General features: G+C 42.8%; 1 protein-coding gene across 11 annotated transcripts; it reads left to right on the plus strand.

The window, feature by feature from the left end:
- Positions 1-2552: 2552 nt before the first annotated feature.
- ANKRD50 (ankyrin repeat domain containing 50) lies at positions 2553-46620 on the plus strand. Of its 11 annotated transcripts, none has more exons than XM_083631582.1 (6): positions 2559-2817; positions 4660-5929; positions 7321-7431; positions 25081-25310; positions 39415-42965; positions 43708-46620. In XM_083631582.1, exons 2-5 carry the CDS (start codon positions 5451-5453, stop codon positions 42960-42962), a joined length of 4368 nt encoding a protein of 1455 aa, XP_083487708.1. In that variant the 5' UTR covers positions 2559-2817; positions 4660-5450; the 3' UTR covers positions 42963-42965; positions 43708-46620. The 11 variants fall into 11 exon arrangements, with proteins under 11 accessions (XP_083487714.1, XP_083487708.1, XP_083487709.1 ...); XM_083631585.1 differs by lacking the exon at positions 2559-2817 and adding an exon at positions 2852-2879; XM_083631587.1 differs by lacking the exon at positions 2559-2817 and adding an exon at positions 2909-3177.
- The last annotated feature ends 24722 nt before the right edge of the window (positions 46621-71342 follow it).

Genomic DNA, 71342 nt, shown 5'->3' on the forward strand with positions numbered 1-71342 from the left:
AAGGTGGTTTGATAGCATAGGCCACCAAGGGACCCACTTTTTCTCAAGGGGATTTGGCTGCGTGAAGCAAAAAGTCAAAATGATACAGGCCCAAAGCTCATAACTTACATTTAAACTTCACATGTGGTCAAAGAATGCTATGCAATCTGCAGCTCAAAGCACCTGCAAGACTAACACAGACAGCCACAGAACCTCCCCTCCTTCTTCCTGAGTGTAACTGATGCACCCAAAAGAGGTCAGGATGGCACCCTACATATTAACTCTATATCTAAAGTTTCATTGGCAGCATTAGCCAAAGCGTGGAGCTCAAACCACACAAGTTAATTCCCACACCGGTCCCAATCGTTTCAGTGGACACCACAGGTCTACTTTAGGCTGCACCAATGCTGATGGACATAAGTCCTGGGACAAGAGTAAGGAACCTAGGGGGGAAAGAGCTGGGGGAGAAATGGGAAGTGCTGCCTTGCCCAGCTCCTGCTTCAACTCCTGCCACTACCACTGCCATACCTGCTGCCGCTGCCTGCCACAACATGCCCCAGGCGTGCAGAATTGGGCCCAACACTGGCGTGGCCCTTTGCTCGTGCATGATGTCACACACCTGCCCCCCCCCATCCGGCCAGGCCTGCGGGAACACCCAGGCATCCCTTTGAAGATCACCAGAGTGCCTTCCTGGAAGGAGCTCCAATGATTACGGCAGGGAGTGTGGAGGGTGAAAATTGCACTCCACACCTCCTGCCTGGCAGGCCGGCGCTTGCTGGAGGCAGCAGGGGTGGCAGCCCCATCAATATTGGGGGAAGGGGCTCAGCTCCTTGCCTAGAAATATTGAGGGGGATGAAGCCCCTTCTGCCCCCTATAGCTGGCACCGCAGCATGCCCTGCCACACATCCACCACTGGTAGAGAAGTGGTGCCACCATCGGTGCTGATTTCAGGTGAGATGTCACCCCAAATGGATGCAATCTTGCCTTAAATTGGTGTTGATGCTTGCATTGCTTTGCCACTGGAAGAGATGACGGGGGGGGCATGGGAGTACTGCCTCTGGGGTTTTTGCCGTCTGAGGCAGCAGCCTGCCCTGTCACCTCCATCAGTGGTGAAGCAGTACCTCGCCTGAAGCACACCAGATCTCATCCAAATTTGGTGATGATGATGGCAGTGCTTCTCTGCCAGTGGCGGATGTGGCAGGGTGCAGGTGGCGGCAGCAGGAGCAGCAGCAGCAGGGGCTGGGCACTTCCTATTTTGCCTCAAAACAGGGCATGCTGCTCCTGCTCACACTGAGTGATTACTGTGCCATCCCTGTGCAATTCCACACCCACTTTCCTGGGAGTTAAGGGCCATGGATAACATGGAAAACATGAGGAAATGTGCAAAAGCCTTGCCCTTATTCATGCTAACAATCAGACCTCTATTCTCAGAGGAAAAGCTCTGCCCTGAGGATGCTGTTGTAGGGAGGGGGCAGAGCCATTACCATAAGGCAGCACACTGAGGTGACTGCCTCAGGTGGCGGGTTCCTGCAGGGATCCTGCAGGGATCCAGAGGCAACAGATCCCACTGCTGTGCCTGAGTGCTGTAGAGCCCACCCACTGCTGCCACTGCCATCGAAGAAGCAAGAAGAGGTGGTGGCAGCAGTTTCCCAGTTTTGGTTGATGAGGAGCATAGAAGCCAACTCCTTGGGAATAAAGGCTCTTTGCCCTCCCCCCATAAAATATTTTAGGGGGCCATCCCCCCCAAGTTGATGGACATTGCCATTCAAATAGTGTGTGTGTGTGTCCGTGTCTTGTGATCGATTATGCAGGGTGGGTCTTATTCCCCCTCCCTATTTTATTCCAAGTTGGCACCATTGGCCTCAGGAAGTGAAACTGGATGGGCTTCTCCGTGGGAAGTAGTATTATTTTGTTAGGGGTGTGTGTTTCTTTTAAAGCGTCTGGGTTGAGCTTGAGGTTCTAAATCGCTGCTGGTAGGTCATGAGACTTAATCCAGGGTCGTGGATTCAAGTCCTATGTTGGGCAAAAGATTCCTACATCTCAGCGGGTTGGACCCTCGTGATCCCTTCCAACCTTACAATTCTATTAAATATAGCAAGTGACCAGGGCTGAGATCCTATATCTTGCCTTATCCGAGGTGCCAATTTGAATAAAATATTGGGGAGTTGGGGGTTAAGCTACTGTAAAGGTAAAGGGACCCCTGACCATTAAGCTACTATACAGTATTTGAATGACAATGCCCATTAACTTTGGGATATTTATGAAGGGACCACGACAAAAAGGAGCTGGCTCTCCTATGAGCCTCATAGAAACCAGCACAGTAAACTACTCGAGAGGCAGGTGTAGGGCAAAGCCTGTTGCTCCTGAAAACAAAGGAGCGACTCAAGAGTCCCCGGCCAGCTGCGAGGATCGAGCTCAGGGTACCGAGCCTTCCCTCCGCTCCGGGGAATGCCGAGCGGCGTCTGGCCACGCCCCTTCCACGCCCACGGCCGAAGCACCAAACCAGCAGGCGGCGGCGGGCGGGGCCTAAGGAGGCGAGCGCCGAGGAGGAGCCGGAGCGAGGCCGCCCAATCAGGCCGGGGAGAGGGGGAAAGGGGCGGGGGCAGCTGTGGTGGTGGCGGCGGCCGCGCTTCGGCTGCGCCGGACAGGGAGAGCGAGGCCGGAAGGCCGGCCCTGCGGGGAGTGAAGAGGGACGAGGCGAAGGGAAGCTCCGCGGACACGCCTGTCTGGGCTTTCGGCCGCCTTGGGGAAAGCGGCTTCGGCGGCAGCGGCGGGAGGGGAACGAGCCAACCAGCAGCAGCTGCCGCCTCCTTGTCCACAGGAGAGGAAGCAGGGGAGGTAACTGAGCAGCAGCAGCAGCAGCCGGGGAAGGGAGGTTTTCTCTCTCGCCGAGTGAGAGGGTGGGTGGAGGGCTGGGGAAGGGGGTGCAGCCACTCACGCGTCCACCTCCCTCCCTTGGGGTGGTGTCAACCCCGGCGAAGAAGACGCTCTTTTCTGCCAGGGGCTAGGCAGTCTCCGCGGCCGGGCAGCTGTCTCAGCTTTGCTGGGGCTGCGCCCGGGTCTACACGACTCTCTTGCCCGGCGAATCGCCTCCTCGTCCCGTGTGGATGAGCGCCTGCCTTGTGCAAAAAGCTCCGTGTGCAGCGGGTGGGCTCGCGCGCGGGTCTGCTCTGCACGCTTGCCGCGCCCCGTGCAAAGGTCTTTGTTTTGTGTGTGTGTGTGAATGGGAGGGGGGTGTCCCCGTCTCAATCCGCCACAAATCCTTGCTTGCCTTCTTGCGATCGCGATCGCCAAGCGCCCCGAACTTGTGCGAGGCGCTGGTGCGGCTTTGGGAACGTGGGAGCGCTCTCTCTCTCTCGGGGTTTCTGTTTGTTTTGGTCGGGGCGCGCGCACGTCTGCCCGCCTGCCCCCTCCCCAACTTTCCCCTCCCGATTCGTGGAAGGCTGTATGAGTGGCAAAGGTGAAGAAGGGGCCAGCGCGCAGCGTCGTCGGAAACCCGGGCGGGGATTGCCCGAACTCTCTCTCTTTGGGTCTGCGAGTGTTTGAAATCTGAACCCCGCGAACGTGGGAGTGGGGGTGGGGAGGCGTGCGATCCGAGTTGGGAGCCTGACCGGCGGGCGGAGAGGAGCGAGGCCGCGGCGGGACGCCCTCCTCCCGGAGCATGCAACTCCCGTGCAGCGATGGAGGGTGGGGGCTGAAGCGATCGGAGTGGCGGGCGGGGATCTTTGTGCCGTGGGACGCTGCTGCGTGCGTGTCCCCTCCGTTGCGGTGGGGTGGGCGGAGGAGGGAGGGAGGGCGGGCGGGCGTGTGTCTCTCTGGAGCGGAGGATCTGGGAAGCGAGCAGGCGGGCCAAGCGCTCGCTGGCTCGAGTGAGTCCGCTTTTCCTTGTTTCCCATTCTTTCCCCCTAAGCTTAAAGACTTCAAGGCTCTGCAACCGGGGAGGCTTCCCTAGGAAAGGGATCCTTGCATCCTGCTGAATCTTCTCCTCTCTTTCGGCTATCGGCTGAAACGGGAAGCCCAGCCGTGCGGGACGCCCGGGGGGGGGGTCGGGGGAGAGACAAAGCCGAGGACAAATGCAACGAGCGCGTCGCTGGCTGCTGGATCCAACCGCGGGGAGCCGAGCCGATGACAGCGGCAGCACGCTGCCCAGCAACAATGCCGGGGGACTTTTGGGGTGGAGGGGGGCGGGGAGAGAGAGAGAGAAGACGGTAAGTGGAAACGTGGCTCCTGTCTTGCTCCTGATGCTCCAGAGCCCTGAACAAAGGCGGCTGTGAAAAAGCTGGAGGGCGGCAGGACCAGTAGGCATAATAGGAAGCAGGTACAAGGGAGGTTCAGATGACCAAGTTTTTTTTGGGGGGGGGGGAGAAGAAGATAGGAGAGTCCTTGGATGAATATCAGTTTTCAGAATGGGATAGGGGGCTCTTTTGTGGCTTCAAGGTCACATATCTTGCACGAAAAGGGCACAAATGTGAATCTAGGCAGTGCTAGTAGGGCTTTGTTGGGGTTTTTGTGCTCCTCCGATACTAAAAAAAGCAGGATGTAGTGTGTATAAAGTGAATTCTTTCTTAGGTTCTTTCTTATTTTTGTGCCCTAATAAGCCACTGGCTTCAGTTGATTTACTTAAGAGTGGAATACCCTGGTGCATGTCAGCTAACAAGTGTTTGTGGTCCTTAATTTCAGGTCTGGGGCAGAAATGGGAGTGTTTTGACATCTGCAGTTGAGACACCTGGAGTGTGAGAGTAGACCATGAGACTGCAAAGAAAGCACTTGCTGAATGTCTCCTTCTGCGCAAGAAGTTTGAGTGTTTCCATCTCACTGGAGACACGGTGCGTCATAATTTGAAGGGCTTCCTTGGACCACAGAAGCTTGCACAGACTCCAGTGAACCACTTCTCGCTATACAAGGCAGATCCATACATTTTCAGTAAACATTCACGGAACAGAAAAGAAGCCTTTTTTTTTACAAGAGTCACATCTTGATGTGGGCGGCGTTTTGAAGGGGGTTATAAAAGCCGCATATTTTGGGATGACTGGAAACCTAGAGAGGCACAGAGAACATGCAGGAACCGTGCGTGTTAGCAACTCAGCTTTTTTAGATGTATCATCTGTATTAGAGGGAAATGCAGCACTATAAGCTGCAGCTGTAGCCATGGCATTGCATGACCTTTTAAGCCATATGAGAAGTATTTCTGAGCCTTGGTATCAAACGTAGCTTTATTTCTAAATCGGATGATCGGCAATACACCATGTGCTAATCAGGAGAGCATTTGGATCGAAAGATGCCTCTTCGGCTTTGCAAAGATGCTGCTACTGACCATTATGTGAGGGGATGAAAGGTTCGCGGATTGCATTGCCCAGTGACCAAGCTCCATGCTGCGCATTTGTCGTCTTGGATTTAAGGACCTGCCTTGAGTGCAACTTTTAAAGATGTGCTGTCGTTTCTGACCTGTCCCAGAGAAGAAAGTCTGTAAAATGGCTCAGACCAGCTTGCTGCAGGGGAAACAGTTTTATTGTAGAGAGTGGGTTTTTCACAAGCTTCAGCACTGCCTGCAGGAAAAGACGAGCTGCAGCAACAGCACTGCCAACAAACCATCCGTTGTGCTGAACTCTGGGACTAATACTTGCGTCGTCCCTGGCAAGGGAGCTGCCTGGGGTGTGTTGCTGGTAGGAGGGCCGGGTAGTGGCAAAACAGCCCTCTGTACTGAATTACTGTGGCCCAGCTCACCTGCCAGTCTGCAAAGGGGTTTACATCACCAAGCCCTGGCTTTCCACTTCTGCAGGGCTCAGGACTCGGACACTCTCTGTGTGGGAGGCTTTATCAGAGGGTTAGTGGCCCAAATCTGTCGCAGTGGACTGATTCAGGGATTCGAGGACAAGCTGAGAGATCCTGCTGTTCAAAGTCTCTTGCAGCCTGGGGAGTGCGAGAGAAACCCAGCTGAAGCATTTAAAAGGTAAATCAAACAAAAAAACACCCACTCTGTATCTGCTTCCTTCATATCTCCTGATCAGATAAAAACACAGCCCGCCATAAAAACAGGTAAAACCTATCTCTCACATGGTATTGTCTCCCTGCATGAATTGTTCCAATGGCCCGTATGGAAAATACCCATTTATAGCAGATGCTGCCAGACAAGATACACTTGGAAACACATTCCAGGTTGGCATCTTCCAAAGATTGCATAGTAATTGGAAACAGAGGCTTTAGAAGGGGCAGGAGGAGGGGAATAAAGTGGAAGAGGTTTTTTTCTTTTTCATATAACAAAAAGGAAACTGATTCCATGGTTGTATTGACAAGAGGCCCTGATTTTAAAGACACAGGTTTTCTTGCTGGTGTTGTGAACTACTTCTGACTTGGAACTTTTGGGGAAGTCTAGAAACAAGCGTATCAAAAACAAAACAAAATGTGTGAGGCTGTGGTTATTGAGGGGTTTAATCAATTTAGTTTCATCTTGGTGATGCCATAAATTACTTCCAACTATAACTTGATGCCTCTGGAAAGATTAGGCTTTATGCAACATGGGAGATCCAATATTGGTCAGCATAAAAAAAGATTGAGCTCACTTTTTTTTTTTTTTTTGGTCCTTTACTGTGATACCTTCCAGGTCTTGTACCTGGGAAACAATAATTGAACTAGGATTTTGAAGGAGGTTGAAGAGCTGACATGAGAGTTTAACAAGGGTTTCATTTTCCCATGTGTGAAGCCTTACCTTGTGTCTAAAACCTGAAATCATTCCTTTGGGAATATAGGAACAGAGAAACCTGCAGGGGGAGAGAAGACACGAGAAGCAATGCCTTGGGAATGTGTGAAAAGAATAAATGCTGCTCATGAACTTGCCAAGCTCATCTAATTAGAGTTAATTTAGTATGCTGTCTGTTAAATAAGCAAGACTGACCTAATAGGGTTTTTTTTAGGGGTTAGTTTCTCAAGAGTATTTTATGAAAGCTGAAAGTTTCAATGGGTTTTTTTAAAAAAGTTCCAGCGGTTGTCCAGTTACACTTATTTCGTTAAACTGTTTCTGTGAAATAGGTGGCTGTGTAAATAACCACACAAAGAAATGCATTCTTGATTTGAGGCCCAGCACTCATAATTTCATAAAAGCTGTTTTAATAGTGGGTGAATGCAAGTCATTATTCACCAAGTGGCACCTTAGCATGGTATGTATCAAATGTCTAAAATGTCACTCTCATGAAAGAGAACTTTACTTTGCATCAACACCTGATCAGAAATCCAGGAAAAGTAGTATCCTCCTTACTGCAGGTCGTGTTACTGATGGTTGGTTTACAAAGGTGGTATAAGCCAATGGTCACAAACATGGTACTCTTCAGATGTTTTCTATTATAGCTGCCATCAGCTCCAGGCAGCATGGCCAGTGTTGAGAGATGATGGGAGATGTGGGCCAGCAGCATTGGAGAGCACCCTGTTGGCTGGTATTGCTGTCACTGAGTTATTGTGGTAAGAGGTTCCCTTCTGTGGCTTGTGGGTAATCATCTAACTCAGGGTGGTCCAACTTTTCATACCAACTGGGTCACTTTGGGCTACAATTCCCACCACTCCTGACTATTGGTCATGCTACCTGGAGTTGATGGGAGTTATCATCCAAAACATCTGTTTGGCAAAGGCTAGTATAAACAAATGTGGTAATTTTCCAGTGTTCATATGCTGCATTGGAAGTTACTAATGGTGTTAAAAGCCTGTTACCTTTGTCTGCATTTTCAGGCTTCTTGAGGGATCCTAATTTAGTGCTATTAGAAAAACCCCACTTCACTTGAATAGGAAAGGCCAAGGGGGATACTAGCATCCACTGTTAAAATGGAGGCAAAAGGGTATATTACCATAGTTAGTATTTTAAGACACTGATAGGAGGTAGTTCAGTAGACTGAGGGGGTGGAATATAAAGGTAAATCAAACTCTTCCCCCATCTCTCCCATTTTAGACTATTCTCAGTAATTGTTTATATTGGTTCTATGTCATATCCAGCCTCAACCTTACACTTAGAAATCTCTTATGTGGTTGATTCCAGTGGTTTCATGTGAGTTGTTCAGATTGGGCTATTAATGGTTTCCCACCTGTAATTATCCACCTGTAGTCTCCAGAAAACTGGTTCAGTTTTGGATGGGGTGAGGGGCAGTATCACTTTTGGGTGGAAACATCTGCCAAGTTGTTGGGAGCTGTACCACAGAAATAGAGAGAACCGCTGTGCAGAGTCGCCAGGGAGCAGCTGGCTCCAACTCTCCTGTTTACCTTCTTAGTCCTCCTCCTAGTTCCTCCTGTTCAAGTGCCTGCTATCTCGCATTCCTATGTCTAGAAGTATCTTCCACTCTTCATCTGCTAGGCATTTTCCGTCTGTAACCCTTTTCTGAACCATTGTAGAATCACATTACTGTTCTTCAACAGTTCTCTTGGAAAGTGACTTGCTACTTATGTTTATGCAGCACCTAGCACGCTGGTGCTAAATGAATGTCAAACAACAGCAGTACATTCTTCTGGTCTGTTGCTTTGGTTAAATTGAATTAGAAGTGGAACCTTGTCCATTCTGCAAAGGAATTATGCAAGTTTTCAACTCTGCTCTTTAATATTTGGATAAAACAACTGCAAGCCACGGTGGGATGAAAGTAGCAGTCATTGCAGCAGCTTAATAGCATTGGTAAGTAATGATGAGGAAGCGAATTTGAGAGCAACTATGCCTAATAAAACATGAGATGGAGGTTATCATTGTTTGAAACCCTGGAATTTCAAGGGCTACAGTCTCTCTAAAAGCTAAGAGAAGTATCTGTTGGCTGCAACTATTACTCAAGTATAAGTGCTATAACTGCATTTTTAAATACCTGTAAACAAAGCTGCAGCTTGAAGCTCTGTTGTTGGAATGCCTGTAAAAGTTCTTTCAGGGTGGCGGGGGTGCGGGAAGCACATACTAAAAATGAAGATTTGAATCTGGTTACATTGAAAACAGGAATAGTATGTGTTTTGCACAGACTTGTTAGAAACCTGAAACTTGTGTGCTTTAAAGTCTAAATATGAATAATGTCACAAACAGCATTTGTTAGGAGATCTCAAAGTATGGAAGTATATGAAGGAGGCAATGGATGTTTGCACCATAATGGGGACTGACTGTCAAATGTTTTACAATAGTTGACTTTGATAGCCCAACTCTCCGAGCTGGTTTTCAGCCATGTGGAAAGACAGGATTTACTGCAGCTTTCTTGATAAGAGACATAACTTTGGACTCGGCCCTTTTGAGAGAAAGTTCTAGGGATTTTGTTGTGGCTCTTAACAGTACTTGTGCATGACAGTGCTAATGTTTGTAAGCATCTCTTAATCATATGGAGAGACTTCATACCTGAATGTTTGGAGATCCTGTTTGATAGGTCTAATTCACCTAGCGTAAGACTTCCAACTGTTTTGTGTGTGGAGGACCACCACGTGATGTTCATGATTCAAAAGCAGGCCTTGTACTGTGGAGAATAAACTGTGTTTACATGAGTTCAGTGTCTTTTCTCACTTTTTTTAAAAAGATGATGGAAGTCATTGAAAGCCATTCTGCCTTTTGAGAAAATATTGTAGCCTCAACTCTTAACTTGTAGCTCTCTCTCTCTTTTTTTAAAAAAAGAAACTGCTATTAAACTAGGATGTAAAGAGGTTTCTTTTGAAATGGACACCAGTGTTAGGCCCACAGGCAGAATGAATAAGGCTACATGCAGATGCAGGATTGAGCCTGTGTATTGCTAATTGAAGTTATGTGACTCTGAAAGGATACACACTACTTTAAATACTGTATGTGCTTAGGACATTTGGAGAGACACTATGCATAATAATACTGTAACAGCTTAGATTATGAACCTGTTTAGGGCCAGCCGGAAAAGGTGGGTAGTTAAGTATCATGACTGTTGTAGAACAACTGAGATGCAATTTGCCTGGAAAAAAACAAACACTCTTGGAAGGAACCCGAAAGGCTTGTGCTGTCCTCGAGATGCATGTGCATTATAAATGAATTTACCCACAGCTGTGACAGGATGCTTCATCTCCACACCTAATACCTCCATAAATATACTTCTGAAATGTGTTTTGTGTTCTCAGTGGTCTTTAGCATATAGACAGCATATGCCAATTATATGATATGGGTCTTAAGGTGAGCAAATAGTCAAGGCTTTGCTTTTCTGGTCATCAGCCTGAAAAGCAATGAACCTGGGGACAAGAAGAGCACCTTTTGCCTCGACATTGCACACAAACAGCATCTTCTATCTCCTGTGCACATAAAGAATCAAAGTATTCTTATTTTATTTTTTCATTTTACCTTCAATATTTGTCTCAAGCTGCTGCTGGTGGTTGTGGGATTGGAAAATGAGTGTCCCAACTCCTGTTGTGGTACATTACTTTTTAGCAATTCACCTTTCCTGCAGATCTGTAGTCCAGATTGCAATATATATCCTGAGGATGGCAGTATGTATATTTTATGTATACCACATAGGTATTATTATTATTATTAGGTTTATAGATTTTTCTAAACAGTGCTGAAGAAACATGCTGATAGGGTAGATCTCCAGATTTGTACAGGTGAGCTAATCCACCTGCTGCATGCGAAGGAGGAAACACAAGCTCCCTTGGACAATCTTGACTCAAGAAAAACATTATTGTGTACCCCTGGACTCATGCCAAAGAAAAATGTGGCTTGGTGCATCTCTGTGCTCTGAAACACATCAAGCTTGGTGGCACAAGCCATAGAATTCTATAGCTCAAAGGTAGCAAATGTGGCTCTCGGCACATGTTTTGAACTACAATTCCCATAATCGATGTTTACTGGGGTTAAGGGGAGTTGGGAGCCCAGAAACATGGGGAGACCGAATCTCAGAATTCTGCCACATGTCTACAAGTTAGGCATCTGGCTGTAATTGTGCCTATGCGTTATAACTCTACAAATGTTATCATCAAAAGCCTTATATACGGATTCACCTTTGGTGTAAAGCAGGCAAATCCTTTGGTAATCATACTGCCTTTGTTCGTGGTACAAAAGAGAAATGTCTGTTACATTCTGCCTGAGGTATATGCAAGGAGAGAGGTAACAGAAAGGGGAGGAAATGCTGTCTGGAACTTCTTGTCTATTATCTGCTCCCTCTCCATCTGTAGCAGAGAAGGGAGCTACTTCTCTAGCAAAGGTATCTGATGAAAGTCCAGGCAAATAATTGCCTGTTTGCAGTGCACAGAGGTTTTATTTGCATGAAACATCTCATGTTGTCCTTTCCCAGTCTTTGTTTTGTGTGTTTCCCTTTGCCTCCCTTTCAAGCCTCTAAGCTTCAAAGGCCATGAAAATTAAATTTTAATAGACTTGAACACAGCTGCAAAAGTGCATCAGATTGTACCATCCCTAACAGCTGTTCATAGGAGTTTCCAGAAAATGCAAGCCTCTTCAAGCAGGTACACATCAGAGAAAATTAGGCATGCCATGCACCCTACTCCTATGCATGTTTCCTTGGGACCATTTTAGTGGTGGTTGCTCCCAAGATTGTAATTCAAGATGGTTGGAGCAAGAGTTTATAACTAGCAGTTTAGCCATAAGGTGAATCCTATTGATTGAATGGAACTTGCAAGTAAATGTTTTTTAGGATTGCAAACATACGTTCTTAAGGGCAATAAGAAGAGCCCACTGGTTCAGATCAAAGTACCATCTAGTGCAGCATCCTGTTCTCACAGTGGCCAACTAGATGCCCGTAGGAAACCTGCCAACAGGACCTGAGCACAAGAACATTCCTCTCCTCCCCAGTGGTTTCCAGCAACCGGTATTCAGCAACTTTACTGCCTCTGACTGTGGAAGCAAATCATAGTCATCATGGCTAGTATGATGTTGCAACAGAATCCATGATCTGGACCTTGCGCAGAACAGAAATGAATAAGCTCTCCACCACAAGAATGAATTTCAGAGCTCTACTGGAAGCATTCCTAAAATAGTTACAAACAAATGTTACAAGATACCATGTATCACGCTGCTCTTAAACAATCAAGGAATTTTGTCCCTTTTTCTTTTTAGTCCTTAATTTAGTCCAAGAACTTTATTCTCTGCTCCCAGAGAGAGATCCTAAGCAACTTGCTTTATTGCCCTCAGGTGTGCAGTACATATCTTCCATTTCTGTCCTGGTGTCTTCCTGTCTCTCACACCTTCCAACTTCTATCCTTATCATTTGTTGGTACTTAAGTCCTGCGATCCCCCTTTCTTTTCAAGAGCAGCTTGATGTGGAGTACAATAGGCTACTCTTGGACTAAGCCTTGAGATAAAAGACAACCTTGAAGCCAGCACAATATCTGTTGAAAAAAGGGGGTTAAATAGTTGAACTATATGCCTTATAGTATGGATTTAAATATTTATGGTAGAGAATTTTTGTGGCCATTGGTCTCTTTGGGCTTTATACAATTTGTGCATCACTGGAAAAACCTGGAGCTCCGCCTGCCTGTGTTATATTTGTAGGTGACCTGCTCAGGTATCAGACCAGCATTTGCTTGGTAGGAATAGAGTTGAATAGGAAACTTTTGATATGACCAAATTGATCAAAATACATCCGCACACTGTGGTCCAGATTAAAACATAAAAGTTGATTTGCCATAAGAGCAGGTGCTGTTAATGTCTTTAGAGTCCTCTATGTACCTGTGCGATTTTTTATTATCCCTTGACCTGGTGATCCCAATATATATGTTGCTGACAGTTTTTGATTGTCTTGTGATTTAAGCATTGCGGCCAAAGTTTTAGCTAAATGGTTATTGCAAAGCTTTTGCTTTGTGTAGGTGATGGAAGGGAGTGAGTGTTAGTTTGTTATAACTCTTAGTTCTAAGCTGCTTTGAAAAAGGTAAAAGACCCCTGATGGTTAAGTCCAGTTGCAGACGACACTGGGTGCTCATCTCGTTTTACTGGCCGAGGGAGCCGGCGTTTGTCCGCAGATAGCTTCCAGGTCATGTGGCCAGCATGACTAAGCCACTTCTGGCGAACAAGAGCAGTGCATGGAAACACCATTTGCCTTCCCGCTGGAGCAGTACCTATTTATCTGCTTGCACTTTGACGTGCTTTCGAACTGCTAGGTTGGCAGGAGCAGGGACTGAGCAATGGGAGCTCACCCCGTCATGGGGATTCGAACTGCTGACCTTCTGATCGGCAAGCCCTAGATGGCTAATTTCATGACTCACTTTACCAATGCTTATGTGACTCGTACCATTATGCTACCTGGTTGAGGGTGGGACTGCAGCTAAATCCCCTATGGCAGTGCTAATGTATCTCAAGTTTCTAGCAGGAAGAAGTATTATGATGATGATACACTGGAGCAAGTTTAAAGTGGTGTAGCGGCAGTAGCTATGATGATGGGGAAAGAAGAGAGAAACAATGGAGTTGTGGGCGCAGTGAGGAAGAATCAGAAGTGGCCAGCTCAGTCTAGATCCCCTTCTCCTTTGGCATAGTTGCACCTCTCCTCTCCATCATAACAGTGCTAAAGAATTTATCTGCGGTATGTAGTCCTAGAAGTCAGTGGTAACTAGGAATTTCTGTTCCAATCTGTCTCTGTCACAATCAGTGCTGTTTCCATTCTCCTGCAATTTGATTTCTGCCAACGACAAAGTTTCATTGTCTATTTTATGTATTTTTCAAATTTAAGACAATTAATGATGTGATTATTTCCACACTGCTCATTTCATTGCAACCTGCCGCACAATGGCCATCATAGATGACATCAGGTGTAGGGTGATCTCATGGGCCAAATTAGGATTCCTATTGGGTCTAGTTTGGTCTGGAGGTTCTCCAGTCTTGATAAAACAGGCTTGCAAGGATAACTGAGAAAATATACGTTGGCACTGAACACCTGAATGTGCTATAGAGGTGCTAAATATTAATGCTCTCTGTATATTATCTGGTTAGAGAGACCAGTATGACAGAAAGCAATATAACCTCGGAGAGAGGTTTACTGTCTTAATTGGAAATGTGTTGCAAATATATTGGCTCCAGAAAACACAAGTACCGCCAGACTGGTATATACCTGGACCATATAGAAAATCAGTGATGTGGGAAGCAGAAGGAAGCTTGTACTGACAAAGCAGGCCTTGTCTGTCACAAAGCACTTACTTGGCTTTCGCGAAGAATTCAAGTGTTCTTTTTTAAAAGATCAAGCATTGCAATGCTAATCTTGTAGTAGCTTGACATTCAGTCAGTGAATGACTTTGTGCTTTCAGGTATGGGCAGTTTATGGCATGGACAGTTTATGACAGTAACAGCTACTTAAGTTTCCATCCTGCTGTGTGTGTGTGTGTGTGTGTGTGTGTGAGAGAGAGAGAGAGAGAGAGAGAGAGAGAGAGAGAATTATAAGTGGGTACACACACAAGTATTTTGCCATAGTCCATTCCACAGCTAGGTGTGGTATGACAGGATTGGAGGTAGGACATTTTGAGAGGGTGGGAAAGAAGAAAATGTTATGCTTGCCTGCTGGCTAAATCATGTGGTAATAGTACTGAGGTTCCCCATGCAGCATTCCTGAGTGATACAGTGTTGGGCAGAGTAGTTTTATGTCTCTCTGCTGCTGCTGTATGGGAGAGTGCTGAGAGTGAATTCCCAATTTTTCTTCTGCTCCCCATTTGAGAATCTTTCCCCTAGAGTGTAAATTGTTCTATTGAACCAATGCATTTGGGTTGGAGAAAGTGCTTTCTCTTCTATCCTCGCCTTCTTATTAATCGCTCCCAAAGGACCATTTATGTTGCAAGGAGGGCACACCCATATTGGGATTGAACTTGAAGGATGGAGAAGAGTGGGTCAGCAAATAGGCTCCAGCCGGTGTGCAGGCCTCAGTCCTAATTCTCTCCCCTCCCATCAGGCCTCAGGTTGAAGGGAAGCGAGTGTCATCCCTTGGAACTAATGGTCATTTAACCCACCGAGGGCTTGTATTTCCTATTTCATCTTATGTCTACCCACCCGCCTCCTGTCTTTGTTGATGGAGGTGATTGTTTTTGTCACTCTCAGACTTCTTAACTGTTCCTTACGTCATTCTTTTCCTGTAGGAGGACTTGGTTGTTGTTTTTGCTTTTCTAAGAAAAACAAAAAACAAAACACCCAGAACCAGAAAGGAAATGCATACTTGGCAAAGCTCCAAGGTATACAGAGCCCTCTCTGCCTTGTCTCTGTCCCAGTTTGACTTCGGCTCCGCTTCTGATCAACACAAAGTTTACTATTAGAGGGAATGAATATGATTAAAATAAAGTTTGGAAATTATTTGTCGAGAATGTAACAAGGATGTTGGCCAGTTGCTTGTTTTATTCTTGCCCTTGCTTTAATGGTTGGGGAACATGTGGTTTGTTTTTGTTTTTGTTTGAAATTCATAGTATATCCTTTGCATAAGCGATAGCATTCTTACTCACGGCTAGATTTCCCTCCTTTAAATATGCTGCACTAGATCTGAGGCAATAGCCTAATTCCTTTAGGATGACTTTTGCTATTTCAAAATAATTGAAAGCTGTTGGTGTGGGGGGGAGGGATAACTCACTGGAAGAAATCCCAGTAGAGAAGCCTGAGGCGTTAGAGGAGTGGGAGGATGTTGGCTTTCCTACCAGGATACGCTTTCTGTCTTGTTGAACAATCGTTCTAGAGAAATGAGATGCTATTACTCTGTCACTGGGTTTCTGAAGCATTACCAGCATGCTCACACAAAAAGGCTGTTTTCAAGCAAATGTTTCCCTTGTTTCAACTCTTTGTGCTTCATATTTGCTGGATATTCATGGGAATAAACAGAGAATAGTCCACTCCATTTGATTGGGAGAGTGAGACTTAGATTAATGCAAAATCTACGTAGTTTACCACAGAAATGTGCTGCACAGACTCCCTCTTGGCCCACAGAAGCTGGTATTTCAGAGCATACTACCCCAATCAGTGGAGGGAAAATATAGCCATTGTGGCTAGTAGCCTTTGAGAGTCTTATCCTTCTTGATTTTGCTAAATTCTTTTAAAGCCATCCTGGTTTCTTGTGGAAACAAATTCCATAGTTTAACTGTTCAGAACCAGCACTGTTCAGAACCAGCTTTGGTTCTGATAAACTTACATGAGCCACCCAGGATTAAGCGACAGTTTTCTGAGTGCTAGGAATTGAGCTTACTATATTTTCCCTGGCTGAGAAAAGCCGTCTTTCTTAATGGAAGTAGACTGTAGACAGATGAACATGAAGCAACGCAATCTCTGCAGGTTTGTCTGGGCGATTTGTATCCAGGTTAAAGTTAATCCCAACCTTGCCTGACTAGACATGTCCCTTTCTCAGGGATCTCCGTTATAGGTGCCCATTAGAGACCAAAATTAAGCAGATGGTAGCCTTGGGGTATTGTTACCTAACATCACCAGGAAATATATCTCTGCACCAAACAAGGTATGCAAACTGTACAGAGTCCATATCTAATGCTTTTTCCCTTTGTTCATGCCAATGCAGATGTGAACACAGAATAGGATGAGTATGTCATCAAACTGTGCACCAGCTGTTCTAAGTCCTGGAAGAACTAACCTTTCACCAGCCATTGAACAGTGAATGAAGAGCTGCAGACTCCACTCCAGCCCCCCAAAAACCAGTGCCCCAGTTGCCCTGGGATTGCAGAAGCAAGGGGTTGGGGATCTTTTGCCCTCTGCCACCAGCCAGACAAACCAGGTCTCCTTCGGACAGCTGAAAACAAGGCCAATATATTTGGTGTCTGGCAACGTAGTGTATTCTGACCAAACTAAGCCTCCTGATATATATTGTGCTCTAGGAGACTTAGTTTGGTCAGAATCTAGTACACACTTTCAGAATTAACACTAAACACATAACTTCTAGTAAATGAGCCACCATAGCTGCTAGAGGACTATGAAAATTTGTGTCCCGGGCTTTGTAGACTCTGCAACCCTGGTGCTATCTGAAACGAATAGGGCACATTGATAGCCAGATGTGATTTTTTTTTTTCAGTTTTCCTACCCCACTACCTAGATTGTAAGCCACCTTGAAGATCATTTGATCAAAATGCATGAGTGTATAAATAAAATCATGATTATCAACCTTGTTCTGACCTGTTTGCCATTCCTGCTATTGTGCTTTTCATCCTTGCCTTTCAATTCAGCTACATGTTTCTGTTCCTAATTCATCAGTGCATTTATTGCCTTTTGAAAATGAGCCAGCCTCACCCTTTGGAGATTCTAGTTGTACCAAGTGACAGTTTTCTTTCATTTTTCTAGGTTGCAACATTTCCCCACTAAACTACGTGGTCTGTATATTTGGCACAAGGAATAACTTGAACAAGTAGGAGTGAACTAGATTACTTCATAATCCGCACTTTAACAAGAATTCTGTTGTTTTGAAGCAACAAAGTAAATAACTAAGTCATAAGCATTCACAATTTACATATGTTTTAGATTGCAGTTTTTTCTTGACTCTCTATGACTCCTATGTCAGTAATGGGCTTTTTTGTCCCTATTGTGTTTATTCATGAGCAACTCTGTTTGCTTGCCAGTAGTCACTTACCCCAGACCTCAAGTGACCCATTGCTGAGTTGGGATTTGAGCCCTTGCCATCCAAGGCCAGCACTGTATCCAGCTGGACACAACTGCTTGCAGTATGACTTAATGTCATGAGAATTCGCCCCTCCCCAACATCCATTGCTTGGATAGATATAAACAGCTTAAAACGCAGTGCAGAGAAAATTGAACAATCTTTCTTTCAATTCATTTTGGTGTTCTTAACTTGCTTTGTCTGTCATTTTTACTAAATCTCCAAACCCAGACTTCTGGGACTTCCGAGAACTTTTTGCATTAAATCACTAGTAGGACTTTTGGGGGAAATTGCCATATAAAATATGCGGTGGTGGTAGCACAGGTGGAACAGTGCTATTTAAAAGTCTTCCTTTTCCTCTTGCAATCATGCTATATCTAAGAGGCTGAAGACATAAATTGTGGAATAGATTTTGTTAACAGCGTTAGTGTGATTTATGCCTCAGCTTTTGGTGCTGAGGTGAGTCACTTTGTGACAACCCACTACTTCAAAGGAGATGGGAAAGGAATCGGAGGAGGAAGGATGAATGAATGCCAGAAAGAAGCAACTTGTCCAGGGGCAAAGTTGGAAGGCTGAATTGTACTTGCACATAATTTTTGAAACCTGCAGAACCTTAAGAAATTAACTTTAGAAAAGCAAAAATGACTACAGCAAGATACAGTCATGGCAAACATACAGTGAGCATAGGTTAATTTTGCTGTGTTCCAGTTGTTGTTGACAAATAGGCAATGCATAATACCAGAAGTTAAGGGAAAGAGGTAGAAAATTGATTATCAGGGTATAGAAGGGATTGTGGGAATATAGTTGTTTTCTTTGAAATCACTGAGTGTCCTTAAAAACTGACACCAAGGGTGGGGAAACTGTGATTCTTCAAATGTTGCTGGACTCTTAATTCCCCTCAGCTCTGCTGGTTGCAGAGTTTTACTCTTAAGTTTTTGTTACTGGTTCTATTATGTATGAGTCAGTTCAAAAAGTGAATCTTTTTTACATAGTGCTCTCTCTCTCTCCTTTCTAACGGACTCGTTAGGAGAGATGGAACAAACCACCATACATGGTCGTGCCACAAACTGCTTTAGTTATAAATCAAGATGGTGTAGAGAAGGAATTCTGCTTGATTTAGCGTATGTTATGACCCAGAGAACTAGCTTGTGAGTAGAAGAGAACAAATAAGGGGGAAAGCTTGATTTTACAGAGCATGTTACCAAAAATAGAGAGGCACTACCTTTGCTGTAATTTTACCATTTTAAGTGCATGTCAAAATAGTCTGTTTCTGTATTAGTACTGACTGTTACAGTATAGATTGCAGCCATTTAATAAACCTGGAGGACATGAGCTTAACATATTAATGATCTGTAAAATGATGAAACAAAGATATCTATGTCTAAAGCAGACTGTGGCTAAAGCAGATTTATATAAGGATTCAGTGACAGTGAAAGAGGAGACACTGAAATTTCATAATTATGGTTGCTGTGTTGGTGTCCCAGTGTAAGCTATAAGATGATACAGTGATCCATTTGAACTCATTGCTTGGCTGGATTAACTAAGGGAATTGAAAAAGGAAGATGAAAGTCAGTACAGATAAATGCGGGGCGTTACATGGTGGTATGTGTGAGACCTTCCCTTTGCAACCTTTAAAGTGCTGAATTCGTCGTTACCATTCAGGGCACTTCTGCTGTCAAAAAGACTATGAAGAAGGTCAGCGGTTATGGAAAGATGATCTACAGTGCACTCTGCTTGCCTGCTCATAAATTATAATGCAACTAGAAAAGGCAGGCTAACAGTGCAATCCTGTGCACATCTACTCAGGAGTAAGTCCTGCTGAATTCATTGGGACTTGCTCCCAGATAATAATGTTTTCAATTTCACCCCCAAAAGGCCAAGCATGTGACCATAGGATATCGGGCCCTGATCTTATTTGATTCACCTGGGGAAATCCAGCCAGATGGGTGGGGTATAAATAATATATTATTATTAATAATAATATTTGGTGTGTTTTTGGCAGAAAGATTTCCACCAAGAATATTAACACCTGCCACACATGTTTATGATTACTTATTTTGAGCAAAGTTGCATTTTCTTGAACAGATAGGTAGAGTAATCTATTTGGAGTTTAGTAATGCAGGGTAGTGCAAGGCGAATGAAGAACTAAACAAAGCGAAGATGGGGAAATACCACATGGTAAAATCCCTTTGTAAACCACTTTGAAGTTTGTCGGTTTGTTTGTTGCAATCAAGAAGTGTATGAAATAGATAAGGAGATAAATAAACGATCAAGTAGGAATTAGTGTCCTTCCTTCAAGTATTAGAGAATAAGTCCCACTGGATTCAACAGAACTTCAGCAGACAAAGTTAGTGTTGCAGCCATAGTCCTTAAACCTGTTTTATTCATTCTTTTCTCTGGTAACTTTAGGAAGGAAAGTGGGGGGGGGGGGTTGCCAATGAAGTAGCTAACTTAAATGGACATTAAGGAATTATGCAGGATGCATGGAATGATGTCATGAAGATGAATAAACGAAATGGAATGCAAAATAATAAAATGAATAAAAGAAATGGAATGCAGTCTAGTAGCACCCAGTGTTGTGTCATATGCTTTGGGGGCTAAAGCATATTTTGTATCAGTGGAAAAATGAGAAAGGATCTAGGGATCCTGGTGCATTTCAGGGTTACTGAACCAGCAGTTTTGTGTGGCTGAAAAGGAGATGAGGGAAATTCTTGAATGTTAGGTAGAGGTGTGTGTTTTTTCAGGGATAAGGAAGTTCTGATAGCATCGTAGATGGCACTGGTTCCTTTTGAAAGCTACAACCAGTTCTTGTCATCTGTGTTAAAAAGGATGCATTCACAGTCTGCTAATTCTGAAGAATGACTACAAAGTCTTGCACTGAACTATCCAGACATTGTGCAGTTCCTCTGTGGTTTTACACTTCCCCTCAAGTACTTAGATCAATGAAAGTTATGTTAAATTTATTAAGGTGAAAGTTGAAATATATGGAGGAAGTGGGGAGAGGTACCAGTGGCTTTACTGGAACAAAAATAAAATAAAATGCAGTATTGTTACTTTAAACTTCTTATAAAGAATTATTGTGTCCTTTGAGGAAGCCTTTGTGAGTAGAAGTCTCTACTCTTCCATTGTCTGTAGCTTCCTTTTCATATCTATCCAGGGAAATCCTTTGATTGCTGCAGAAGTGCATCCTCTTTTTATCGCATTAAATTCTTTTCAGATTTGTCAAGCCTCTTCCTTGTTTGTATGATACAGATTCAGGAAAGGAAATGAGAAATCCAGAGGCAACTGTAAATCTTGTAAGTCCGAACATTCAGCGGATAACTCTGGCAAGATACTTCTCTTAGCGCTGAAATGAATTGGCAATTCAGGTGAATTCAGAAGCTGTATAGAATTGGTGCAGTTGAGGAGTTCGAAAATGGCACCAAATGTCACAAAAGGAGAAGTGCTGCTGGAAAAGTGTATTGAGATTTCCTGCGGGTGATCTTCATTTATTTCTTAATTTATATCATTATTGATATCCTGCCTTTTGCCCTGACAGGAACCCAAAGCAACTTACAGCTAAAATAGAAACATAGAGGGGAAAGCTTTCATTTAAAAAACAACATTTAAACGTGTATACACACACAAACATATAGATCACTACAGTAAAAACAAGACAGAACTAGCCCTTTCAAGTCAACAAGGAGGGAGCCAATCTAATTCTCTAGGAAGTGAGCAGCCAAACTCTGGGAGCAGCCACTGAGTAGGCCCTGTCCTGCGTCTCTACCAAACATGCCTTTGAGGGTGGTGGGACCAAGATAAAGAGGCTCCCCTGAATATCTCAGAGCCCAGACAGGTTCATATGAGGGAATATAGTCTTCCGGATTTATAGACCTATTCTGGTGAGATGAGGCTGAAATTATATCCAAATAATCAATGAACACATAAACCAATTTGAGCTGTTTCTTAGGAACTGAATGTGTCGTCCAATTTTGATGCCTGCATGGCTAACCCGATTTACATAAGATAAAGAAAATATTGTGTAAAATATGTAGTACAGAGACCTTCGGGTGTTGCTGGACCCCACTGCCATCACCTCTCACTGTTGGCCATACCGACTAGGGCAGCCAAAATTCAGAAGGCCACAGATTCCCATTTCTTGGTGTAGCAGTGCAGGTTTTTACCACTTGCAGGAGTGTTGGCAAAGGTTGCAGGAGACATTTTTGAAAAGCACTCTCTTGGAAGAGTTGGCGCTGATCATCCCAAAACGAGCCATTCTAGGGAAACGTGCTTAGTGTGAGCTTCTAAGATGAAAGGCATTTGCTGCTGCTATGAACATTTTATCACAAATCACTACACAAGCGTGAATGTAGTGGGAGGGAGGGGAGAGTAAAATAAAAGGCATGGCTTGGTTGCATCTCCCAACCAAAGCCACATGACTGGCTGGTGTTTGATGGTGTTCTGTGGAGATCTTTTTCCTACATGGCATGGATAGGGGATTCCCACAGATGCAAAAGTTGGAAAAGTTTAGTGCTGTGGATTTGAAAGGAAGGCTCTTTGTGACATATTTTTAAAGAGCGTCTGATTAACATGAAGAGCCTTTCTCATAAAGGTGTTTTTGCTATTGAAGGGAGGAGTGAAAGGTAGGAGTGATTACCTAAGGTAAATATCTAGGGAAAGAGTAGAAACAAGTGAGTAAAGAGGGGTTAACAGCGCAGCTACACATCTGAGTTTGGAAGTAAAGCCAGTGTTAGTGGAGATGCAGAAGTTTCAGATGCTCCCAGCCCTTTGTTCCACTCATTGTCACTCTGAAGATCAATTTCTCACTCAAAACATATAATTAGGTTTGATGGCATATTGCTTACATCTTATTTTACAGAGCTCATGATTATTTTCAAACGGTCTTCAAGATGGCTGCTAACCTTCTCTAGAGATAATGAAACATTTGGCTGGCGTGAGAAGGGGGCGAATTGCTGCAGTTCATTCTGCTTTGAAACCAAGATGGCATTTTTGAAAATAAAGGGATTATTTTCTAGTGAAGACTATTTCATGGCAGGAACAGTTGCCTTATTGAAGAATCTGCTGAATAGGCCTGAGGTCAGGATGCAGTTGGAAGTTAGAAAATTCTGGATGCGCTGAAGCAGACACTTAAAAGAGTCTGCTTTTTTGTGTGATATCTCCTGTTGTAATGATGCTCTAGCCTTAGGGAGTTACTGGTAGCTGTAATGCGTTGTAATGCATTCTTCCCCCCCCCCCTGCTAGAATTAAATTTGTGTTTAAAAATCTTAGTCAGAATGCACTGGTGGAAATGGGGAATAGCCAAACTGTTCTAAATGTGAACTGTGGTGAGTTTGCATGGAATGTGTTTTACCTTACATATGGAATGCCTAGCTCTTTACAATTATTAGAAAGTGATGGTCATCTATTCCATTTAAATAAGCACCGATGTTGTTTTTTTTAACCATTTCAAATAAATTAGGAATCACCTCTATGATAAAATTGGTCTTAAATAGGGACATAAAGAACTGCACACAGAAAAAGTATGATGGAAATTATGGATTCTCAGAGGTGATGGGGGAATTCCAGTCCAAAAACACACACAAAAAGGCAAATGGTTAGTAATACAAAATGACACTTCGGAAGTGTGTCAGGCCTTTCACTCATCTGGTCAAGTCAGTGGGGCTACATTACTGGAAGCGGTTGGTGAATCACTTCCTTGGTATGGCAAAAATTCAAGTTGCGTTGAAGGCTCTACCCACCCCCATCCCTGCTGGTTGATAAAATAGTACTACAGCCTTATTCATCCCAATAGCTGTGTTGAGTAATCAGAAGTCTGGATAATTGAACATGCTTTTTTCACTGGTTTACCAAGACTCTCGCATTTCATAGTGGCAGAAAGTGCAATTAGATGAGTAAGGTCTTTGGATAATGAAGGAAACGTGTGTTTCAGAGGTTTGCTGTGAAGTCCTAGGCTTATTCAAGCAGAAGCAAGTCCCATAGAGTTCAGTGAGACTAACTAGAATGCAAATGTATCAGGATTGCAACTCTAATATCTAATTATTCATTGGCTGTACAGTGGTACCTCTGGTTACGAACTTAATTCGTTCCGGAGGTCCGTTCTTAACCTGAAACCGTTCTTAACCTGAGGTACCACTTTAGCTAATGGGGCCTCCTATCACTGCCACACAATTGCTGTTCTCATCCTGGGGTAAAGTTCTTAACCCGAAGTCCTATTTCTGGGTTAGCGGAGTCTGTAATCCAAGGTGTTTGTAACCCGAGGTACCACTGTACAGACTTTGAGCTATTTGTAATTTTTTTTCTTATATGGCATGCACTTTTTTTACTTCGCACTTTACTTAAATCCCAGGTATTGGGGATTTATAATTATAATTATATTCCAAGGGGATTATCCAGGTTGTTATCATGACACATCTTTTGATAAAATGCTGTCATAAAGAATTCCGGAGCATGAACACACCCTTGAGTTATTTAAGTGATTCTAGGTTTTGCCTGTTCCTTCCCACCCCCACCCCCTAAGAATTGCAAATCTTGTGATCAGAGAGAACCATCCTGTTGGAGGGGGGAGCTGCCTTCCCTGAAGGGCTATTTCTTTATTTCTGAAGCTTTCATAGCTCTGATGCTGTACTTACTGTTAGTATATGCTCTCACCCCACAACCGGTTTGGGTGGGGAGGTGATGGCCTGCTTTCTAGCACGGATGCAAGGACTTAGACATCTACCACCATGACATTTTGTGTGGGGGCAAACGAGGTAGACAGTCTGGTTTGGTTTGGGTAGATGGTCCTGCAGTATCTTGTATTCATACAGTGAATAATCATGTAGCCTCCAAGGAACGAGGGGTGAGCAAGCACCTCTGATCTTGCCAAGAGTTGCTGGTTCACTTTCAGTTCACTTTAGCTTTGGACTTAACTGCTTGCTAGAGTAAACAAACTGGATACTGACTTGAATTCAGGAATGTTATTTCAGAGATCATGCAAAGAGGCTCTTACTGGGTGGTTTTGTGATTGTGTACCGTCTCATAATGAGAGCATCCACTTGTGGCGCACTCAGCCATGGAAATGAATGGCATTCGCACAAGAGAGCAATGCTGGTCTGTATATCTGCACTACCTTCCAATAGGGCTTGTACAGACCAGGAGCATTGCTGCGAATAGTTGTTACTAGAACTTTAGCTGGGATTGCGCTTGGTACTAATAAAGCCTCTATTCAGATTTCACATACATTCTGCTGGGCATATCCAACTCCTGTGAAACCTGAAATTCCCTGTTTATGGCCGTGTTGGGTAGCTGCACAAGCGTAATCCAGACGTGCTTTTTGTTGGCCTCAGCACTTGAACTGCTGCATTTGTTTACATGTTAAAAGGCTTAATCAAATATTAAAGTGGCTGCAAGTGAGTCTGCACTCCATGACAACACTGGAAAAAGAATTCCCTAGCGACCTCGTTTTAGTACATACTGTGAGCACCTCTTTGTGTACACGCAAACAAACACACACAAGTTCCTTTGCTGAAAAACAAAACTACCCATATAGAATATATTTCTGGATTTTATGTGTGTGTATTATAATTCTCCTTTCTTTTTCTCCTTGCAGGTGCATTTTGCTGCCTCTTCTCGGAGCCAAGCCCCCTCAACAAAGTCTCTTCCTCCTTGTAGATTCCGTGGATGAGGGATGTAACATTGCAGAAGGTGACCAGACATCTACGGGCTTATCTGGAACTATAGCTGAGCTTCTAGCTAGTCACTATGAGGTTTTCCCTCCATGGTTGCTGCTCCTGTGCTCTGCCCGGAAGCAGAGCAAAGCTGTTACAAAAATGTTTACCGGTGAGTACAAATACCAACGAAAACTTAGCTGCTCCTTCACTTTTCGATCCTCATGTGTCAAATCCTTTTCTGAAATGTTTTACTCATCACTAAATTTCAGCAATCAACTTTCTGGAATCTCCATTTTCTTGGAGCCTTTACCCAGTTGACAGTGGTTATTGTACATAGTGCTGCATGGGTGTATCTACATGGATGCTGATATATTGTAAGGGATTTATTGTGCCGTTCTTCCCCAGTAAAAGAGTGCATGAAACATGACAGCATTGAAGACTTGAATCCACTAGTCTGGTGTGTGTGCAGCAATTTTTTTTCTGTCTAAAAATCTAGATTTGTCATCTTCTTTTCTGGGAGTCGAGGATTACCTTTTGCAAGCTCACTGTATGGGTGTAGCTGTATTTGATCCTGGGAGTATGCTGTTGGCAGACTATTGGGAATCTTCTACAACTTGTTGTTCCAGTCTTTGCTGAATTGTGAGATCATTTCATCACTCCGCTGCTATTGTTCATGGGATTTTTCTTAAACGTAGAGAAGCATAAACACTGGATTCCCAGCCTTCATGTGAAACCAGCTTGAAACCAGGCAGTGAGTGGAATAAAACTGCGGTTATAATAAAGCTTTAACAGTAAGAATAAATAGATTAAAAATCCCTTGTCTCTTCACCCTTACAGCAAAACTAGATGATGCATTTGGTTATGATAATTTGATTTTAAAAATTGATAAAGATTATTACAGTGTTACCTCGGGTTAAGAACTTAATTCATTCTGGAGGTCCATTCTTAACCTGAAACTGTTCTTAACCTGAAGCACCACTTTAGCTAATGGGGCCTCCTGCTGCCGCCACGCCGCCAGAGCACGATTTCTGTTCTCATCCTGAAGCAAAGTTCTTAACCTGAGGTACTATTTCTGGGTTAGCGGAGTCTGTAACATGAAGCGTCTGTAACCCGAGGTACCACTGTATTATTAATTTCTTAAAGGCATTAGTAATGCCACTGGCAACTTTACTCCTGGGGCAAGCAGGAACTTCAGGGGTGCTGTGTCTAAAGTGGGAGAGAGGAGAAGGGTTGAAACAGTCTGAATGCACCATAGTCAAAATCAAGAATGCCTCCCTATGTCTCTTTAGAGGAGATTTAAAAACTGAGGTGCATTTAATTGTGCAATCGCACAGTTAACATATGGTGTTAGACAGTGCTATTTTTGTAGAAAAAGAGGTGCTGGAACTCACCACAAATGCCAACCTTGTTCTCTTATAATGGCAGTGAGTTGCAGTGAGTGCTGGCTGAAAAAAGCCTTGGCGTTAGATATGGTGAAGTCTCATGTTGTGTGAGTGAACTTCTCCTTTCTCCCCTCCCAACCTGCAGTGCCTATGGTGAGAGGAAGTTCGTTGTGTTAGGAGAAATTGGTTCTGTTCTTGCAGTGGCGTCATTGGTTTCAGCCATATTGTCTAGTTCGACCCTAAAATCTCCTCTTTGGCCTCTGTGTGCCTTGCCAGCCTGTCCTCCATGGATGTCACTGGCTGATTTGTTCTGTCACCACGGGATGTTGCAGGACAGAGGGTGCAATGGTGCTTTGACTATCAATGACTTAAGTTGATTTGCTATCATAAAGAGTCCTGGGCAGTCATTATTATCATCATTTGTTATATGCCACCCTTCCTCCCATGGGAGCCCAGCAAAATATTTAAACAGTGCAATTTCAAATCAAATAAAAACATTTAAACGCAATCACATACCCTGGCAGTTATTTACTTCACGGTTGCCATAACCAGTATATCTAGGCCATCTCATACCTGCGTAAACGGGAATATCTTCACGTATTTCCAAAAAATCAGTTATGAGAGAGACAGGCACACCTCACCAGGGAGAGCAATTCCACAAACGAGGAACCACCACATGCAAGGCCCGGTCCCGGGTCAATGCCAACTTGGTTGGCAGCAATGCAGGAGTCTTGGGCAAGGTGTCTGAGTGGTGAGTTGGACTTGACCTACTATAACAGGAGTTCTGGATCTATGAATGACTTTTGTCAAACTTAACTTGAGCTATCATTACCTGTATGCCAAGAGCTTTTGAACGGCGCCGTGTTTGAGTGAATTTCTTGAGCAGTTTCAGATCCTTTCAGTGAAAAGTGACAGGTTCCCTTTGCTGTTTAGGCATACAATTGTACCTTGTTGATAAGCATAGTAGCTTCTGCAGGGCCCGCAATCCATCTGATAACAGCTTCCTTGAATGGAATATTTTATTAGCCCATGTGGATGTTTGAAAAGAAGGTGTGAACTTGAAAGCGTACAGCTACTGCATTTTTGCTTTGCATCTCATTTCACTTTTTCATCTTTGAAGTATTCTTTTCCCTCCAACTCCCCCTGCCCCCAAAGGTATGAAAGGTTACAGGGAAAAATGAATGAATTATGCTTCAGGGGCGCATCTTTCATTTCTTCAACCTTCGTATAACAGCCTCACCCACTGAATCTGGTTGCTCCTGATACTTGCTATAGGCACATCATTCAGGGTTGGAGCTGATCTTTCAGTCTCTGATAAAAAGATCTTGTTTCATAATTGATTTAAATCCTTTTCCCCTTCACTATTTCATATATTTCTAAAAAAAGAGGCATGCAAATTTGGTTGATTCACTTAATCTAATTCACAAGTTAATGGAGCGTGTGTAGTGTCTTGTATATACCATATTTTTTGCTCTATAAGACTCACTTTTTCCCCTCCTAAAAAATAGGGGTGGGGATGTGTGTGCTTCTTATGGAGCGAATGCAGGCTGCACAGCTATCCCAGAAGCCAGAACAACAAGAGGGATTGCTGCTTTTGCTGCGCAGCGATCCCTCTTGCTGTTCTGGCTTCTGGGATTCAGAATATTTTTTTTCTTGTTTTCCTCCTCTAAAAACTAGGTGCATCTTATGGTCTGGTGCGTCTTATAGAGCAAAAAATACGGTAATTTTATACATGCACAATAGGCTTTTTCTTATAAGTAGCTGCAGCAGCCATGATTGCTTTCCTCTGTAGCCTGAGAATAAATACGTGCATTTGCACTGTGAGCAGCATTGTCCTCTCCTCTTTTCAGTATTTTCTTTTTTGTTCCTCCTGCTGCTGCTCCCGTATTGCATAATTCTCCTGCCTTCCCTCGATCCATTTCAGATATGTTGCTTCTTCCATCCAATGTGTACACATGTGTCTTTGTTTAAGACAACTGAAGGTCGAGAACTTTCCAGAAGTATGTTAGTATGTAGTTGGTTACTGGGTGGAGCAGTTTATTTTCAGAAGATGAAAAGGGAAGGTTCCCCTTCTTTATAGGCAAACACACTCATAATTTTGAGTAGTGAACAAATTGCAGAGCGAAGGCAATTTGAAATATAACTTTTGCATAGTTTTCATAGCATGTATTTTACAGCATGCATTTTTGTCCCTTGCAAGAGGAAAGGATCATAGCTCAGCAACAAAGGAGGAGGAGGGAGGAATTCATTTGGTCTGTTTTTCTCAGAAGACCAGTCTGATATGATGATGCCGAATTTGCTTGTGGGTCGGAATGCAACTCCTATTCACGTTGCTCTCTTCTTTCTGTCATTTTTGCAATGCATACCTCGGGTTGAATTTGCTTCAGGTTGAGCGCTTTCGGGTTGCGCTCCGCGACAACCTGGAAGTAACAGAGCGCGTTACTTCCAGGTTTCGCTGCATGCGCAGACGCTCAAAATGACATCATGCGCGGAAGCGGCAAAACACGGCACTCACAGACGCGCCGTCACATCTTACGTTACATTCAGGATGCGAACGGGGCTCCGGAACGGATCCTGTTCTCATCCCGAGGTACCACTGTAGATGCATTTTATTTATTTTCAAAGCATTGAGAGGTACATATTTTCTGTTAAAAAAAAAGTGCTTACAAAATGCATGCCATTTAAATGTTTTGTGGATTCTGAAAAAAGAAATGCACACAAAACAGAACGCAATGAAGCTACAATTGAATGCCAGTGAGACCAAATGGAACAGAGTGGCCTGTACAGCCCCACTTACTTTACCTCTAGATTTCCCAGATTCTTGTCACCACCATAAAACACTGCCTAAATATTGGAAATATACAGACAAAGAAAAATCAAAACAACCTGTGGGCTGAAAAGTCACCTACAAATAGGAAGATAGCTATGTACAAGAAGTGACAGTTTTAGACAACACATTCTCAATATTTGGGATGTAAACCCAAGTACCTATGATGTGAACATATAAAAAGCTGTCATATCAAATTGGAACATCCGCCCACTGAGCATAGTATCATCTGCTCTGACTGACAAGTGTTATTCAGTGTCTCAAGTACAGAAAGCACATGAACTACCACTATGGATGGACTGAGAAGCACAATTCCCCCCCTGAGTTTTATGACAATGCATGGGATTCTGAGTGAAGACACTTCCTACATTAAAATTATTATGGAAATTATTAATAACATTAGCTGTAGCCAATGTCAAAACATTTTAGAAGTCATATTGATGGATTTGCACTGTCCAGTTGATATCAGTGAGGCTTAAGTGTTTAATCTTTCCTTGATTTTGCCTTCTTATTGAAAAATTACTTACTGTACTATGAATGCAGTAAATTAAGTTTGAGATTATGCAATTAACGTCTGTAACCCTTGGTAACAATTTTGTTCCAATTTGTGATCATTATGAATAAAAAATGATTAAGTTCAAAATATGTCCATTGAAATGAATGCTAGAAAAAGCATTTTGTACTTGACTGTAAGTGTTTATAAACAGTTGCAGTTTTAAAAAGAAGGCATTAAAATACCACCTGTGCCTCAAAGCCAAGTAGCTTCAATAAGCGTCTGATTCTAAAATACCTGAAGCTATTAATTTATCATGGTATACTTGCTTGCTTGCCAAGTGTCAAGTTTCTCAAAGGAAGTTATTTTTAGATGTTCATCCAACACATTTTTAGCAGGCAAATTCATTTTTACAATATTTCTGTTATTAGCTTGCCTTTTATTTTGGAAAAATAATCAAAGTTGCATCTAGACTATTTCTAAGCTGTCCAGATGCATTTTTAAAAACTATTGTTATTTTCACATTTCAGTCCTGCTAATAGGGACATCATAAAATACAGTGGTGCCCCGCAAGACGAATGCCTCGCAAGGCGGAAAACTCGCTAGACGAAAGAGTTTTCCGTTTTGGAGGTGCTTCGCAAAACGAATTTCCTATGGGCTTGCTTCGCAAGACGAAAATGTCTTGCGAGTTCCTGCGGGCTTTTTTCCCTTCCCCCCCTTTTTCTAAGCCGCTAAGCTGCTTATCCGCTTATCCGATAAGCCGATAAGCCGCTAATAGCGCTAAGCCGCTAATGGGCTTGCTTCGCAAGACAAAAAAACCGCTAGACGAAGAGACTCGCAGAACGGATTCTTTTCGTCTTGCGAGGCACCACTGTATGCTGCATGTTAGCTACTTAAAATAAATCTTTCTTAGCAGCGGCAACAAATGATGCTTAACAACTTTCCTGATAAGTAAAAAGATTTAACAGTTGAAACTAGCTAGCACTGTATTGGGAAGCGAGACAAAACGTTTTATTAAAGCTTTGGTACAGTTCCACCATGTTGGTAACTGCTAATTAAATTCCAGAATGGGGAGAAGAGACAGCAATACAGGTATTTTTCAGGGGCTTGTTCAGTGTGATGCAGTCATGTGGTCCCCTGTGTAATTCATTCAGCTGATCTACAGGAGCTTCACGGGACCAAATTAGCCAACCTACAAAACCATCATGTGGGTCTTCTTCTTCTTCTTCTTCTTCTTCTTCTTCTTCTTCTTCTTCTTCTTCTTCTTCTTCTTCTGCGATCACTCGTAGCCGAGTAAGATTGTTTTCCATAAACACAGTTTTAACAATGAGTCCATAGGTGACTGTGGAGGCCAATTTTGGATCCACACGTCCTTCCACAGTGGGGAGACATTGGTTTCCGGGCAGGAGTTGATCACGGTGTGGATATGCCAAGCATGCCTTCCTCTTAGCACATTTCTCCCTTGCATCCTGAGTTCGAGTGGGTAGGGTGTTTGTCAAAGCTGTGTAGAAGAGAGGAATTTCCTCATTTGAAGTGAGCATTTTCTTATGTGTACATGTATCAAAGGGTTCCACTTTACATGACTTATAAGACATTTTTCATTCCTTTGCCTGGTTGTTTTAATGGGGCACTTACTTCAGGGTTGACTGTTTTTAGAATGGTGGTGTGGTAGAAGTTTCTAGTATATTGGGAGAACTTCAGATATGAACTGTTTGGTCTTCATATGAAGCTGTTCTTTGGGTGCCCCACCTGAGAGCAAGAGAGCAGGGTGAGAGACTTGTTCTGTTGTGGCTCCCCATTTGTGAAATGTTCACAATTTGGTGCCAAGCTAAAACACTAAAAGTTTCCCAGGCATTTAACATATTATATGAGAAATATTATTTTCTGTCCATTGTTTTTGCTCAGTATGTTTATGGGCCATTATCATGGGTTTTCTTGATTTTATGCTATGCCTGTGGCTCTTAATCCTTAGTAAGTTACTTTTTTCTTTGTAAGTGACAAATGATGATCTGCCAACACCGGTGTAAAAACTGTATTGAGCCAGGAAGGAGTTCCATCCTTCACACGCAGCTGCCCTTTGCACTTAGGATGGAGGTAAGATTTGTGAGCAAGTCTCCAGGGCAAGCATGGCACACAGTACAGAATTTAAGGCTGTTATGCAAACAAAACATTACTGTGTGCTGTTTGCAGACTCTCTTGGGTCATTCACAGATCCCTGTGGAAATGCGGGCTCCCTCCACCAGAGATAAACTCTGCTGTTGTTTACATACTCACTTATCTTGAGATGAACAGCAAGGCCAATCAAAAGTCTTTGATTATTTCCAAGTTGATCTTTTTGCTTTGAATTCTTGGCTTCAGGATGGTGTCTGCATCTCCTAATCAAGTTAGGCTGACTTGAAGCAAGGTCAGAGGCTGTTATCCCAAGATAAGATCTCATGTAAACAAAGCAGGAAGGACAAAGAATGTTGCTAAAAGGCAAACATTCACATTTGAGAGAAGTTATTAATAGGGTCCCACAGGCTCTTCAAAACTCTTTCCCTCAAAATTTTCATTACTGTTTTGGGAGGGAGGCAGGGAGGAATATGTTATCCATCAAAGTTGCATTGCAGTATCAGTGCAGAAGGATCAGGCCAGCTGCATGCAACAAGTAGGATGATCTCATGAAATTATGTCGATAGAGTCCCTTAGCGATAAGAAATATTGATGCCAGCACCATGCATTTGCATGGTCATTTTTAAGATGACTGTGTTCAGGTTTTGTGTTCAGGCATTCGAAACAGATGGATTTCAAAAAGGATAAGTGCAAAGCACAAATGTGGAATTATTGCAGGAACTAGGACTATGCCTTGGCTCACTGCAGCCGAATTATATGAGATAAACTTAAATCTCAGATGCGTAGGATTGCTGCTGTGGTTGACTTTCTGGCACCTTTGTGGGGAAACGGTGTGGTGCTGCATATTTTTCTCCTGTAGAGCCGGACTAGATGATACACTAAATATGCTGTTGTGTTTAATGTCAGAGTTTTTTAATTATTTGAAAATAATTATTTAGATCTGTTATTATCTGGGTTCAGACCTGGCCATGGGACTGAGTCAGCTTTGGTTGCCCTGGTGGATGACCTTTACAGATAATAGAACCATGCTCCCCCATGTGATTCCCCTCCCTCGCCAGAGTTCTTGTAAAATGTCCAGCCTTTGCTTTCTTCAAAGGGAAGGCCACACACAATTGGATACAACCCCAATGCTTTTTCTGTAGGAAGGGGAAAGGTTTGTCATTGGAGTATACATAATAAAGCACATATGTTCAAGCACTACATATATGCTTCTCTTAATTACAGAGAGCAATAGTAGACGTGGGTAGCTGATCACCAGTTAAATGTGATTTGTCTACACAAAAGTCATAACATAGAAATCTGTTCCAGACAGCTTCATTGTTTGGTTCAGACAATGGCAGGAGATAAGTAGATAAACTGGAAGATGAAAACAAAGACACAAGAAAGCATGGTAGCAACATTGCTTGAAGAGCAACATATCTAATCTACCCAGAAAAGAACACAAATGAAAATTGCAAATGTAGACAGATAGTTCTTAGAGGTTTTGTGATGCATTAAACAGAATGGTTACGGAAGCCAAGAGGAGATTTTCCAAGTTAAAGCTTACTGTAGGAGAAGGCTAAAATTTTGCAATTCAATTATGACAATGACAAACTTTGAAAACAGCACCATTGCCTGAAGTGTTTAATATTATTCTGGCTGTAACATTAAAACGGCAGCAATTTCCTCACTAATGTGTATCTAATCTAACTGGCACATCTCCAGGGCTGAAGGGCAAATTTAGTTTCTCACCAGTGGAATGTTTTAAGACGGTGCAAATCCTTCCACACATCCCTTTTCTTTTCATTGGAAAGATTAACTATTGATAGGTGAATCAAGTGCTACCATTAATAAGGATCATAGAAACAACATCCTGCATTATATCATCTTGGCTCACTTTGTTTCCAAAGCACAAAGCAAAAGGGCCTTATATCAACCCAGACTATTTGTTCAAAGTGTTGGTCTGCTCTGATTGACAGTGGCTCTCCAAGCTTGTAGGCTGAAACTTTTCACATTACCTGGAAGTGCCAGACATGGATCCTGGGACATTTTACACAAAGCACACATGCTCCGCCATTGAACGATGGCACCGCACTCTGTTCTCCTTGCATAGTATCTATTTTAGAGGTATATTAGTTGTGGGTCACTGATATCTTAAACTGTGTGGCCTTAAGTTGCACTGAGCATTTGTGTACTGGAGTAGCCTTCATTCTGTTTGCAGCTGTTTTGATGAGAATGCCACTAAATGTACATATAGAGAACCCTCAGTGGGTCAGGCTATCAGTGGCTACTAGCCATAACAGCTATGTATTACCTGCTGTGTCAGTTGATATGCTTTTAAATGCCAGCTTATGGGAATCACAAATTGGGGGAGTGCTGTTGCACTCATGTCCTGCTTGCAGGAATCTGGCTGACCACTGTGAGAACAGGTTGCTGGTTTGATGGGCTTTTAGTCTGGTCCACCAGGTTCCTTGTGTACTCAGGTTGGTGGAGGGAAGAGAGTTCCCGAAACTTACTTCCATAGGCTTCTGCATTCTACCTCTAGAATCGAAGTATTGATGTGCAGAGGAAGAGGTTTATGCTCTTTGCATTGCTCTGCCCATGGACCTTTTTTCAGAGTAGGCATGGATTGTAAATATATAGATAGAGATACTTGGATTTACAATGTTTTGCTGAAATGCAAGCTCCAGTTGGATAAACTCTGTTTCACATGAAGAACACATGAAGATTTTAGTAACAAGGGCTTTAAAATGGGATGCTTGTTTTTGAAAGTGGCAGCCTGGCTGCTTTGAGTTGTGAAGCTCACTCATAATACCTTAAATGACAAATTCTCCAACCAGTGTATATAAAATATAACACTGGTCTATGATAAGTCCCTTTAGCACCCTCCAAACAGATAGAACGTCAACCTTCTCTGGTGAACAAGCTGCATGGATGCCTCATCCAATGAAATGTTGCCTCCGATGAAACTTTACAAATAAATGCATTCCAAGCAGCCATTTTCTATACAGTCATACCTCGGGTTGAATGCGCTTCGGGTTGAGTGCGTTTGCGTTGCGCTCCGCGGCAACCCGGAAGTAATGGAGCGCATTACTTCCGGGTTTCGTCGCTTGCGCATGCGCAGACGCTCAAAATGGCATCATGCGCAGAAGCGGTGAAAAGTGGCACGCGCATGCGCACGCAGATGTGCCTTGCTAGTTACGTTTGCTTCTGGGTGCGAACTGGGCTCCAGAACGGATCCCATTCATATCCAGAGGTACCACTGTATTCAAAAAATTGCATTTGAATGGGTTTTTAGAAGTTATAGCAGGCTGGGAAGTTCACTATATTTCAAAGGAATTGCATTCTAATTGTTTTGTGCCAGGTATAAATGTCAGCCTCTGTACACAATTCAAAAACTTAGTTAACCCTGTTCTGGCAACTTCTCTCGTATTCTGCTTCTGTGAATGTCCTCTGTGCACAGGCTGTTTTAACTTCAGTCCTCACTCAAATGGCCTTGTGTAAGGAGGGGCTTTGGTTTTCTGATTAATATTTCACTGCTGAGAGATTAGTTCCTTATGAGTAGGTATGCATAAAATGTTATTATAAATGTCTAATTCTACTTAGATCAGCTTAGCTTGGCAATGTAAATTATTCATACTTAAGGCACTGGAATATTGCCTCATCATTTAGATTACATATTTAAGATGCATTGAGTGAAGAAGAAATATGAACAAGGGTTGTTTGGAATTTTCCATAATGCATAGGATTAAGAGGCAAACAGATCCAAGATAATAAAATTCAGCATTGTAGTTCCCAAAACCAGCCTTGTTAGTCTGTTGTAAAAAGGAAAACAGCTTTGTGGCGCATTGAAGACACACAGATTTATCATGTCCTCAAAAGCTTATGCTGCTATAAATTTGTGTGCCTTCAAGGTGCCACAAGGCTCCTGTTTTGTTTTCACTGGTAAAGCATTTTTGTTAAAGACCAAAGGTGGTATTTTGTTCTTCATAGAATGCATACTGCCCATATACTTCTTAAAATGACCCAAGACCCCTGTGAGATGCCAGAAGCTAAATTTGGTATGGATTTGTTTACAGAGCTGGAAGCAAATTTAATAAATCAAGGAAATGGATTTTTGAGCTCCTGTTGGGGAAAAGATGATGTGCTGTAGGAAAAATCTAAACAATGCAGAAGTTCTGTCGTGAGATTGTAAGTTGTCTCTGCTGTTCCTGACTTGCTAAGTTCAAGAATTCGTGAGACAGGCTTTGCAACATAATGAGTTTTCCCATAATATTTTATCTTTATTGTCCATGCAAGCCTAATATAAGTGTGTGTGTTTTATGAGTTAGTCAGAAGCAGTTGGCAAGGAATCTTACATAATTTTGTTTAGACTTGTTTAGCGTCTAGATACATTCAACAAAATGCAAGATTGATTCAGAGTTCAAATCTGCCTGGCTATCAACTGGGTTGAGTGACATGAGAACAGCTAGGTGTGGCTGGGCGTAGTAGAGAGACTGTGAGCCTTTGCATGTGTATACCAAGCAATTTTATTTCAATATGTTAAGATACATTTTCAGGATGCTTCCAGGTGGACACATTTTCCGTCTTCCAGGTATACTAGATCTGAGTGCCAAACCATATAGGGATAATGCCAGTGCTGACTGTTGCTGAATCACAGTGGAAAACTGGTGGCTAGCTAGTCTAGCGTGGATGGTGAAGTTCAAATAAGGGATTGGAATATATACACACACACACATCCAGCAACTCCTGCTTGTTACCTTATTGTCTTCTGGTTTTGCTGTCCGTTAGCTGTCATAAACAAAGTGACATGTATGTACAGTTGTACCTTGAAAGTTGAACAGCTTAGTTCCCGAACGTTTTGGCTCCTGAACGTTGCAAACCCAGAAGTGACTGATCTGGTCTGCAAACTATTTTTGGAAGCTGAAGATTCGACAGGGCTTCCGCAGCTTCAGGAAGCCGCACTTTGGTTTTCGAATGTTTTGGAAGTCGAAAAGACTTCTGGAACGGATTCTGCTCAATTTCCAAGGTACGACTGTATTACTGAAAAGAAAAAGAAACAAAAGTTGTGCCTCTTAACTTTGTACAATAAACTACATTCCTGCCAAGCAAGAAGTGTTTTCACAGTTCAGTGACATTTTCTAGACAGGCAGAAACTCTGGAGGAGAGTGTGGAGAAGGCTGGTTAGGGGTGTGTAGCCTAGAAGAGGGAGGGGATGTGGCCTCAGGAGTATCCCAGGAGTCTGAGACCTGCATCTCCATCCCTGCTGTATACAGATTAGGTAAAGGTAAAGGTACCCCTGCCCGTTCGGGCCAGTCTTGCCAGACTCTAGGGTTGTGTGCTCATCTCACTCTATAGGCCGAGAGCCAGCGCTGTCCGCAGACACTTCCGGGTCACGTGGCCAGTGTGACAAGCTGCATCTGGCGAGCCAGCGCAGCACACGGAACGCCATTTACCTTCCCGCTGGTAAGCGGTCCCTATTTATCTACTTGCACCCGGAGGTGCTTTCAAACTGCTAGGTTGGCAGGCGCTGGGACCGAACGATGGGAGCGCACCCCGCCGCTGGGATTCGAACCGCCGACCATGCGATCGGCAGGTCCTAGGCGCTGAGGTTTTACCCACAGCGCCACCCGCGTCCCTGTATACAGATTAGGCCTTGGCAAACAGTTGGTGAATATTTATCTTAGAGAGTTCTCATGCTTCCCCAGAAGTATTTAGTGATGGAGCGGCTGTTTGCTATTCCATGCCGTGAAAAATGTCTTCTGAATCGTACGTGCCCATTCTGTCACTTTGCTTGTCCATACATTGTTAAGGATTTCCAGTAGCCAACAACATAAAGTAGGTTAGCAAATTATCTTGTCTTTAGATGATTAATGTAAGGTATTAGATTTATGATCTTGTCCTTGGAGTATTGAACACTAAAGGGCTTGGGAGAAATGATAAATCTTCAGAGGACACCCTTTCAACTCCTGGATTCGGTGACTTCTCCTGGAATGTTGTCGTGATAGCATGGTTCCGCTATGTCGAAGTGCTACTTTAGTTCCATTAAAATTGCATAAGTAGCCTGTGTTGTGCATCTTCATTTTCAAAATCAAATGCTTAATTGCATTTCACTTCTGGCATGATCACAGTTAACAGAATAAAAGCTGGAGTCTGTTTGTGTTGCACAGTCAGGGGAAGATTTAGGCTACAGATTTAGGCTTTGGGCAAGCCCCTCTCTTACTTGTGTGAATGTGTGAAGTCACATGTAGGGTAGATGGTCATGGCTTACCCAAACTGGGGAGGCTGCCAGGCCCATATTGGCCTGTGCTCCAGACATTCCCCAACCTTTGACCAAATGCACAAACTGTGGTTATCAGGTAGCAAGTGCTTATCAGAAAGCAGCTGACAGTGGACACATGTGGCTGATAATCTCTCCCAAAATTTTGGAGTGATTGCCTGTTTCTATCCAGAATCAAATTGTCCCTTCATAACTTGTTTGCTGCATGTTTGTGAATCCACCCAGCCTTGGACCTCTGCTGTGTTTGGACACTGTAAATTCCAGCAGTCAGCACAACAGCTGTAAAAATCTCTCGTGTCCCTTAGTATTACTGCAGCACTCTTGCCCATAGGACTTGAGCATTCCAGCTGGATTCCTTCATCCCATTATACCCCAAAAGAAGGTTTATTGGAAAGTGGAGCACTTTGATCCCAGAGTGCTGTAAACACAATAAACATGACTCAAAACAATTGCAACCTAACTATTATAGCCCCCTGGATACATGGTTTAAACTGGGGTGGACTGTTGATCATTTAACAGCTTTCACCCACAATATAATTTGGCCTTATTGACCATCGTAAGTTGAAACCCACAGATCGTTAGCGATTAGGTGACTCTCAGGAACAGTATGCAAATTACTAACCAGAACAGCTGAAGTTAGTTGATTGCAAAAAGAGAGCTGAGGTTGCAATAGCTATATAAAAGCAGTCTTAAATTCATCCACTTGAAATTTTGCTGTTACTTTCATTCTGGAACTGGTTCCAGAAAAGTACGTGCAGACTGTGTAATGTTTTCTAAGTCTGAAAAAAAAAAAGGTTCTTGGAGGAATGCCAAAACCAGACACTATTTCCAAGGGCAAACAGCAACACTGAGCTCATATCTTCAAATCAAACACCATATTCTGTCCTTCTGCTACATCAGATACAGGAAATCTTTTGCCCTCCAGATATTGGTGAACTACAATTCGCATTATTCCTGGTCATTGTCCATGCTTGTAGAGGCTGATGGGAGTGATGGTTCAGCAACATGTAGGTGGCACATATGTACTACATTCTTGTGACTAGGTAGACCTTTTCAATGGCATCTCCCTTTCACTTTTTTAGGAGAATAGCATTTCTACCGTCTTGAGAACAACAAAAATACAATGAGCGATTATAAGCTTGTTTGCAACTAAATTTCAGAAAAACTTACTTTCCTCCCCTCTTTCCTTTTTTCTTATAGGCTTTCGAAAGATAAGCCTTGATGATCTCCGAAAGGCTTACATCGTGAAAGATGTCCAACAGTATATTCTTCATCGCTTAGATCAAGAAGAAGCACTGAGACAACATCTCACAAAAGAAACTGCAGAAATGTTGAATCAGCTTCACATTAAAAGCAGTGGATGTTTTCTGTATCTTGAGCGTGTCCTAGATGGAGTAGTGGAAAACTTTATCATGTTACGAGAAATCCGCGATATCCCTGGGACACTCAACGGCCTCTATCTTTGGCTTTGTCAAAGACTTTTTGTGAGAAAACAGTTTGCAAAGGTCCAACCTATCCTGAATGTAATCCTTGCTGCTTGCAGGCCACTAACTACAGTTGAATTGTTCCATGCAGTATGGACCAAAAACATGGCATTATCTATGGAGGACTTCCAGCGTAAGCTAGATGTTCTGTCGAAAGTTCTTGTCGATGGTCTCGGAAACACAAAGATCCTTTTTCACTACAGCTTTGCAGAATGGCTGTTGGATGTAAAGCACTGTACACAAAAATATTTGTGCAACGCAGCAGAAGGGCACAGAATGCTTGCAATGAGTTACACCTGTCGAGCCAAGGATTTATCGCCTCTGGAGGCTCAAGAATTTGCTTTGCACCTAATTGATTCCAACTTGCAACTGGAAACCTCTGAACTGGCTTTGTGGATGATCTGGAATGGTACGCCTGTCAAAGACTCTTTGTCAACGTTGATCCCCAAAGAACAAGAAGTTTTACAGTTGCTGGTAAAAGCCGGTGCTCATGTCAACAGTGAGGACGATCGGACATCTTGCATTGTACGGCAGGCTTTGGAAAGAGAAGATTCTATTCGGACTCTATTGGATAATGGTGCTTCGGTAAACCAGTGTGACTCGAATGGTAGAACACTCTTGGCTAACGCTGCATATAGTGGCAATCTTGATGTAGTCAATCTGCTAGTTTCCAGAGGAGCAGATTTAGAGATTGAAGACACGCATGGGCAGACCGCACTTACTCTAGCTGCTCGGCAGGGCCACACCAAAGTTGTCAACTGTTTGATTGGGTGCGGTGCTAACATAAATCACACGGACCATGATGGGTGGACAGCCCTGCGATCGGCAGCTTGGGGCGGGCATACCGAGGTGGTTTCTGCACTCCTCTATGCTGGAGTAAAAGTAGACTGTGCAGACGCTGACAGTCGGACAGCCTTGAGAGCAGCAGCTTGGGGAGGCCATGAAGATATCGTGCTGAATCTGTTGCAACATGGGGCTGAGGTCAACAAAGCGGATAATGAAGGTAGAACTGCTTTAATTGCAGCAGCATACATGGGGCATAAAGAGATTGTGGAGCATCTGTTGGACCACGGAGCAGAAGTAAACCATGAGGATGTGGATGGAAGGACGGCCCTCTCTGTTGCTGCTCTTTGTGTACCTGCCAGTAAAGGACATGCTTCAGTTGTGAGCCTTTTAATTGACCGGGGTGCTGAGGTGGACCATTGTGACAAAGATGGCATGACCCCACTGCTAGTGGCAGCCTACGAAGGACATGTAGATGTTGTGGATTTGCTTCTGGAAGGCGGAGCAGATGTAGACCATACGGACAACAATGGCCGCACTCCTCTTCTTGCTGCAGCTTCCATGGGCCATGCATCAGTTGTAAATACTCTTTTGTTTTGGGGGGCAGCTGTGGATAGCATTGATAGTGAAGGACGGACGGTTCTTAGTATAGCCTCTGCACAAGGCAATGTTGAAGTAGTACGGACTCTGCTGGATAGAGGGCTGGATGAGAATCATAGGGACGATGCAGGATGGACACCTTTGCACATGGCAGCTTTTGAAGGACACAGGTTGATATGTGAAGCACTTATAGAACAAGGTGCTCGAACAAATGAAATTGATAATGACGGGCGCATAGCCTTCATATTGGCTGCCCAGGAAGGTCACTATGATTGTGTGCAGACCTTGCTGGAAAACAAATCTAACATTGATCACAGGGGCTATGATGGGAGAAATGCTCTCCGTGTTGCTGCTTTAGAAGGCCATAGAGACATTGTTGAGCTACTCTTCAGTCACGGGGCTGATGTGAATTACAAAGATGCTGATGGCCGGCCAACGCTTTATATCTTGGCTCTAGAAAACCAGCTAACAATGGCTGAGTATTTTTTAGAAAATGGTGCAAATGTCGAAGCCAGTGATGCTGAAGGAAGGACAGCGCTCCATGTTTCCTGCTGGCAGGGCCATGTGGAGATGGTACAGATGCTGATAACGTACCATGCTGATGTGAATGCCGCAGACAATGAGAAACGCTCAGCTTTGCAGTCTGCAGCGTGGCAGGGCCATGTCAAAGTAGTTCAGCTTTTGATAGAGCGTGGGGCCCTAGTGGACCATACGTGCAATCAGGGTGCTACTGCACTCTGCATTGCAGCCCAAGAAGGGCACATCGATGTTGTGCAGATATTACTGGAGCATGGTGCTGATCCAAATCATGCGGATCAATTTGGGCGCACAGCTATGCGCGTAGCTGCAAAAAATGGACACACGCAGATAATTAAATTACTGGAAAAATATGGTGCTTCTACTCTAAATGGCTGCACTCCTTCCCCGGTCCATACAATGGAACAAAAACCTTTGCAGTCGGCATCTTCAAAGATGCAATCCTTAACCATAAAATCCAATAGTTCGGGGAGCACTGGTGGGGGAGATACGCAGCCTGCTTTGCGTGGCTTGTCTAATGGGCCAGCTCATGCCTTTAGTTCTCCTTCTGAATCTCCCGATTCGACAGTTGATCGGCAGAAGTCCTCCTTATCCAATAATTCATTAAAAAGCTCAAAAAACTCTTCTCTACGCACAACTTCATCTACAGCAACTGCCCAGACAGTACCGATCGACAGCTTCCACAGTATGTCCTTTACGGAACAGATACAGCAGCATTCGTTACCCCGCAGTAGAAGTAGGCAGTCTATTGTTTCTCCTTCCTCTACAACTCATTCCTTAAGTCAGAATCATAGTTCGCCAAACAGCGAATTTGAATGGAGCCAGGTGAAGCCCAGCTTGAAATCCACAAAAGCCAGCAAAACGGGGAAAACGGAGAATTCCAACAAATCCGGGTCTGCTGGGAAAAAGGTGAAACAGAGCACCTCCTCTCAACCAAAAGTCCTTGAATATGAAATGACTCAGTTTGATAAAAGGATACCTGTTGCCAAATGTGGGGCCGGCGTGCCCCTTAAATCAATGCCTAGTGACACTCAGTGTAAAATTTTAGTCCCTCCAGCCCATCAGGAAGTTTGCCGGTCTCAACAGCAGTTCCTGATCCACCAACAAAGTGGGGAGCAGAAAAAGAGAAATGGAATAATGACTAATCCAAACTACCACCTTCAGAGCAATCAGGTTTTTCTTGGCAGAGTTTCTGTCCCACGAACAGTACAGGACCGAGGGCATCAGGAGGTTTTGGAAGGCTATCCTTCTGCAGAGACGGAGCTGAGCCTTAAGCAAGCCTTAAAACTTCAAATTGAGGGGAATGACCCAAGCTTCAACTATAAGAAGGAAACACCATTGTAAGAGGTGAGGCACTTTCAGCAGGGTGGCAATGCAAATAGGCATCAAAAGCTAAGGGGGAGAAGACTTCATGTCCTTACCAATGACCATTGTGCAAGAGGATTGGAGGCAGGGGGCAGCCAGATCAGTACCTTACATGCTCATGGTGTTAACAGGCCAGAGGCGTCCCATGTAAGTCTCATCATATTGCATCCACATTGATAACAATAGTCTTCTCTCCAATGCCTCTGCACAACTCCCACCAATAAGAGTGTGGGGTCGTGTAGCTCAGTTTCTGCTCAAAAGCACTGACTGATAACTGTCTGGCACACCAATCTGTCAGCCACCTCTGACCAATTTCTGGATGCTATGTGTGCATTTAAATTATTAATAATAATAATAATAATAATAATAATAATAATAATAATAATAACATGAGCTATTTGATGCGTATGCTTCACGTATATTTTAAGAAAATGAATTTTATCTCATATTGAATGGCCAAGCTACGATTGTTATTGAAGCTGTACTGCTTGGCATGGTGCTGTTTATGGAAGCAGCATAATAACATGCTATCTGACCCTGGGTGTGTTATCATTTCAAACTTGGTCCCTGCAAAAGAAAATGCATAAGCAAATTTAAGGTACAAGATTTTCAGTGATCACGAATGCATCAGATAGATTGCCACATACAGCAGCTTATTCATAGTTTTGAGATGATCTACTTAGAATGTAACAATTTTATGTTTTGTTTTCTTTTTGTTTTCAAGGCAGCTCCATGACACCATGAATAAAATGAAGAGTTTCTGCCTGGAATGTTTTGTCACCCGGGCTGGAATCAAAGCATGTCTTGCTTGTCGAACCACATGGAAAATTACGAATGTGATCACTGCAGTACAGTTACCTTGAGTACTGTAATGTGCCTAAAGAAAAAAAAAATAAGGCTGCCTTCTTAAATGTAACCTTCTGTGCTTCAGAAAAAAATTATTTTGTGTACTTTGTACTTACTACACAGAATAAGCACTTTCTTTTCTTCCTCAGTAGCAGAACAAGATATGTTGTATTTCCACTCACACAGCTGAAAAGTTGTTAAGAGCTAGAAATTTGAGTTCTCTGTTCCAGAAGGCTTTATCAGTGTAAATGTGCCACAGTGGACTTTGTGACAAACAGCAATGCTTTCTGTATTTATTTTACATTCATGTGCAAAAGAAACTCTGCACACAGTCAAACAGACAATGAATGTTCAATGTCACCTCAAAGACTAAGGGAACCCCTCCTCCATTGACCCAAGCTAGAGTTCCCGTTAATGATTTGAACCCACTTCTAGAAGTGTTGCGGCGTACTTTTGGTGTAGGACTTTAGGTGCCATTAGACTTTTTGTTGTTTTGCTGCAGGGTCCACCATGATCAAAATCCACATAAAAGACCTCATCTGTCCTCAGAGAGTACTCTCTGCATGGAGAATAGGTAATGTGAATTGGCCCATCCCCAGATAACAGCCACAGCAGCAGGCGACACCACCTGTGGTAGCTCAGAAATCACAACTGCAGTCTCAGACATCAGTGTCTGAGGCTGTGGAGAATCTGGTTTATGCATTGCATTCTGTATCTGCTCGTGGGAGCGTAAAGCAACAGAAGCCACAGCAAACATGTAACGTGGGGCAGATTTTGAATATGTAAACTGGCTCAAAACACAAGCTACTCTTCTGTACACGTAAAATCACATTTGCATTGCTGTAATGTACAGTTGGTTTTCTGTGTTGTTCAGATGTTTCTCATAAGGAAAGCAACTCTTGTGACGGTATTGGCTAACTTCAGTACTTACCTTCAGCCTGGGGTGGAGTACGACAGTGCAATTTATTGGGTCCTTTCTCTGCTACTTGTTTTGAAGGTGGTTTATGAAGGAACAGTTCTTCAGCATCGAGGCCAGTTTTCATACTACCCACTTAAATGATGGTAACTATTTAAATTCGTTAGCTGCTTTCTCTTGCCCAGGGCAACTCAAAGTCACTTATCTGGTTTTGCTTATGAGCATATGAAATAGCTCCAGGTGGAGTCAGGTCTTAGGTCCCTTAAGTCCAGCACTGTATGTTCCCAGCCCTGTAACAGAGATCCTTTAACTCAGGGGTGAGGAGCCTCTGGTCCTTCAGACATCCCATTCCCATCATTCCCAGTCAGCATGGCCAATGGTGTGGTAGTCCAAGAACATAGGGAAGCCCAGTTTCTCTATCCCTGCATTATCTAAAAGTGCAAGGGATTCGATATGGACCCTTCTACATGTAAAACAGGAGTGGGGAATCATTAGCGTCTGGCAGGCCAGATTTTTTATCTCCCCCACTCCATCAGGCCTATCTTGATCAGGAATGATGGGAGCTGCAGTCTTAATATCTGGAGAGCCAAAGGTTCCCCATTCTTGACCTAAGTACGGAGGTAAAAATGTTGCTGGGTAAGAGTGTCAAATCATTACTCCCAACTTGCTCTGAACTTAAGTACTGGATATTTTCAACACTGCACAAGAATATAGCTCTTCTTTCATGTTAGATGTATTGATCTGTAGAAAGACATCCCTAAAGGCTGCCTTTCTCTCTGGATCTCGGCTGTCGCTGAGATTATATTTATTTGTTTATTTGTGTGTTTTTAAATTACAGTATGTACCTTGTGACTAGATGGTGAAATTTCTGGCCATTTTCACAAGAAGGCTACGCATTGCAGAAGTCTTCATGATTTTCAGCAGACTATAATCTTAATGTCTCTAAAAGAGCTGGTGGTGGTAACATGCCCAAACGCAGACACCAGCTATAGGAAGGTCAGCTGAAAAGTGCTACCTTTCAGATAATTAAAATAAAAGTTCCTGCACATTTTCAGAAACGCTTAGGAATGCAGCATGTGTTTCTCTGTTTAAAAATATCCATTTGACAAGAGTGTGAGATTGTTCCGCATTGCTTTAATGTATGATTTTTAAAAAATATATTGGCTTTTGTGGCCTCTCTCTCAAAAAAAGGTAAAATTAATCACCCTGAATTATTGGCAGGTCTGTCTTCTTTGCAATTGTGAATTGATGTGTGTGGCTCAGTTCTGCTAAGCCATGACTTGGCAGGGCTGATCAGCTATAATGCAGCAGAATTCAAGACTTCTTACTTTTTTTCTCGTTTCACAAATCTCTGTATCTCTGGTTCTGCTTTCACCTTTCTTTTCCCTATATTATCCAAAATCATCCCTAGAGGAAACTAAAGAAAGTGTCACAATTCATAATTGGATACTAGGGAAAAGACTGATGAGCATTAATATCTGAACCATATGTGTGCCAGGGAAGTCACCTGAAAAGGGAATTGAATGGCAAATTTACCTGTCGAAACCTTAGCATCTTACACTATAGTGATACCCTTGTCATGCTCAGTATTGGGAAATGGCTTTGTTTTTACTTAAAGCATCATTTTCTCTTGTCAACTATGCTGCTATGCAAATGTCTGTTCATGCTCGTTATCCTCCATTGAAACTCTTCAAATAACATGGTGCACAGTTAAGACTTTTTTCTGGATTGGATTGTAAATAGCCTATAATGTACATTGAATTTCACATTGTAAAATTTTTATTTTATTTCTTGTATTATATTAAGCAAAAATCCTTATGTATATGAAAGTGCATAATAAATATATTTGCTTTTCAAGCAGACATTTGTTTTCAATTTGCTTGCTCCTTTTTCATCCTCTGCAAAACGATATTAGGTACAAAGGTACCAACATGCTTGGAAATGGGATTCTGTTAGGGATGTGGACACACAATGTGGTATCTTGTTACGATTTATTAGATTTATATACAGCCCTTCATCACAAGATCTCAGGGTGGTTCACAGAACAAAATACAGGATAAAAGTAAATAATTAAAACAGTAAAACAATAACTCCCCCTTTCTGCAGACACATTTAAAAAGCTGTAGAATATTAATATTCTATATTTATTCTATTCTATTCTATAATATTAATAGAATATTAATCGAAGGGATGCGGGTGGCGCTGTGGGTTAAACCACAGAGCCTAGGGCTTGCCAATCAGAAGGTTGGCGGTTCGAATCCCCGCGACGGGGTGGGCTCCCGTTGCTCGGTCCCTGCTCCTGCCAACCTAGCAGTTCGAAAGCACGTCAAAGTGCAGGTAGATAAATAGGTACCACTCCGGCGGGAAAGTAAACGCCATTTCCGTGTGTTGCTCTGGTTCGCCAGAAGCAGCTTAGTCATGCTGGCCACATGACCTGGAAGCTGTATGCCGGCTCCCTCGGCCAATAAAGCGAGATGAGCGGTGCACCCCTAGAGTTGGTCACGACTGGACCTAATGGTCAGGGGTCCCCTTTACCTTTACCTAGAATATTAATCAGCCCAAGATCTGGTTGAAGGGGACTGTTTTTGCTTGGTGCCTAAAAATATATATTGAAGACCCCAGGCCAACCTCCCTGAGGAGAGCATTCCACAAATGGAAAGCCACTACAGACAAGGCCCGTTGTTGTGTTGCCACCCTCAGGGACTCAAGTGAAGGAGGCACATGAAGAAAGACCTTGGGTGGTGATCACAAGGTCTGGGTTTGCTCATATGGAGAGAGGCAGTTCTTGAGGTATTGCAGTCCTGAGCCATTTAAGGCTTTATAGGTCAAAACCAGCACTTTGAATTGGGCCCACAAGCTAATTGGCAGCCAGTGCAGTCGGGCCCATATTGGTGTAGTATGCTCAAACCTTGTAAATATCTCTTTGTCTCTTATAAGCATCTTTTATTATGCGTATTAGGACAGCTTGACTTGTGAATTGCATTTGGGACTAGTTGGGAGAGTGAATTATGCGAAGCTTTTCAAAGTCCTTATGAACAACAGTAGTGAAAGCTTGAAATGGTTACAGATTCCAACTTTGCAATGCTGGAGAGAGTTCCAATGCCAGAAACTGGATACACAGTAGAAAAATCCTACACGTGTGCCAATGTTTTTATTATCTTCTGAGAAGTTTTATAGAAATTCTGTGAAGATTTTATCTGTCATTATAAACATGTTATAATGATCTGCATTGCACTGGTTCAAATCAAAGCTGGTGCCCATTGATAGCATATTTATATATCTATTGTCATCTGAGATGATAATAGGTTTTTGGGTATATATGTGATAGAGATTGTATAGTGTAATATTGTATAGTTATTTTCAGGACTTGCATTGAATTATTTTGCATGTTTCAAGAGAAATTCCATAGTTTATTTTGCATGATTGTTGTGTTATGGAGATTCCTCTAACGACCCAAGGGCCTGTCAGTATCCAAAATGAGTTATAAGACCAAAAGTGATTATTAAAAATTACTGAACTAACTCTGTGCTGGATTCATAGAGAACTTGCCTTAAGGCAGAGATTTCAGCACATTTACCAAACACAAGTCCCAATATGTTTACAAGTGTGCTCCAAAACTGAAGTAAAATTGTATTGAATTAATATGTGTCAGATGCATGATACAAAATCTGGGGGTTTTTATACCAAATATGGCTTTCATCCTCAGTTCCCCCTGCCCAGAGTTAACAAAACAAAAAACAAAAACCTGAAAATGAGTTATTGGTAGGAGCCCAATCTAAGCAAAGGCAAATGGCATCTAAGGAGGAAAGTGTTGATGGGTTTGAAAATGGAGCTCATTTCAAATGGAATGTTTAAGCAAATATGCCAAACAACCCACAGTTGTTCATACAGATGTTTTGAGTATCAGTAGTTTCTGATTTTGAATCACAAGAAAGCACAGTCAGACATCTACAGTCATATCTTGGAGGTCGAACGGAATCCATTCCAGAAGTCCATTCAACTTCCAAATGTTTGGAAACCAAAGCTCAGCTTCTGATTGGCTGCAGGAAGCTCCTGCAGCCAATTGGAAACCCCGTCGGATGTTCAGCTTCCAAAAATAGTTCACCAATCGAAACAGTCACTTATGGGTTTGCAGCATTCGGGAGCCAAAACGTTTCAAAACTAAGCTGTTCGAAAACTAAGGTACGACTGTATATCCTAAATGGCAGAGGGTAACGTAACTAGCCTGTTGTCCAAGGTGCTACACAAATCCTTTTGAGTAACTAGCTAGCCCTAGCTACATGATTTTTGTTGTACCATGACACATTTAAATGTGCAGCTCGGTGAGCTACCATATTTGCACTTACCTGTGAAGGGTTATGTCATTCTATGAAATGCACATTGGTGATGTGTGATGTGTGATGTTCTGGGACAAGGAGCCAAATTAGATTGGCTTGGATTTCCTTCCAGCTCTGATTAATTTTTAAACTTCACTTGTGTGCCGTGCCTTATTTACATAATTAAATAATCAATATATATATGGTAGACTCTAGAGGTGTGCTAATAATTTTCCTTGATGAGGTAGTTTTGCTTGTGGGGACTTGAGTACTCTGCACTTAATTTTTTTATATTGATTGAGGTGACTTGTAAATTATTCATCTAAATGCATACTCAATCTTGCAGAGACTTGGCAGAACAGAACAATTTGCTGGGAAATGGTGTGTGCCCTTAAAATGTTTTGCTTATATATGGAGAGAAGAAAATTAAATAGCTAATCCAGTGATCTGTTGTGAGGGTTATTGAAAACTACCACCACCAAGAAATCCAGGCTAATCCAGGTAGCCTGGAAGGTTCACTCCTTGTCATAGTCACAATATTTTAAAATTCAGTTCGCTATCTGCCCTTTCCAGAAGTGGTACTCATTAAAAATGGAAATTGCTGTAGATGACAAATACATAATGTGATAGCAAAAGGTGAAAAGTGGTGGAGAAATGGTTGCATTAACCTGCCTTGCATAGTTATGAATTCCTCTGGAAGACATATTACAGCAGAACTGTAGTTGGGAAATGTTCAAAGTCAATGTTACTAAAGTTTGGGGGGAATGCAAAGATTCCCCATCGTTCTGCCGGGACACTGAGGTCCAATGCCAAGGGCCTTCTAGCGGTTCCCTCACTGCGAGAAGCAAAGTTACAGGGAACCAGGCAGAGGGCCGTCTCAGTAGTGGCGCGCGCTCTGGAACACCCTCCCATCAGATGTCAAAGAGATAAACAACTACCTGACATTTAGAAGACAAATGAAGGCAGCCCTGTTCAGGGAAGTTTTTAATGTGTGATATTTTGATGTATTTTTAATCCTTGTTGGAAGCCAGCCAGATGGGCGGGTTAAAAAATGATAGATGATGATGATGATGATGATGATGATGATGATGATGATGATTATCAGATATCTTTTTTATCAAGGCCAAAAAACTAAATAATAACACAGAGCAGAAAGAGGGGAGCAGATGAAGACAAAAGAAGGAGAACTTCCCATTCTTCATCTGTCAGCCATATGTAAAAATTTATTCAACACATCCACTCCAGGATAACACCCACAAATCCACTTTCTATAAACCAATATTATCTTCAGTCCTCAAACCCAAATATTATGTTCATTTTCTTTTTCACACAAAAGCAGCCTCCAATCTTTAGTAAAAGTTGACAATGATTTTTCTCTGATTAAACACATCAACTTCACCATCTCAGCTAAGTCGAATAATTTTAACAACCATCCATGGTAGGTAATGATGAATCTTTTCATCTTTGTGCTGTAATCATATATTGAAAAAGTCCCGTAATCTTTTAAACTGTATATCCATAAGTCTCAGCAGGAACAGTTCTGGTTTCAGTTGAACATTAACTTTCAAAATCCTCTGTATCTGAGGATGTATTTGTATCCAATCTTTTAGCTTTTTTACACATCCACCAGGCATGATAAAATGTTCCTTCATGCTCCTGACACTTTCAACAAAGCATTTGGAACATTTTTGTACATTCTAAATATCTTCTCAGGAGTTAGGTATCAAAGATAAATCATTTTGTAAAAAATTTATTTTAAATCACAGTACAATGTGTATTTCAACCCCTTTCTTATAAATGTTCCCACTGTTCCATCCGCATATTATAACCAATTGGGGTGGGGGTGGGTTTTTTGCCCATTTATTCATTCTTTAACTTGTTCTTTTTTTGTTTCAAATTTCAAGAAGGACTGCCCACAAAAGTTTCCAGAGGTTTAGAAGATCCAGAACTTCTTCACAATGTGTGGTGGGACTTTATGATTTATACCAATATAACTAATCTCAAGAACTCTTTGGAGCTACCATTGAGGGAAATAGGACCTCTTAATGTTTCTACCAACAGATGTCTCCTCACTCACATCTTCCAATTTTGCTGACAATTTAAGAGAATATATATGAGCAGTCACTCCACTCATGCTTCTCAGTAACTGGTATTCAGAGCCATACAACTTCTGATACTGGAGATAGTTCACAGCCGTTATGACCTGCATGGGAAAAGGTATTTTTGGAGTCTTGTGTTTTAAAATGGATATAAATTTATCCATTGAAGAACCATATCCCATAAGTCCAAGTGGGAAATGACTCAAATATTGACATATGCCTGTAAACTGTTCTGTGATTTTAAATAAAGGGTGATCTATACTTGGAATACATCATTCTTAATAGCAGTAGTAATAGTACCTGATTTCAGTGGGGCTAATGAGGCTGTGTGTGGTTAAATCATAGTTCTGATATACAAATGAAAAGTAGAAACCACAGATTGAGACTAAAACTTGGACACCAAGAGTCAGTGTGATGGAATGACTCATGTGATGGACCTGGCTGGGGAAATCAGAGCTCAAATCTCAACTCAGCTATGAAGCCTGTTGGGTGATATTCTGTCAGTCACACACTCTCAGCCTTAACTGTCTTAATGAAGCTAAAATGGGATAATGCAGGTCAGTGTTCACCAATATTTGAAAGATGAGGAGGATACGAATTGTATCGATAAATAAACATGTGGAACATATCATTGTAGTGCCGTAAAAAGGAGTGACAAACTCTTGAATTCCATATGTAAAATTCTTTTGTAAGTATAGGTAAAAGGCAGGTAACGGATGCATATGTCTCAGATGTATGCGAGATCCAAGTTTGTCAATGGATTTTAATATCTTGCAATATGTTCTGCAATTTGCTAGTATTTCACACTTTATTACCACATAGGCTTGACCTTTCTTTTTCTTTGTGTACTTCAGCTGCAACAGCATCTAAAGGTAAATAATTCCCTCACATGGCTGGTCAGGCTGCTTTCAGAGCATAACACTCTTCCAGGTAAGTACTTGCCCAAGTAAAACCAGTAAAAATGTTTTGTTTTCTGCTTTTCTTCCCCAACTGAAGCCAAGCTCTGCAGGATGACTTTAGCAAAACAAAATCAATAAAAAGTGCATCCAAATCCAATTTACTTTTCTTTCTTTCTTTCTTTTTTACTATGCAGCCTTTTAGATCTTTAATGACTGGATCACATTGCTTCTTCTCTACTGCCTCTTTATTCCTGCAGTAATTGGATTTTTTTTAACCTTTGCACTGCACTTACACTGCTTTCTTCTTCTCCTCCTCACTTGTCCACCTGAACTTCTTTAGAAGTGCAGTTTATTAGGTTCCTAAGAGAACAGGATTGTTTTAGTTGTAATGGTAGCACCAAATAATATTTCCATGAAACTGCATTGATAGCCCAACTTTTCCTCCAAGGAGAGGTGGCATACATGGTTCTCCCCCTTCTTGTTTAATTCCCACACCAACCCTATGAGGTAGATCAGACAGTGACTGTCCCAAGGTCACCTAGTGAGTTTTATAGATGGCTGAGGCTATCTCTAGGCCCTAGTCTAAAGCTCTAACAACTATACCGCACTGGCTTTCTACCTTATTCACTCGCAGCAAAGATATTCCCCAACTAAAGGAAAAATAATTCTATACACTACTCATCAAGTAGAGATGGAAGGCGTTGCTGCAAAGAGTTACAATACACATTATTGTGGTTCATCCCCACACCCAAATACTATTTCCTTCTTGGCGTAATTTACTACCTTTGCTGCATGGGGCTAGTGGGGGATACCGCACTTTACTGTGTTTAGGCTCCTCATTTTCATTATCATGTGTGCATGCAGGAGCCAGGCCCTGTGACCAGGAATGGGGCCTTCCTAAGTTTGTTCTGAAGAGGCAAGGCGGGGCCTCACAGGTGAGGTGAATTGGTAACTCACAGCACCTGGTGGCAAGAGCTGGGAAGGGATATAAGGTCAGCATTTTCCTTCAGCTCTTTGCCACAGCAACACGTTCCCTGCCTTGCTCCTTGGACCTTGACTTTGTGACTCCTTGCTTCCTGACCCTCGGACTCTTGGCTTCCTGACTCCCGGCTTCTGGACTCCCATTCCTGCTCCCACCCTGCCATCTTGTCCCTGGTCCTGACGTCCCTTGCTGGGACTTCGATCACCCATGAACCAGACAGTGACATTCATCATGCGCTTAGAAATACCAACGGCAAGGGCCCAGCAGAAACTGACAGGGTAGAAGGAAGGATGGCCAACAGGAAGTGGAGCCAGAGACAATGACAGGCAGAACCCACTTGGTCTGCTGCTCCCTGCTGAGTTTGACAAAGGCAACACTGAGACTAAAGAGGAAGCAGCTGTCAGTAAGTGCCATCCACTGAACTGGTAGCATGTAAGAAGGCAGGCAGATCAGCTGACTGAGGTTAGTGGGGCAGTGTTCCATTCACCCTAACCAATCACCCTCTGTGGTGTGGGCCACCCAGATGGTGTGTTTTACATTTCATCACAGTGACTTCAGTGCCAGTGCAGTGCTGGCATGAAAACTAACCATACAATCTGAGTACCACTAGCAATCAATGCTTGCATCATTGCAACAAGGAAGCTTAATTATGGGAAGATAATGGGAAGGGTTCAGGCAGCTAATGGCTGTTGAAGGTTGAAGCATATATTGGGCCTTTCCCCATAAATAACCTGAAGTATGCATAATATTCCATCTGTGAGTAGGATGGTCAATGGGTTCTACAAGGGCTGTGCAGCAGATCCAGCCAAATCTGAATCTGGTGAATTCGCATTGACCCAGGATTCGGCCAGATTGGGTTGAGCCATTCCTGAGTCAAAACAGGGTTACCTACCCCAAGGGCAGTTTGGTGACAGGGAGAGAGGGGAGAAGATGTGCCTGTGTGTGCCCCCTCATTCCCCCTTTCCTGCTTTAAACATGCAGCCAGGAGGGCGAAGAAAAAGATGCATGTCTCCCCCCACCCCACAATTGCATCATGATACAAGGCCACCAAATCGGATCAGAGGCAGCATGCACTGCCCTATTTTTCATCCTCAATTTGAAGAGCTGTCTGCTCCAAGTCTGGCTTAAATAATCCTTAAAAGAGAGAGCAGGAGTCTTGATGCTACTCATCCAAAGCTCACATCTGGAGAGGAGACTGATTAGCCTTCCTTATGATGGCAATACAAATTAATTGATTAATTACCACTATTTCATTAAAATATTTATGTACTGCTTTTCATGTACAAAAACGAATACCAAAGTGGTGCCCACAATATTAAAACTTAACAATAACCAATAAAACAATACTGTATAATTTATATTTCAATGGTGCCCATTCCTTCCCCTTAAATCTGCAGCTATACTCACCATATAGCTATACTATATATAGCTATACTCACCATAAAGGGACCCCTGACCATTAGGTTCAGTCGTGGCCGACTCTGGGGTTGTGGTGCTCATCTCGCTTTAGTGGCCGAGGGAGCCGGCGTACAGCTTCCGGGTCATGTGGCCAGCATGACTAAGCCGCTTCTGGCGAACCAGTGCAGCGCATGGAAACGCCGTTTACCTTCCCGCCAGAGCAGTACCTATTTATCTACTTGCACTTTGACGTGCTTTTGAACTGCTAGGTTGGCAGGAGCAGGGACCGAGCAACGGGAGCTTACCCCGTAGCGGGGATTCAAACCACCAACCTTCTGATTGGCAAGTCCTAGGCTCTGTGGTTTAACCCACAGCGCCACCCGCATCCCATACTCATCATATAGGATCTGTATATTCATCATATAGGATCTTCTACAGATATGTGCCCTTTTTGTCCCTTTCGGGGTGATGCCTCTCTTCCTTTTTGGTGCTGCACAAGTGGCCCCCCCTAGCTGTAGCTGCATCAGGGTGTTTTCTGCTTTGTTTCATATACTGTTTCTAAACATTCCTTAGCTGTTATTTGCTGCTTGCATGTTCCATAGCTATCATTCCCTTTCAACGGAGCCAAGCAATGATAGTGTGGAGGGACAAATTGGGGTAAATGTAAGTTCTGCTTCATTCACTTCATGTTTATTTTCAATTACCTGATATGCAACACCAGCCTTCACAGTGTGGGAAATTGACTTCTAGGTACAATTCTAAATGGAAACTGGTGTGCAGATGCAAATGGAACAAGGGAGTTCTTTCCACCATACACACAGGATGGGGGGGGGGGATTGTCTGCAATATTTATGATATTCTTCATTTTCTGAGCTCCCATTTTGCCACGAAAGCTCTCTCTAGTCCACATAATCTCCTTTGATCGCTTTTAATGTTTCCATTTTATTCCAAGCTGCCTGAGCTTTGGAAATGATTATGGGGCACAGAACTTGCCAGATGATGTGAGCCCCTTGATGTTCTTGTGACACAATTTAGTTCTTTCATATAAGAAATCATCCACCAAGTCAGAAATGGAAAAGATTTAGGCTGCAATCATATACTCACTTTCCTATGAGGAAGTCAGTGGGCCTTATTTCCTGAATAGGGTAGCCCTGTAAAGTAGGGTGCATTGAAGGTTTACGAAAGGTATCATAAGGGCAAGACTGGATAAGAGGCCATGATTTTGAACTACAGGATGATAGGGCCAAACTACATGTTACAACGGAAGCACTGAACTTTTCCCCCACACCATTTTCCTGATAATAGTCATGGAGTTTCCCTGACAAAGTTGCCGTTAGCTCCATGAGGGAAACAAACCAGTGCAACAGGTCTTTCTTTTTTCTTTCATATTCCTGCCCCCCCAACAACAAAAAATCTAATGGGATGGGGGAATTTGATCCATGAAATAGCAGAAAAAGAAAGCTCTGATTACCATCACCCTGCCTAGTCTATCATGTTGCACCTGTGCTGTAATTGGAATAGTCTAGAACAGGGGTCAGCAAGGTTTACCCGGCATGGGCTGGATCACTCCCACAGAGATCCTCCCTGGGCCAGACCGGTGCAGTGCGATACCGGAAATCGCATCTGTGTATGTCTGCAGCGCCGGAAATCGCTTCTGTGCATGCCAGTCGCTGAAAATCGTGCCTGTGCAGAAGCAATTTCCGGAACCACGGAAGATAGTCCCTGCGCCGTGCTGCGCTGGTTTAGCGCAGCGCATGGGGACTCGCCAAGGGGTGGCTTGGTTTGGGGGCAGCTCGTGGGCTGGTTAAACGGCCTCTGTGGGCCGCTTCTGGCCCATGGGCCACAGGTTGGGTGCCCCTGGTCTAGAACAAGGGCAGGGAACCTGTGGCCTTTCCAGATACTGATGTCCTACAACTCTCATAGTTTCTGGCCCTTGGCCATGCTAGCTTAGGCTGATAAGAGTTGAAGTCCAACATCATCAGGAGGGCCACAGGTTCCCCAATACCTGGTTGGGTACATCTGAAGAGCACCAAGCTGACAAAGCCTGGAATAGAACATACTTCTACCTTTACCTTTATTTATTGCATTCATAGCCCACCTTTCCTTCAAGGAGTTGAAGGTGGCATACATGGCTGTTGCTGTCCCCGCCCCCCCCCATTTCATCCTCACAACAACCTCATGAAGAATCACAGAAAAGCAACAGCTCATTAGCATAGCTGCACGTGTTTTTCATGTAGTATGTCTTGGATTGAACCCTTAGCATTTCCAGTTAAAAATCACAAGTAGCAGGTGATGGGAAAGAACCCCGCTTGTAGGTTTGGGGAGTTGTTGCCAGTAAGAGTTAATGTTCCCATGTTCTGACTCAGGGTAAAGTAACTTCATACATTCGTGTTCATTCTTTGCATCTATTTTTCTGCTGGGTAAGACAGATCCCTGCACCTGAATTAGGTTTCTCAGGAAGAGAGTCTGAAGAATTGGAGGAAACAGTGGTTGCAAGAGATGAAGTTCTAGGCCTTAGTGACAAATGAAAAATGAACTACGGTAATTACTGGGTCCAGGTGTGAGATGAGTGTTCTTGTGCTTGGGAGATTTTCATAGGCATGTCATCGGCCAGGGTGAAAACAGGATGCTAGACTAGCTGGGCTTTTGCTATGATCCAGCAGGGTTCAATCATGTACTTGGCCTTGGGCAAAAATACTTAGTCACATGATCAAATAACACAGCAAGCACTGAGAAAGAGTGACTTTGAACTAGCTCTTTTTTACTGTATCTCTGAAGACAGGTGTGTACTATGGTTCTCTCTGTGTTCTTTGGAGGATAGCTAGTTATCAACTTTTGGCAACATTCCCCCTGTGATTATGTTGTTTTGGAGGAGCCAAACCAATGCATGCACACCTTTCAAAATGCCAGTTTAATCCTGAGAGATCTGCTCAAAGTCATGTTTGTAGTAAAGGCAGAGATTATTTTTCTTGAAAACAAACCCCGGGTAATACTATTGATTGCTGCTTAGAATAGTAAGCGGCTGTTACAGTCTGTGTGTGGAAGGGGGGGGAGTTCTCAGAAAAGGAAAGCTTTTCATGCACTTTGTTCGGCTACTTTGGTTCAGCACCAAACGAGAGTTGTAGTTTAGTTTACTTGTTAGGCAAACCTTCAATCATCTTTGCTGGTTGAAGTTTTATTTGGGTGTGTTCGTCAGGAAAGAGATGGGGCAGTGTGAAGCAGTGGCAGGTTGGTGAGGTCTGTCTGAGGAGTTCTAGGTTGGTCACCACTGCCATCCCAAAGCTACTCTGACCTTGCTATCATTGCCTGACCTCATCCTGATAATTCTGATCACTTCCAGGAGGATGCCACTGCTCCTACTCTTACATCCCCATCACACGCCACTGCTAGTTTACCTAACAAGCATTAACATGGTTGATGGAATGTAATAGTATCCAGTGTTTCACTGTACTGTGGTACCCCGGGTTACAGATGCTTCAGGGTACATACGCTTCAGGTTACAGACTCCGCTAACCCAGACATAGTACCTTGGGTTAAGAACTTTGCTTCAGGATGAAAACAGAAATTGTGCTCCGGCGGCGCGGTGGCAGTGGGAGGCCCCATTAGCTAAAGTGGTATCTCAGGTTAAGAACAGTTTCAGGTTAAGAACGGACCTCGAGAATGAATTAAGTTCTTAACCTGAGGTACCACTGTATTTGATAACTAGCATGCACAGAACTCTGTTATTTGGAGGCATTTCACATTCAGAATGTAAATTTAAGTTTGAAATTCAAAGTGTCACGTTCGCAATTTGAGTGGTGAGATTGCTGGTGAAATTTGAATATTTGTTTCAGTCCCATTTCCTTGCTGTGATTCATCAAATCAGCTGGGTGAAATACTGTTGAGTCATCAAAGCAGGAGACATTGGATTGCAACCACGTGGAATAGACCCTTAAATTCTAAGGGATCAGTCCAGTTCTACCTCAACCTCAAGCACAGCACCCATGTGTGGTTTCCTTCTATTTCCTTATCTCCCCTCCCTATGCACAGGTTTGGATACATAGGCAGGCAGTTTGCAAAACACTTAGTGGAACGCTCTGCATTGCCCCTGAAGTTTTAGCAGATTATGTCGACTATATTTCAGCCTTGTGACCCTGAATTACAGTTATGATCTAGTATAGAGATTAAAGTTAGGTTTTTCTACATTTCCTGCTCCGGATCTGTGTTTCCCGCACTGCAGCTGTGTGTTCTTTGGGCCATGTTCAGTGGAGGGGATGTCTTTTGCATCTAAATGTAAAAATGAGATGCTACCACATTTCTCTCTACTGTCTCCACATGGGCTGAAGGGTGCCATAAGGGGAGAAAAACTCAACAGCTTAATGTAGCCTGCAGCCAACCAGAAGCTTTTCTGAAAACAGACCCTACTAACCAGTTTCTGTCGTCTGTTGCCTTCATCTTTTTCTTGATAAAGAGTCTTGGTGATAGCAATAGAATTATATGAGTGTCTGCAGAGATAAGAGGGCACAAGATAAACAATGTCTCCCCCCACCCCAGTACTGCTTAGATGGAAACCTTTATAGCATTCTCAAACATATTTCTCAACCGAGAGCTCTGGAATTAAGAGCAAGTCTCCCTGTTTCCCCTTCTCACATGTGCCATTGCATGCTCAGGGAGGTTTCGGGTGCTCAGTTGTTGTTGTTTTTTAAAAAAAGATTCTTTATTACAAAGCAATTTACATAGAATGTAAACAAAACAAAAAACAACATAAACAGACCATAAACACTGACTAACAACACCTCATTTGACATTACATACTCTTTAACTTCCATTTCACCTCATTGTGCTTTTTGTACCTTACTAGTCTAAATGCACTTCATTTTTATTATTCTTTTCAGTTAATTACGGGGAGGCAGATTCTTTATAATTTCCTTAAACTTCAATATTCAATCCAAATCTGTCAGGAGATTTGTTAGTACAGTACTTTTTAAGATATTCTTTGAACGTTGTCCAATCTTTACTAAATTTCTGGTTAGTATTTCCTCTTATTCTCCCAGTTACCCTTGCAAGTTCTGAATAGTCTATCATCTTTGCTTGCCAATCAGTTTTTGTGGGGATTACATCACCTTTCCAACTTTTTTGCTATTAAAATCCTTGCCACTGTGGTTGCGCACATAAAGAGGGTTCTGTGTGTTTTAATATATCAGTTTGATACAGTATTCCCATGCTCAGTTACTATGCTGAAGGTCTGTGGATTTTTGGCACTCAAAATCTTGAAAAGATCTTGACTCTTCAACCCCCATGGCCGTTGAATGCTTTTGGAGGTAGAGAGGGGAAGCAATGAGACCAAGCAACACACCTCTTCTGCTCATGCCATCCTGCCTTTGCAGCAGCCCCGGTGCTCCAGATACATTGCATCTTACTCTGCTCTTTCTATTTTAGCATCCTGGCTGTGATTTCAGATGCAGACATCAGCTGTTAATACAGAGACAGAGCAAATAAAACAAGTGCCTCTAATGACTCTCCAAGCAATAAACTTCAGAGGTGCTGCTTCATGTATAAAACGATCTGAAAGACTCATGGGATCAGTGTTGGGGTTTGGATTGGGGGGGTTTCCTAAGTTTGAATTCAATGTTGATTTTCTGTTTGCAAAATGAAAACTGTACTGAATCTCATCATTAGTCATTATAATCATTGGAGAATGGACACATGGCATATATACATGATGTGCACAATGATTAACCCCCCAATTTGTGACAAGTGGTTTTCTAGAGAGCGGGAGAGATGGATTCAGGAAATGAACGTCCTGTAGAAATTAGGTTTTTTTTGCTGCCAAGGAAGTGATTATGGGAAGTTAATAAGCAAAACATTCAGCTTTTAGAAATTGTCCTTTTTTTACAAATGGGAGAGCCAGGGGAGCCAGTGAAAGAGTGAAGTAGAAACCTGTTTGATGATGCTACTTATGAATGTATAATTGTATAATTATCCTTTAAGGCTTTTCTGCAATGTGTTACCTGTACTAGCTATCAGGAATGTGCAAAAAAAAAATTAAAGCTCACACAGGTGAGGGTAAGGTTAATTCTTGCTCAGGGGTTGGGATTGCTTTGGATTTTCTGCCCTTCAACCATCTGCAGGATTTTAACTATGGTATATGTCTCTGAAGACTCTTGTTATCCTGTAGCTTTTATAAGGGTGCCATGTTAATGATTAAGATGGAATCCCAGCGGCAGGAATTGGTTTCCTGTGCTAAATTACTTTTAATGGGTTGGGGTTGGGGGTTGTGTGTGTGTTGTTTTTACAAAAAGTTTTTTTAAACAAAAACTGCAGTTCATCCAACTGTCTTTAATTAACTCCTTTAACAGTTCACACAAGTCATCCCATAATCCTTAGGGGAAAGAAGAACTATCTGTAGGAGAGGGAACAGAGGAAGGGCATAGGATTCTCTTGTTTTATCAAATGTCCTGGATTTAAAATGTCACTCCTAGAGAAAATTCTCCAGGCTTGCAGTCACTGTGAGATAAGCCACTGCTATAATTAATTTCCTTTCACCTTTCACTGAACAGTTTTTAATGGTGTCTTTTAAATAAGCACTGCTTCCCGACAGCGATTACTTTCTTTTCTTGCTGCAAATGTTTTGAAAGTCTGCGATAAACAGACTAGGCTCAGCATTTGGCAAGGCTTTTGGTTTAAGGATTCAGAACATCTTTCCAAATCTTATTCTGCTGTATAAACAAGACATACTTGACACAGATGGTTCCTGTGCCAGCTAGAATAATTATCAAGGTAATTTAAACCCTATTTTGGTATAACAAGCAGTGACTCATGTGTGGTAAGGTGGGTTGAGCGGTGACGTGTACAGAGCTCTTTCTTGTTGGGTCACACGACAGCCACGGGTGTGAAGGAAATTTAGTGCGACATGGTAGCATATTGATCAAAAAGCCACCATTGTGGAACACTGCTATGTAAAAAGAACAATGAGAGCCAGTGTGGTGTAGTGGTTAAGAGCAGTAGTCTCGTTATCTGGGGAACCGGGTTCGCGTCTCCGCTCCTCCACATGCAGCTGCTGGGTGATCTTGGGCCAATCACACTTCTCTGAAGTCTCTCAGCCCCACTCACCTCACAGAGTGTTTGTTGTGGGGGAGGAAGGGGAAGGATAATGTTAGCCGCTTTGAGACTCCTTAAAGGGAGTGAAAGGCGGGATATCAAATCCAAACTCTTCTTCTTCTTCTCCTTCTCCTTCTTCTTCTCCTTCTCCTTCTCCTTCTCCTTCTTCTTCTTCTTCTTCTTCTTCTTCTTCTTCTTCTTCTTCTTCTTCTTCTAGAAATTGGGGCAGAACTGCTAGTATTATGACCAGCAAAAGGAACACAATAAACCCTACATCTGAATGCAGCCTAGGTTACTGAAATTCATTCTTAACTTTTCCTTCCTCATTGCTTCCCTTCCTGCCTTTTTCAGCAAAAACCTTATCTTTTGTCTGTGATACTCGGTAAAGTAGTGATGGCGCTGAATAAAGCGTCACCCTCATGATGGGAATGTTGAATAGCTAGAAGTTGGCCTGTATGCAGTAAACAAAGCTCTGGAGACAGCCGCTATTGTTGTGAGCTTTTAAATAACTTTTTTTGTTAAAAATATTTTTCCTATACTGTATATAATACACGGACCCAGATGCTGCAAGTATGTGTATAATCCTAATTATAGGCTTATATGTACTCATTTGTACATTTGGTTAGCCATGGCGATTATTCCACAATAAGTTTAGTGAAAGACTTCATTGAATCTACATTTCTTATTCCACCAGGTAGTCACAGACTATTTCACATGTATAGGGTTAATACACAGGACTTTTCTGGCCTGAGGATGTAGCTTTCATCCAGGTTTGTTGAGCTCTGATAATAATGCTTTTCATAAGTTCAAATGTTCTGCCATGAAAAGTTATACGTACACACATACAGGCTAATGAACACACAAGCAAATGAGAAAAGCTTTTCTATATTCACTTCTGTATTTATCGTTTTGTGTTTTTGTATTGTAAACCATCTGTGATCCTCAGATGAAGGGCAATATAGAAATAGGATTTAAATAGAAATATGATGTGCTTCACCTTCATAGAGGAGACTGCGACCAGGTGACCTGTCTGCCTGCTCTATCTGTTGTTCAGGGACTAACTTTTGATAGGCAACCATCAAAGCCTCCAATCTCCCATTCCTATGGTCTTATCTCAAAACTCTGCTTATATTAGAGAGCCCTTCAAAGAGAGGACTCTTTCAAAGAGGGGACTGCCACCTGTAAAATAGGACACCCTAAGATCAGGGCAGATCTTGCCTTGCCAAAGATGAAAGCAACACCTAACCTAGTATAATATATAAGGTTGTCATAACCTTAGGTAGCACTGCAGGGGGAAATAAAATGTTCAGATTATCATAAATTACACCACTTTTACTGCACCGCAAGTAACTCAGCAAAAATGTTGCATTTCAGCTGCTCTTGGGATGTGAGGCATTCTTATATTGTTATTTATAAAGGCTCCTTAGCATCTCCCCACTTCCTGGATAAACCATTCTGAGACTTAGATTTGACACAGAGCAGTAACTTATGCTCTATATTCCCAGTCCTAGAATGGCTGTTAGAAGGTGATGTGGCCCTTTATGGCCGTAACTCAAATAAGAGAATTTACCAACATGCACCCCTGATGTATTTATGTATCAACTGAGATGGAGCTTGATTTCCTCAAGAGCTCATCCGTGCTGAACTTTTCCAAAACGATTGCGTTACGATACCACTTCCTAATAAATCTATTAGGTAGTCTGCACTGTTCATATCTCAGACCTGATCAGCTACCTGAATGAAAACTTAAGTTGGAAGTCTTATCTTTTGAATGAGAAAAGAAAGCTAGGGGTTCTGAGCCACTGGGTACCTGATGGGTACCTGTTTGGTATCTGCTGGAGTGTGCAATCCCAAGGCAGATGCTAGTACACAGCAAATGAGTCCAAAGTCCAGTCAGGCCAGGTTCCCACCTCTACAGCCAATCCAGGGGTCAGGACACCTGGAGGTCAGCCTTGCACGAGTTTAATCCTGAAGCACAGTCCCTGGAACATCCAACAAACCCAGCACCTCAGCTCTGCTTCCCTTGTATCCCTTGCCTGCTGATTGCAGCATCTGGGCTTGATGAGGCAGGTGACCCTCACCTGTTCTAAGCTTACTCCAGCTGAGGAATCACACACCTCCTCCCAGATGCAGCAAGCCCCACCTGGCCAGCTAGGGAGCTGGGCAGTGGGCCCTTGCCTGTCTCAGCCTCCTAAAGCACCCTACCCACAGCTCTCTATGTCTCAGAGCCTGCCGTGTTCGTGGTGATGAGTCCTGCAGCTCTGGTTCTCATGCACTGACCCCTATCCTCTTACCATTCTCCATCACTCCGTGAGTACTTCCTGAACCATTATCTCCTTCCCCATCCACAACCTAGCCCAGTATCACTAGAATCCTCTTCCTCCTAGTTCATGACACTAAGCCCAATTCTAAATGACATATGATGCTATAGTTAAAATAACATGCTCCCCCCCCCATTTTGTTTGTTTTTTCCATATGATGTGCAAGAGATAAAATAAGCAAAATGACCTCATGTTTAAAAAGTCTTGAATGACACAGCCACTGAACTGGTTTACCCATCAGTTTAAATTATGGTTCCAATAAATCTTGGTTAATAAACCATGGTTTAGTGTTAGGTATGACACCAACCTAGTGCCTTGGCTATGTTGTTTTAACTATGGCTTGTTAGTGAAAATAAGCTGTTGTTGGCTTGATGCTCTTAGCTTATGCCTTAGTCAGATGCTATGCAAACACAGGCACTTCCCTAGCCATGGCTTAAGTGTGATTTGTTTATTTGCCCTAACCAAATTGCCCACAAAGCAACAGAGGCACAAGCCAAGAGCTGCCCTATAATGAAATGGCTCTAGTGCTCAGCTGTTTTCACTGGCACTTTCCTCTAACAAGATTCCTTTCCCTGTCCAGCCTTTGATTCACAGCTACAGCACATACGGGAGATTAAAATTTAAAGGGAACTTTTTGGTTTCATCTCTTAGTAGACTTTTGTACTGTTGAAATATTGAACTTATTACAGGTGTGGTGGCGGACTGAATAATATTTTGGTGTGTGCCTCTTTTATCCTCCGGGGAGCTATTTACAAGAAAAACTAAGGCAGCAATTCATGCTTGCTAACATGTTGAATTGCTGGCACCTCTTTCTTTCACTCCATCATCCTGTTCTCCATAGCAGTGGTGTAGTGCAGGCTTCCTGAAACTCGCCCTCCAGATGTTTTGAGACTGCAATTCCCATCATCCCTGACCACTGGTCCTGCTAGCTAGAGATCATGGGAGTTGTAGGCCAAAAACATCTGGAGGGCCGAGTTTGAGGAAACCTGGTGTTGTGTGTAGATTGCGTCTCCCCACTGAGATAAACTTCCACTGCTCTCTTTCTTTCTCTCCTCCTCCCTCTATTCTGTTCATTCACAGACCCTGGAAGACAGGGGACTCAGCTACACAGCTGCATATAAAACATTTTAAATGTGTTGTAAAGTGCAATATACAAATAGATGTATACTAGATGGAGACAGTGAGCTGTGCCAAATTCAATGTATTTTTCAAAACGTTTTTTAAAAAAGCATTTTAACAGCTTTTTTTTAAGTGTGTGTAGATTCCACCAGGGTCTTTCTGCCACCATGAAAGTCTACACCTACCTTCATGGGGAAGGATAGATCTGGGTACTGCCAAAAGGGAAGGGAACGGATGGAAGTAGGGTAATTGACAGGCTAGGGACTAAAGCTGATAAAGGCCATAGCAGCAGACCAGAGAGTAGAAGGAAAGGTGAATAATAATAATAATAATAATAATAATAATAATAATATAAAAACATTGGCATCTGGAGACATCACCAGCGGACATATCATTGTTTGGGACTGCATCATGATCAGAAGATGCAATTCTGTTTTCCTTCATGGATTCAGTGTTTGAATACCTCTAATATTTTCAATAGGTCCAACCAAAATAACTTAAAGTAGTAAGAAATCTTTTGAGTTCATCAAAACATTAGGCTAACTTAAGTAAGAAGGCAGAGAGGGGAAAGAGAAAAAGATTTTGCTGCGAGTGCTGGGGGGAAAAGCCCAGTCTGCAGCTTGTAATAATCCAATAGATTAGATGTGGTGTTATGCAGTCTTAGGTTAGATCATGCTAGGTTTGCATGCACGCGTGCAAACACACACTCTCACTCACTCACTCACACATACGTGGTTTCAATTTCTATTTTAGGTAAGTTCAAAATTAATCAACCACTTATCAAGAAGCTTGTATGTCAGCAATGACTTAGAGTTTGGAGTCAGATTAATAACAACAGAATTTGTATTGGCTTAAAGAATAGATTCCAACTATGAACTCATATCTGAACCCAGTAGAAAGACACCAAAATATGGCTGTTTTTCCTGGCGTAACATCACGAAATGTTAGTAATACATCTTACAGGATTAATTAATTGCCAGAGCCAGGAGAAATACAGAGAGAGAGAGAGTTATGAGTTGGGCGGGGAAGGAAGTAGGCTGTATGTGAGATCCTTCTAACCCATGGATTCAGTAAGTGTTAAAATATATGTCAAGCTAGCTTCCTGTGTTGAGGTGATAGCCTGGGTGAAGGGCCATTAAGGAAAACAAAGGAAAGGGGCTCTGTGTGAGATGGCAAATGAGTAGGGCTGCTTATAGTTAGTTAGAAGGACAAAGCCGGTGTTGGGAGCTGAGACTATAGTGATATGACCTAGAAATAAAGGAGCAAGCTCGAGAGAGAGTCAGAGCAATGTTTGAGAGCCATGTTTAATTTCTGTTTGAATCCAAGGCTGAGGCTATGGGAGAAACAAGATATATTTGAGGTGCTGACACTGTGAACCCCTCCATTGTCGGCTCAGGTTGTATATATGTATAAATAAACCATATATCATTAAGACACTACAGTCTCCACTGTGCCTCATTTCCAAAAGGAATCACAAACCCTGGATAAGCTCCAGGAACCCCTGGAATCTTCTTGCACCACTCAGACATTGGGGGGGCATGCAACACTATCTATCTATCTATCTATCTATCTATCTATCTATTTATCTATCTATCTATCATCTATCTATCTATCTAATTTTTGTTTGAAGCAAAAAATATTTCCAAGTCAAGCTGAATTGCCAAGATCAGGCATGCAAGATGGGAAGAGAGGGAGGAACAATGGATCTGACCACTGATTTTACAGACCACATTTAGAACTGAAACCAGTCAGTGTATCAGAAACTAGGAGGTGCCACAAAGAAAGGCATGGAAATCTGATTTGCAAGGGGAGATTGTTTAGTTATGAAAGAAGGTAACTTTTTCTAGTCTCCCAGTCCCATGCACTGCAGATATGCAGAGATCCAGGATCCAACTAGGCAGAATGAGCTGCTTTTTCTCGTTTTGAAGCAAGAAAAGCAATACACACTTTGCCTTCTAAAGATGGCCCTCTCTAAAACCATTAATCCCAGCATCTAAAATTACCCAACTGCACCACTGTTCTCGGAAGCAAAATCCCTTTAGCTCCAACTTTACGGGGCTAACAAATCAAGGAAAAGTTCATTGTCATTTATTTTGAAAAGTGTTGATGGTCATTAAAGGCCAGCTAGATGATATATACACGAAGAATTCCAAAGCAACTTCAGAACAGCAGAAGTATCGGTGTGGCATATAACCAGTGATTTGTACAATCCGGAAATCATTACACAGACACTATTTGCAACTTAACAAGTTGCTGTGCAATCCCCAAATCCAATTCTGTAGGTCAAGCTGATCATTCAGATGGGAATCAAATTGATACAAGCTCCTTTACTGTTCTGACCTTTCAGTTTCTCAGCTGTGCTCTGTTGACCTATTTAGGGCTTGAGTGACTCCATGGGGAAAAAGTGCATTGGGACATTTTGACACTAGAAGTGCTAACATTTTCCTTTCCACCATACACCATTTATCACACAATTCCAATTACTGGTCACTTCTGCAGTTTTGTATTTAAAGATGGAGAGTCAAATTACATTTGCAGCTTGAGTCACAGGGTGCTTATTACATTTTCACCCGATTTTATGATTGATCACATTTCCTCAGACCACCCACTTGCGCCCGAGAATGTTTGATCAATTATGGCTTTGCTGTCTGAAGCCATAAATTTGAACCACACTGGTTTTGTCCAAATGTCGCAGAAGAGCTAGTGTGGTTTTTGTGTCAAGAAGAATCAATGTTTGAACTACAACCTGATTTGATGGTACATTTACGAAAGTAGATTAAAGTCGTAAATGCAGGTTCTCTGATTCTCAAATCCTATTGCATTGGGCACTTGAAAATTTATTATTTCCATTTTCAGGTCCAGTACAAATCTAGCAACCTCTGGACCAGAAACCAATAATGGCCCTTGGCCCTTCATCAAATCAACTGTGTTAGGAAGCAAATGCTGTGCAGGTAAGTTAAATGCCCTGTGTCTAAATCATGGGTAGGCAAACTAAGGCCTGGGGGCTGGATCCGGCCCAATCACCTTCTAAATCTGACCTGCAGACAGTCTGGGAATCAGCGTGTTTTTACAGGAGTATAATGTGTCCTTTTATTTAAAATGCATCTCTGGGTTATTTGTGGGGCCTGACTGGTGTTTTCACATGAGTAGAATGTGTGCTTTTATTTAAAATGCATCTCTGGGTTATTTGTGGGGCATAGGAATTTGTTCATCATTTCCCCCAAAATATAGTCCTGCCCCCCACAAGGTCTGAGGGACAGTGGACCAGCCCTCTGCTGAAATAGTTTGCTGACCCCTGGTCTAAGTACTTTAGAATAAGCATATGACAATGTGAAGGTCTGGGCATGGCTGAGGCTTGCATAATCTTTGTGTTCCAGGAAAGTTAACCAGGAAGGTGGGCCAGACATCTTGGAAAGTTGAATCCCCACCATCTCAAGGCAGGGATAAGAGAACTGGAGAACTCGTATTAGGAAATGATGACAATACTGAACTCTTTATGGAGAAACTTCCTCCATTCCTATGTTCTTATGCATTGTGTGGTAGGGTGTTATGTTCCTTCTGAACCAGAATGTAAGCCTCAGAGCAGAGGTTATCAATGCAGCACCTGTGGGCACCATGTGCTCGCCCGTACTTCCTATGGTGCTCTCAAATGTTCTCAATAAATATCCCCTCAAAAATGCACCAACACTTCAGAGACGGTTAGTTGTTCTGCTCAGTTCCTGTTTTCACTGGCTTGGCCTCTCCTGCATTGAATTGCACTCCCTTAAACATGCCTACTGCTTCTATGGCTCCTGCCTCAGAGGCTGGGGAGGCAGAAGATGTGGAGAAATGTTGTTGCTATTGCTCTTGAGGCTGAAGGGGCAGAAAGAGGGAACCAGTGGTGAGCCACTTCTGCCTGATTTGCGTTATCCTCACCACCATACATAAAATGCAGACATCCTTCAAAATTCACATTTCTCCAAATCTGCAACCCAGCCACGGTAATGGGTATAAAAATTCATATGCTAGATTAAAGGGTGCATTAAAATGTATTTATTGGTGGAAATATCATACAATGTTAGGATTTTTTAAAAAGTATACTAGGCATAATTATATACATTAATATGCATATTAGGAGAGAATGGCACTAAAATATTTTCTCTAGGACTTTTTTAATGTTAAAAATGCATACTTATGTGGCAATGTGGAGAACTGAAGTTAAGACTGGAAAAATAAGAAACTGAGAGGAAACAAACATTTTCAGATTTACCCCTCCGTAAGTAGGAATAGGCATTTATACACATAGATGTAAAGCTTAACGTAGCTGCAGCAGGCCAAGTCATCTGATCTAAACACCCCAGAGCATCTTTCGCTGGGGAAAAACTGAACAATCTCATTAGGTGGGAAGGCTGAGGTCAGAGGGTGAATTATGTTTACTTCACACTTTGACATAGCTGTGAGTATATCGCAGTGGCAAGAGTGCAGTGTCTAAGCCAGAAAACCTGAGAATAGTAACTCGGTCCAACATGCTGTAACTGAAGCTGCAAATAAAACATCTTACTCTAGAACTGGGTAGAAAATGAAATGCAAACCACATTTGACAGTGTGAAATTTCTCAGTTATATTTCAGTACAAAGGCAAGACTGTTTTGCTGCTGAGTTTCACACAACTGGCTTGCCTAAAGCCCTCCGCCGCAAAATCCATTTTCAAAGGCTTTGAGATTTCAAAACATTTTTTTCTTTTTTAAAAAAATATGCACACATTTAAGATGAAACGTTACAGTTGTGTTACACACAAGCCACAGCAGGAAATGCACACTCTACAATCAGTCACAAGGGATAGGAACTGCTGATCCAGCAGTCCTGTGATAAAACTCATCTCCAAAGAGATAAAAAAAAAGTATATAACTGGCACTGTTCCTTAAGAAGGCAAAATTCCAGCAAATAACAGAGGGAAAGGAAAGTTGAAAAGAGACACATTTTATTTGAACCAATTCAAGAAAGAGAAGAGTGTGAAAATGAACACAAAGCTGAGCTTCCCTCGGTTATTCCTGAGACATCTTGTGACACCATGACATTTAGGCTGAATCTAGACACATCAAAAAAATGTTTCAGGAAAACACATTGCAAACCTCAGAGTGGGAAATCACGTTGGCAAAAGACGGAACGCCACAGCGCCACCTGGTGTCACACTGTTATAACGCATATAAAATGCTTTTTCTTTACTAATGTAGCTGAGTCCATAAATAGCAATAGGAAGTATGGTGGGGCAGAAGCGCCCACCTGATCTCCCAACAGCTGAGTCGCTGCTGGAGACCAGGAAGGAGAAGGCAAGGTGGAGAGATTGGCTCTGCATTGCTCCTTGCCTTCTCATTCTTGGTACGCAGCAGCAATTCATTTATCAGGAGGTAGGTTCCACCACACGGGATGTGGATGGCACTGTGGGTTAAACCACAGAGCCTAGGACTTGCCGATCAGAAGGTTGGCAGTTCGAATTCCCGTAACGGGATGAGCTCCCGTTGCTCAGTCCCTGCTCCTGCCAACCTAGCAGTTCAAAAGCATGTCAAAGTGCAAGTAGATAAATAGGTACCGCTCTGGCGGGAAGGTAAACGGCGTTTCCGTGCACTGCTCTGGTTCGCCAAAAGCGGCTTAGTCATGCTGGCCACATGACCCGGAAGCTGTACGCCGGCTCCCTCGGCCAATAAAGTGAGATGAGCGCCACAACCCCAGAGTCAGCCACGACTGGACCTAATGGTCAGGGGTCCCTTTACCTCTACCTTTTTAGGTTCCACCACACCACCTCAGCAATAGCTGTTGCAGATTAAATAAAGTTAGGAAAGAATGTCAAGTACTATAGTTGCACCTGGCAGATTCTTATCCTGATCACAACTCTTTGGTGCATCAAAATCCTTACAATTCTATCTTTAAAATAAGAGTTTTTCTCTTCAGAATACTATGGGTTCATTGCTCCTCGGCGCACTCAGCACAGTTATGAGTTATCCTTAAAGAGATGCTGTACTATTTTAATGGATGTTTCACAGTAGTGGTCCCTCATCTATGGAATGCCTTCCCCAGAGATGCCTGACTGGCATAAAATTTGATTATTTTTTTGGCACCCACTCAAATTCTTTTTGTTCACCTTTAAATTGTTGCTTTAAAACTTTGCTATTTTAAATTACCTGCCACTGCTGCTTTTAAAAGTGCTTTTATTCTTTGCTATTGTAACAGGTTATTTTGCTGCTTATTATATCTTGGTTTTCAACACCCTTATATATATATATTTTTCTGCCTGTGCATACTGTGATTATTTTCTGGTTTTGTCTTAGCTTATTATCTTCATTATTTATCTTCAGAAAATAATAACTAAATTATATGGAGAGCAGGGATGAGGAGGGAGAGCTTCAT

This window comes from Podarcis filfolensis (genome assembly GCF_964270895.1).
Source record: "Podarcis filfolensis genome assembly, chromosome: 9".
NCBI classification, from domain to species: Eukaryota; Metazoa; Chordata; class Lepidosauria; order Squamata; family Lacertidae; genus Podarcis; species Podarcis filfolensis.

Coding starts and splice junctions, on each gene's coding strand:
- ANKRD50 (XM_083631582.1), top strand. CDS start 5,451: ATGGCTCAGACCAGCTTGCTGCAGGGGAAACAGTTTTATTGTAGAGAG. Junction 7,432..25,080: donor GCTGTCACTGAGTTATTGTG/GTAAGAGGTTCC, acceptor TTCTCCTTGCAG/GTGCATTTTGCTGCCTCTTC. Junction 25,311..39,414: donor TGTTACAAAAATGTTTACCG/GTGAGTACAAAT, acceptor TTTTTCTTATAG/GCTTTCGAAAGATAAGCCTT.